General features: G+C 36.7%; 2 protein-coding genes and 2 long non-coding RNA genes across 7 annotated transcripts; 3 read left to right on the top strand and 1 right to left on the bottom strand.

Moving 5' to 3' along the window:
- The first annotated feature begins 23,197 nt into the window (after window positions 1-23,197).
- LOC126811287 (uncharacterized) lies at window positions 23,198-59,072 on the top strand. 2 transcript variants are annotated; one of them, XR_007675521.2, is made up of 4 exons: window positions 23,198-23,461; window positions 57,190-57,323; window positions 57,728-57,823; window positions 58,543-59,072. It is a non-coding gene; the product is annotated as an uncharacterized LOC126811287 (long non-coding RNA). The 2 variants fall into 2 exon arrangements; XR_007675520.2 differs by lacking the exon at window positions 23,198-23,461 and adding an exon at window positions 53,120-54,220.
- LOC126811204 (uncharacterized) lies at window positions 23,471-29,683 on the top strand. Its single transcript, XM_050536774.2, has 2 exons — window positions 23,471-24,272; window positions 24,524-29,683. Exon 2 carries the CDS (start codon window positions 24,525-24,527, stop codon window positions 25,845-25,847), a length of 1,323 nt encoding a protein of 440 aa, XP_050392731.1. The 5' UTR covers window positions 23,471-24,272; window position 24,524; the 3' UTR covers window positions 25,848-29,683.
- LOC126811218 (uncharacterized) lies at window positions 35,686-39,211 on the top strand. The gene is made up of 4 exons (XM_050536793.2): window positions 35,686-36,974; window positions 37,928-38,211; window positions 38,508-38,828; window positions 39,112-39,211. The coding sequence occupies exons 1-3, from the start codon at window positions 36,307-36,309 to the stop codon at window positions 38,615-38,617; spliced, it is 1,062 nt and encodes a 353-aa protein (XP_050392750.1). The 5' UTR covers window positions 35,686-36,306; the 3' UTR covers window positions 38,618-38,828; window positions 39,112-39,211.
- LOC126811285 (uncharacterized) lies at window positions 57,751-69,145 on the bottom strand. 3 transcript variants are annotated; one of them, XR_007675513.2, is made up of 4 exons: window positions 67,944-69,145; window positions 59,606-59,836; window positions 59,268-59,415; window positions 57,751-58,499 (listed from the first exon to the last, which is right to left on the bottom strand). It is a non-coding gene; the product is annotated as an uncharacterized LOC126811285 (long non-coding RNA). The 3 variants fall into 3 exon arrangements; XR_007675515.2 differs by lacking the exon at window positions 67,944-69,145 and adding an exon at window positions 60,995-61,477; XR_007675514.2 differs by lacking the exon at window positions 67,944-69,145 and adding an exon at window positions 61,115-61,477.
- Between the last annotated feature and the right edge of the window lie 2,944 nt (window positions 69,146-72,089).

The raw sequence follows: 72,089 nt of genomic DNA, 5'->3' as shown, positions 1-72,089 counted from the left end.
ATATATTTAAACTAAAATTACTTTAGCTTTTCACTAAATTTACATCGAATACAATCCAACGATCCTCATTCCAGAACTTGTAATTAATAATAGCCGTTTTTATGCAATTACACTATGTCCCGTGATCTAACATATCAAAGAAACACATACGCCCGATATGACACGTAATCATTTTTCGAGACTTTGTAGCAATATTGGATTTCCTTGTTGTGTTTTCTTCGTGATCCTAATATATAAAACTACAGGTTAAATGGTTTCTTCAACTTTATTATTAAGCAGGATTGGCTTCGAAGGTCCCTCGTTCTCAATAAATGATAGCGGCTCGGAATACCTGGGTGAGCTCTGACGAGTCTCATTAACACTCTCTTTTATAACCTCCTAATTTCTGCACGTCCTAGACTGACCTTGCCGTTAATTTCCATCCAAAATCTGGAATAAACCACCCCATTTCCCAAGACCAGGGGGGAGAACATTACCTTATTTGGCCTACCAACCATATGTCATAAATAGATAGAATTTGATGGATATTTTGACAATGGTTATGATTTTACCAAAATATCACGTTAGCTTTTATTAGTACATGGGATTTGACTCTATAGAAAGAGTTAACCAACAATTTTTCAAAGACCCAATAATGTATTACAACTTGTCTTCTATTCTTACGACTATCGTTAGCGTTTATACTGCGTACCATATAGTCACGCTACTTATAAATTTGCATTTAATAAAATAAAAATACTGACCTTAATCTATCACACGAAATGCAATGTCGTCATTTATAAATATCAAACAGGTAGGCCCCAATTTGAATATCCCCGTGTATATAGCGAATAAGCCAAATTTGCCGTATGTAAATATACTTATTCTCGTAAATATACTTATTCTCGTCTTCCGACAAGTTATTATTTGTGTCTTCAAATTTGTACTATTTAAATGTCAACCCAACCATTTCAGACTTCACATCTCACCGTTTCACGCATAGTCCATGCAGAAAAATAACGGCTCCGAGATAAAAGTTACAATTCTGTTTATACATGTAAAGGCGTGCACAAGCTTATTCGCATGTATTGGAAAACTGTTCGGCTGCTTTGTTTGAGAAGATACAGATATTAAACTATAAAATTTGTCACTTTTTTCTTTGGAAATTCTGACAAATTGGTAGCTCTTTGGGAAGCGTTGATCATATAGCTTATCCTGTTTGTGTATTGTACGTTTTATATATAGCTAGCAAATAATTTATGATATCTGAATACTTTCTGAAAGAACATTGTAATTTTATCCAGAAATACATTTCCCTGTTCCCCAATCCAATTTGATATTTGATTAAATTTCACATTTCATTTAGACCTTAGACAATTACGTTTCCAACTGGTACGGAGAAGTAATTCAAATTTATTATTACCATCGGAGAGATGTTTTGCAAATAAAGGGAACAAAGTAATATCAATACTATAAATCGAAATTTTGTTACTGTTATACATATATTACATATATGGACATGTATAGTGTCGGTTAAAAGCCCGTTTAAATAACTGTGTTTTAAATAGTTTTTTTTAAAAGAACATAGATATGTACAACATCTTAAACTATAAATGGTAGATTATTCCATAAAACAGATACGCCTGTATCAAGGGATAGTTTGTTACTGGTTGCAGTAAATTTTACTATACACGTTTCTATGTATTCTATTTACTTGCCATAAAAAGTTTTAACCATAAATTACCCTATTTTTCATTTTGCACGATTTTTTAAGTTAGCGAAAACAGTCAATTAATAAATCTATAAACAAAATTAACAACCGTAATTCAGACAGCAACTTCTAATACACATTTTGGTTGAAATAAATAATCCGTGTAGCTTGTTAATTAGTTTATTACTTTATGGCCCCAATCAAGTATCAAAACACCGCGTTTGTTACACAACACCTATAGGTCAACGTTTTCAAACATTCTGATCAATCAACCATAACAGTTTGACTGTATATACGGGATACTAGTGCTCTAACATTGTAATTTAAAAAACGATTAGAAATATCAACAGTGTTATTGATGAACTATTTAAATGTTCACGTCATATCCCAAGTAATTATATCTTCTAGTTCTATCAGGTTCAGATCTATCATTCAGTAATCGTAAGTTTATGCAACTTTAAAATCTTCGCTGAATCCAAGGGACAGATACAATACCATGCTGATTTTTATTTTTCATTTCGGAGGTAACGGCTCGGCCTTCAATGCATACTATCAATCAAATGTCAATATGTGAACTTGTGCGTGTGTCATATCGGGCGTATGTGTTTCTTTGATATGTTAGATCACGGGACAATTCTGTAATTGCATAAAAACGGCTATTATAAATTACAAGTTCTGGAATGAGGATCGTTGGATTGTATACGATTGTAAATTTAGTGAAAAGCTAAAGTAATTTTAGTTTAAATATATCATTTGTGTGGGAATTACCACTGTTCGGTTGGCTGTGCCGTATTATTTATCAATATGAAGATTTCTGTTTTATGGATATTGCTATTGAAGGTAAGATGCACAATTTACGCATCGGAGCACATTTATATAAATTTAATAAATGTGAAACGGTGAGTGCGCTGACGAGTATTTATAAATAACGACATTACATTCGCCTTTCCGTATACGATAGATTAAGGTCCATATTTTTATTTCATTAAATGCATTTTTATACGCCCACATGGAAATCTGGTCGTATATTGCCGTCGCCCCCGTCCGTCCATTGGTCCGTCCGTCCATCGTCCACAATTTCTTGTGAACACTCTACAGACTACATTTATCAACCGATTGTTTTGAAATTGATATATGTTGTTTGCATTAGTGAGATGAAGAAGCCTATTTAATTTCAATAACTTCCGTTAATTTCTTCTGGAGTTATGGGCCTTGTTTCACTTTGTTGCACCTTGTAAACGCTCTAACGACAAAAGTTATCAACCGATCTGTATGAAATTTATATGCATCATTTAGATTAGTAAAACAAAGAAGCCTATTGAATTTCCGGTAATTACATCTAGAGTTATGGCCCTTGTTTCACTTTGTTGAATCTTTTGAACGTTCTAATGACAAAAGTTATCAACCGATCTGTATGAAATTGATATGCATCATTTAAATTAGTGAAATGAAGAATCCTATTGAATTTCAGCAATTTCCGTTAATTTCTCCTGGAGTTATGGCCCTTTTTTCACTTTGTTGCACCTTGTGAACGCCCTAATGACAACAGTTATCATTCGATCTGTTTGAAATTGATATGCATCATTTAAATTAGTGAAACTATTATACGATTAATAAAACTGTGTGAATATATCACAAAAGTTATCAACCGATCTGTATGAAATTTATATGCATCATTTAAATTATTAAAACAAAGAAGCCTATTGAATTTCAGAACTTTCCGTTAATTACATCTAGAGTTATGGCCCTTGTTTCACTTTGTTGAATCTTGTGAACGCTCGAATGACAACAGTTATCATCCGATCTGTTTGAAATTGATATGCATCATTTAAATTAGTGAAATGAAGAAGCCTATTGAATTTCAGCAATTTCCGTTAATTTCGTCTGGAGTTATGGCCCTTGTTTCACTTTGTTGCACCTTGTGAACGCTCTAATGACAAAAGTTATCAACCGATCTGTATGAAATTTATATGCATCATTTAAATTAGTAAAACAAAGAAGCCTGTTGAATTTCGGCAATTTCCGTTAATTACATCTAAAGTTATGGCCCTTGTTTCACTTTGTTGAATATTGTGAACGCTCTAATGACAACAGTTATCATCCGATCTGTTTGAAATTGATATGCATAATTTAAATTAGTGAAATGAAGTAGCCTATTGTATTTCAGCAATCTCCTTTAATTACGCTGTGAGTTATGGCCCTTGTTTCACGTTGTTATACCTTGTAAATGCTCTAACGACAAAAGTTATTATCCGATCTGTATGAAATTTATATGTATCATTTAAATTAGTAAAACGAACAAGCCTATTGAGTTTCAGTTATCACCTAAATGAATGAAATGAAGACGAACAAGCCTATTGAATGTCAGCAATTTCAATCAATTACGTCTAGAGTTATGGCCCTTGATTTACTTTGTTGAACTTTGTGAACTTTCGAACAACAAAAGTTATCATCCGATCTGTATGAAATTCGTATGCATTATTTGAATTATTAAAACGAAAAAAGCCTGTCGAATTTGAACAATTTCTGTAGATTGCTTCCAGAGTTACGGCCCTTGTTTTAGATTTTAAAACCTTGTGAACCTTCAAACATCTGTATGAAATTGTCTATTAAATTCACCTAATTACCTACAAAAGAATAAATATGTGACAACCCTTGTCGACTGCTCGGACGATTTAGCTGCTGTGGGCGTATGTTTTGTTGCCTGGCAACCTATCTTTATATATATATGGTACGCAATACAAAAGACACATAAGAGAAACGTAGATCGTAGCGAGCACACACGCCTATCTAAACACCCGTCTTTAATTATACAAAGACCTGCGTAAAAAAAACACGGTCGAATGATAAATGGCATGGTAAAACGTTTTACTTCCCAAATTTTGATTTAACACGTACGTGTCAGATAAAGCCTGTTGGCCCTTGATTATACTCCTTTTGGTGCAGTTATCGCAACTAGCGAGAAAACACGCCAATTAAACAATAGACAACATTGACATTCATCTTTTACCGGTCGTTTAATTAACACTCCTCTACAGAAAACGCACCGACGCACAGTTTTTCACCCCTAGCGTTAATTAACTCACCTCTCAGACAGTTTTTTACCTTTGTTAATTAACACACCTTATTTACAATTTTAACGCGGTAATGCCGAGTAATAGTCGGAAAATTAATTTTCTTTCGACCCACATACAAATAACAAACGTGACAAAGAATTCTATAAGGGCTGTGCACAGATTGACCCCTTGGCAGTTCTCAGTGAGACCTGGTGGTAAACAGCATCTAATGCCTTCAAGTCTTGAGCGAATTCAATCCTGCTGTGAACCATCTGTGCCCAACTGTCACCATGCTGACTGCATGCACGTTCAATAGTTAACTGAAAATCTGTAATTCTGACTGGGAAAATACCGTTATCTCTCTTCTTGTCCGAGCAGCTGGCAGGTCGTACACAAAAGATACAATGCTCACTAAATCGAAAAGGCAATTCTCGCGAACGAAGGCTGAGACCTGTTGTTGGTGCGTCCTCGTTATTTCTCCTGAGGTCCCGACTGATAATATTTTTGTTACTTACAGTACTCCTGTCAACATATTTGGTGTACAGTCTGTCCAGCAGAGGTGTGGATGCTGTCTTGTCTTAATTCACTGGCGTTATTGATGCCATCACTTCCCTTCTCACAAAGCACCATAGTTTGTTTACCATTGTCTAAATCTTTTTTGCATATCACAGTTTTCCATGACCTAGAATGATAAAAAGATTTAATATAAGGCACACTTGCTGTTGACTGATATAGATGAAAATTTTAGTTTATAAAAAAAATATAGATAACGAAAAGGTGAAAATTTAAAATGTCTTTTTATTTGCATATTTCGGGGTTTTTTTTATGTCAACATCAGTGTTCCATACATTAATAATTAAGCGTGATCATGTGACATTTTAATACCTACAGAAAACATGGATTGTTTGCCATAGGTTTTCAAAATTTATTCCATATATCATTATAATTAACCTACATATATTTTTTTCATACAAACAATCATTAAAAACATGAGCATGATGTCTAAAATTACGTAATTTGCATACAGGAAGTGCCAGGGTTGAGCGGTAAATATTGCCCATTGGCGACGTTCACATTTGCGCCTTGCTCGACACATATATTCTTTTATACTTAAATTTATATATTGCACATTATATTATATACGTACAGCTTACCTGGATAAGATTAATGTCTCATAATGTCGATTTTCGAAATAATTGGTCTCTACGTTGGTGAACGTCATTCCGCCATGTTGACTTTTGTTTCATCTACGGTGACCCATTCACACAACAATTCGAGTTAATTTTTTTTCAAAATTTCGTTTTTGCGTGTTCCTATAGGTTTGATGTGATATTTTAGGGCTATGTTATGTGTTGATAAAACGGATAGTTGATTTTATTGTAATTTGTTTCATCTCGAACTGTGTTATGATTGGATTATTACCTTTAGGTCAGATGTCCATATGGAATGACTAATGGCCGCCATCTTGGAAAATGGCGATCATTTTGAACTATAAGAAGAGCAAATTCTTCAGCTTTTTCCCGATATTTATTATTAGCCGAAAATGTTATCGTCTATACCCACATTTGAAAATACATTCCATCAACACAATGCCTGCATAAATATATTGACAGGAAACGAGCATGGTGAGGCCATCTTGAATTTATGTAAATTATTAAATTTCCCTTACCCGCATGAATCTACATTTTTGATATGTTATTGGGAATCACTCCAGAAGTTGTTTACCACAAACCCCGTTTCTGTTGCAATTTTTTCTAGGTTTGGTGATTTTTTTCTCTAAATTGACTGGACTACTATTAAGACTACCGTTCACTTTATAGGTTAAACCGTCAGTTTTCTTTGATTGTCATTTATTGTAAATGAAACCAGTTGAGCATGAAATCATTTACTATATTAGTAATTACTGAGGAGTATTTATATAAATGATTATTTGTAATTTGTAACTTTTCTGTTAAATCAACACTACTTGAAATAGGGGGAATGTTTTTAAACTGAACGGAAGAATTTATGCCAGCTCTCGACATCGGTCAAAAGGAAAATAAAGTACTTTTACTTTTATGCGACTTGTTATACATTAGAATAATGATTTACCAGAAATATGTAACTTTAAATTTATGAGTTTAAAATTTACAGTTTATAAGTGCTATCAGGACTACTCCTAAACTACTCCAGTTGATAAATACTGTATGATCAATACTCCATACTATGCATTTTACAGTGGAAGTTGCGTGTCTTAGTGTTGAATAGTAGGACCTACCTGAATTATAAGCTTTATAGTTAGATCACTGAAAATTGGAATGTGTGCAATAGTGATGATGTTACAATGGCATCATGGTGACATATGCCGTGATGGCCCCAACTCTTAAAATGATCAGCATGTCAAAACCTATGTGCCAAATTTCATGGGTTTAACGCAAATCCCACAATTTTGTCACATATCTCACCCACTAATTATAAAGGCAAAAGTTATTATACCATTGACCTAAGTTTTATAAAAACTATTTATTTGCAACGGTTGTTGATAAATACTGTTGAAGTTATTGCCTTTGGTCGCATAGAAAAGAATATGGACACTTTAGAAAATTAGAGGCTCAAGTTATCATCAGATGGACTTGACATTCAAAAACACTGTTTATCTTCATGACACGAAAATCCTATTTTCAACATTTCTCATATCTCAAACACATAAAGTTATCTGATTAATGTTTTGTAAATGCTTCAATTACCTACAAAAGAATACATATGTGACAATACAACCTTTGTGAACTGCTCAGACAACTTACCTATGGAGCGGAATTTCCCCCATAATTCTAACTCCTAACCAGTTAGTGTATGCTAATATGCTTACTTCTATGCATGTACCTTCTTACTAACACATGTTAAATTGGCTATTTACACATGTAAAAATGCTAATTTATATTACTTATTTTTTAAATATTGCAGTTAGAATTTGTATTTTGTTCTATTTCCATTATTACTTTTAAATTATTGTAGGCAAATTGTTTAAGTGGCATTTAGTAACTGGATGAGAATAACACATGACACAATTTAGCTTCGTTAACATTTTGACATTTTACAAATGTTTCGCGGTAAAGGCACCATAATTCTATGTTCATTTTGATAACAGACGGCGCTGTTTACGATTTTTACAATTGTATGGTGGCTCATTGGGAACATGAACAATTGACCCGACAGACATGACAACATTTTTTGTCAAAAATAATAAAAGTATTTTACGTACAAAAGCAAACTATTCTAAACTATTTGCGATAAATAAATAGGCTATTTTATTGTGCATTTTCACAAACAATGCACTGTCGATTGTTTTGTCCTATTTGTTTTCTAAAAGAATTATATTATAGCAAGAACTCATTACGTCATGCATGAAATTGAATACATAAATATAAATCGTTCATGCTTAGTTAAGCTTATCTCTTCCCTGTAAGGTTCAAAATATGCTTTATAGAAAAATAGTGGTCTGTTTAGGTTATTTTGGCAGGGGTCCTTCCCCTTTGCTCGTTTGATAGTTCCAAAATTCTGATTGTCCACAACTCATTATAATTTTGTCACGTGATGAAAGATAAATGGCGGTCGTAGAAAGCATGGCAGAATGATTCCATAGTTCCAGATTAAATTGTCAGTTTGAAGTCGAAATACAAGGGCCTAAAATTATGGTTTGTACATATTTGATAATTGCAGAATTGAATTGTGTCCATTATAATTAGTGTCACTTAATTTTCATTGTGAATTTGATCAAAAGTCAGGCGAAATCCCTCGTCGATAAAATCAGTAGCAGCGTAGTCTCGATCATTGTGTCATTGCGTGCTGCAGACGTTCCATGTCAAATTTTTCTGCTGGTAGCCTCGGTTATCACAAATAGGATTTCAGTTGGGAAAGTTTTCCTTATTTACTTCTTACTTATGACTGTTAATTTTTATATTTTCAGTCAATCGTTCAAGTGTTTGTTTGAATTGCATTGATGTCAGATTGTTATGATATTATGGTTCATCTAAATGAAAGAAAGTAAAAAATTGATGAATGATAGTAAAATAGTTGACATTAACTTCCCACATCATGATTGAGCGCATAGACAAAAAGCCATATCGACCAGCAGATGTATACGTGTGTCTCTACAGATACGCCAGCTACATAGTGCATTGACATAATTGAGCTAGAATATTAATTGGTGGATTCATTGATAGATAGAACAGAAAAGAAACAAGCCAACAGTGAGGCTGAGGTCCCCCGCCGAAATAGGAAAATAATTAGAGGACACATATAAATTTATCACAAATTATCTTTTACAAAGTATTGAACAATCAAACAGTATATCTTTACTTATAGTCTAAGCATACAATGTTTTTGATGGAATAATTATAGCATATTAAGGGGAAAACATGCTCTATGCCTACAGATCTAGAGTTTGGTTGTATCAACGGGTCTATTTTCCATCTTGCTGCAAGTTGTGCAAAGTTCACTGTTTTCTTTCTGTCATTAAATGTCAATTCATTATTGCATACTACATATTTAATTAATTTATAATAGTTTCTTTTTCAATTTGTTTTTTCTGCTTACCATAAGCGGAACGGACAGACAGACAAACAGACAGACGGACGAACCCATTTTAATAGTTCCCTGCTTTCTTCGAAAGGCGGGGGACAATCAAAGTAGGAGAGTTATTGTTTTCCAAAGTCTCGACCAATCAAATTGCGTATCGCTCTGCTTACCCTGAGCAGAAAATGCTCATTATCAAACTTAGTCAAGGTATTACTGTAATGAAACTATACACCAAGTTTCATCAATCTCACTTAATTAGAACTAAAGTTATCGTGTCCCAAAGCATCAACCAATCAAATTGCTTATCTCTGCTTACCCTAAGCGGAAAATGCTCATCTTCGAACTCCATCAAGGCATTGACCTAATCAACACATACACCAAGTTTGAACATTCTAGCTCAATTAGGAAGAGAGTTATCGTGCCCCAAAGTATCAACCAATCAAATTGCTTATCTCTGCTTACCCTAAGCGGAAAATGCTCATCTTCGAACTCCATCAAGGCATTGACCTAATAAACACATACACCAAGTTTGAACATTCTAGCTCAATTAAAAGTTATCGTGTCCCAAAGCATCAACCAATCAAATTGCTTATCTCTGCTTACCCTAAGCGGAAAATGCTCATCTTCGAACTCCATCAAGGCATTGACCTAATCAACACATACACCAAGTTTGAACATTCTAGCCCAATTAGGAAGAGAGTTATCGTGTCCCAAAGCATCAACCAATCAAATTGCTTATCTCTGCTTACCCTAAGCGGAAAATGCTCATCTTCGAACTCCATCAAGGCATTGACCTAATAAACACATACACCAAGTTTGAACATTCTAGCTCAATTAGGAAGAGAGTTATTGTGTCCCAAAAAGTGTGACGGACAGACAGACGGACAGACAGACAGACGGACGAACCCATTTTAATAGTCCCCTGCTTTCTTCGAAAGGCGGGGGACAAAAATGAGTTCAACCAAAGCTGGGAACATGGAAATTCAGAAAGCTGATGATTTAGAAGCTGAGAGCCAGAAAGGAGACGAAAGAGACATAGGCTCTATTCGACCGCCTTCAAAGAAAGAAACCAAAAGAGAGGCAAGAGTGAAAAAGCCTACAGAGGAATCTCTGCAGTTTCATTTAGAAATGAAGGAAAAGGAACTTCAGAAGATTTATAAAAAGTTGGAGCAACAGATAAGCGGAACAAATAGAATGATAGAAGAAAGATATCCAGATATCGATAGAGTGAGAGAGGAATACACAACATGGATGAACATCTACGAAAACTACTGTCTTGAACACAACAAATTCTGTGATCTCCAGATAGAAGATCAACATGTCGAGTATTATTTCCAAATATTTGGTCACCAAGATTCAACGCTTCGAAAATTCAAAATGATGATTCAGAGTTGGATAGCGGAACACACAAGATTGCCTGACCATGATTCTAGATCTCAATCAGCTCATTCAGGTAAAAGCCACCGCACATAGAAATCACACTCGAGCAGATCATCTCATAAGACTGGATCATCAACCCGTTCGTCAGTTTCGGCAGCTAGACTTCATGAGGAGCAAAGAAAACTGGAGCTTGGATAAAGCCACCGTCAAATGTAAAGCCCTGAAAGAGATGGAATGTGGAAAGAAGGGAATAGAAAATGGTGGAAGACCAGATGGAGAAGTTGTTGAGGTTAATAACTCAGTTCTTTTACCAAAAGAAATGAATAAAACCGCGGTTCTCAGTGCACAAGCAACTGAATTCGTACCTGTCACATCTATTCAACCAGTAGAAACACCAACACCAGATTCATCCTTAACATCTATAGCTAAGATCCTCATGAGACCTAAAGTAGAAATCGAGAACTTTTGAGGTAATCCCCTTAGGTATCAACAATTTATGAGACAATTTAAATCTCAAGTATGCAACACCTGCGATTCTGATGATGATCATCTAGCCTTATTATATCAGCATAACTGGTAAGGCACGTGGCATAGTTGCTGGCCTCAGCCGCCAGAAAGGTACAGCCGGATACACAGGAGCTCTTACAGAATTGTATGAATCATGCGGAACTCCAGATGTCATAGCAAGTGCCTACGTCAAGAAAGCATTATATTTCCCACTGGTGAAGATCGACAGCCCGAAACATCTAGAGGAATTTAGTATGTTGCTTACTGAATGTAATAGATGATTTGGACGGGTTGGATAAGTTAGTCCAGGAATCCATTAGATACGATTTTCCAGAGAGAACTATTGATGACAAGAAAGAAAACTCAGAAGAAGACAGACAGTTTTTAAGAATAGTAGAAAATACAATGAAATTGAAAGATGGTCATTACGAGATAGCCTTGCCATTCAAACAAAAGAATGTACAGGTGCCAAATAATAGAAGTCAATCTGTGCAACGTCTGGAAGGTTTAAAAAGGAAGATGGTTAAGGATGCAGTTTATGCAGAAGACTACAAGAAATTTATGGAGGATTTATTTGAGAAAGGGCATGCTGAGGAATTACCAGAAGAAAAAATAAATAGAAAGCAACGTTATAACATCTTTCATCTTCCGCATCATTCTGTTACAAACCTAAGAAGCCAGATAAAGTCCGAGTAGTTTTTGACGCAGCAGCTGTCTACGAAGGTGTATCATTAAATAATCTCCTATTACCTGGTCCTAATCTAACCAAATTGCTATAACAAATCGACAGAACTTTGACGCTGAGGCTATCAATACTCTACTTCATAACTTCTACGTTGACGATTGCCTGAAGTCGGTAGAAACTGTAGAAAAAGCGATTCATTTGATATCAGAATTGAAATCTCTCTGCAAGAAGGGCGGGTTTAACATCACCAAATGGGCTAGTAACAGTAGAGATGTCCTAGAATCTGTTCCACTGGAAGAAAGGTCAAAGGAAATGAAAGTTATAGATTTGGATCAAGATATTTTACCAGTTGGAAGAGCTTTAGGAGTTTCCTGGTTTGCTGAATCAGACGAATTTGGATTCAAGATTGACATTAAGGAAAGAAAACCAAGTAGAAGAGCCATATTATCCATCACAAGTTCAGTCTATGACCCATTAGGACTTGCTTCCCCTTATATATTGCCAGCTAAACTTGTCCTGCAACAGTTATGGCAGTTAGCATTGTCATGGGATGAGCAAATACCGGATACACTCTTAGCCAAATGGAAGAAATGGTTGACTGATCTACCCAAGCTAGAAGATCAGTTAAAGATACGCAGATGTTATAAACCTCCTCATTTCGAGAACGTAGTTAGTAGTCAAATCCATTCCTTTGCGGATTCCAGTAAAGTAGCCTATGTTTGCTCCATTTATTTGCGTCTAGTAGACCAGAGTGGCCATGTCAGTTGTTTATTGGTCATGGGAAAAGCAAGGGTAGCACCACTTAAGAAGATTACGATACCCAGAATGGAGCTGACTGCCGCTGTAACTGCAGTTCGTCTTACAAAATTGGTGCTGGATGAATTGGAAATTACTGTAGATCAAGTATTTGACTGGACAGATAGCCAGACTGTACTCAACTACCTTTCCAGTGTCAAAGCACGCTTCCATACATTCGTAGCTATAAATATAAATCAATGGAGGTATTGTCCTACTGATAAGAATCCTGCAGGTATAGCATCCAGAGGAATTTCACCGAAAGATTCTGTTAAAACTCAATTATGGAGCCATGGTCCAGATTTCCTGGTGAGAAATGAAGATGACTGGCCAATCACCGTAAAAAACGAAAGGCATTCAGATGATGACCCGGAAATCAAACCTCCTATTAATGCAGCAATAGAACAACCAGAGATTAGCTTAATTGAAGAGATTGTAGAAAGAATGTCAAGGTTCAAGAAGATTAAGGCTGTTCTAGGATACATTCTCTTGTTCATAGAGAACACAAAGTATTGGATCAAGAGAAGAAAGGAATTATCTGCACAATCTACAAATGATAATAAGGAAACAGATAGATGGAACAGAATAACAGCCATACTAGAGACGGAGAAAAGGAATTCAACGAGTAAAGGGAATTTAGAAGTGGAAAACCTAATAGAATCAGAAAGAATAGTAATTAGTAATTTTCAACAGAAACACTTCCCTCAGGAATTCCAGTCTTTAAAGGATAATGTTCAACTCAAAAGGTCTAGTTCGCTCTACAAGCTTGATCCGTACTTGGAAGATGGCGTGATTCGAGTTGGAGGTCGTTTAAGTCGTGCATCTATTGGCTACTATGAGAAACATCCAGTTGTTATACCAAAGAACTGTCAGCTGTCTCAACGTATAATAGAAGATAGTCATAAAGCTGTTGGCCACCTTGGCAGAAAGTCAACAATTGTACACATGACAGATTTATTGGATAATTGGTGTATCTACTCTCGTCAGGACCATATTATCAAAATGTGTTGTCTGCAGAAGATATTGTATGAAAGCCACAAACCAGAAAATGGCAGATCTCCCATCTGATACTTTGCAAGTTGGAGAACCACCATTTACTAGAACTGGAACAGACTTCTTTGGTCCATTTGAGGTCAAACGAGGAAGATCGTTGGTTAAGCGGTACAGTGTCATCTTCAGCTGCTTATCGACACGTGCCATTCACCTCGAAGTGGCCCATTCACTTGATACCAACTCATGTATAAATGCTATAAGAAGATTTCTACTTAGACGAGGAAATGTCAAGCAGATATTATCAGACAACGTTTCCAACTTAGTAGGAGCAGAGAAAGAATTGAGAATTGAGATTGAGAAATGGAATATCGGCCAGATAGAAAAAACTCTGAGACAAGATCACATAAATTGAGTTTCAACCACCCTACAGGATCGCATTTTGGAGGAGTTTGGGAACGAATGATAAGAACAGTGAGAAAGGTGTTATATTCCATCATGAAGGAACAATTATTTAAACAGGATGACGAAAGTCTACAGACACTCTTTTGCGAGGTAGAAAGTATTGTGAATAGTAGACCCCTCACTGAACTGTCAAATGATCCGCGACATTTGAATCTAGAAGTATTAACACCAAATCATCTACTTCTTCTTAGAAAGGGTCCAGAATTACCTCCAGGAATTTTCAGCAAGACGGATAATTACATACAGAAAAGATGGCGTCAAATCCAGTACATAGCAGATATATTTTGGAAGAGGTGGATCAAGGAATACCTTCCACTCCTACAGGAACGTCGAAAATGGATCCGCCCTCAGAAAAATATAGCCGTCAATGATATTGTACTTTTGGTTGACAATAGTCCCAGAAATTCCTGGAATCTTGGTAGGGTGGAAAGTGTTCTGAGAGACAAGAAAGGACTAGTAAGAATTGTGAATGTTAAAACTAAAAATTCTACCTTACAAAGACCTGTGGATAAACTTTGTTTAATCCTAGAAGCTGATAATAGACAGTAAAGTTTGTGAAGTGATATACAGAGTGGCCTGATTAAAATAGTGTTTATGGACTGTTTAAAATTTATGTCACAAACTCAGAGACTTTTTACGTTACAAAAATTAGAGACTGTTTGCAGTGCTTTAAACAATGACATTGTGTTTTCAATGATAGGAAACCATAAGAACTGAAAGAAAGATAGATAGAAACTTTTATTAAAATCTTTATTGACTCTCAGTATTATAATGTGCTTATGTAATATACGACAGTAGTTATACATGTGGTAAAATAGTAAGAATAACTAGTAAAATCCTATTGTGAGCACTTGAACCGTTTCATGTAAAGTTGTATTTTTTATTTTGACCTTTATTTGTATTTGAATAATATTGTTGTTTGTGCATTTACAATATTAGGGAGCCGGTGTGTAAGGTTCAAAATATAGGGTCATAACTAAACGAATTTAAAATTGGTATAGTTCTACATTGTTTAAACTCTCTCATCAAAGTCCCATATTATGCTCCCGTTGAGGGGTTCTTGGGTTATTGTCACCACCCCTCCCTCTTATATTTTAATGTTTCCAAATGAAATGAAATGGAGTTAAACGTCCTTCTGTTCTGCTCCAAACTGGGCTAATGAAGACGGGCATACGCCATACAGTGTGCTATGGGGGAAATTTTGCTTGGACAGCGGCACTACGGTCTACTCTTATATCGAATTTCAACTATCAAGGAATCCTTTACGTGTACTCCAATGTGTACACGGGACCTCGGTTTTTTGTTCCATCCGAATGACTAGACAAATGTCCTTGTCAGGCCCTCCGTCCTGCATCACTGACCAGGGGGAACCGCGCTGGAAAATCTGGATGAACTTTCTCGGCCAATGCAGGGATCAAACACCCGATCTCCAGGCTAGTGAGCCAGCGTCATACCTACTTAGCCACCGTGACCCCCCATTAATGTTTCCATAGGGTAGTATAGACAAATATGGGTTCGATTTTGGCACTTATCTCACCATAACATTTTGAATTATAGCTCCTGATCGTACGAAAATCGCACACATAGCTTGTGGGTCACAATTTTAATTCGATTTATTTTTAAACTAAAATTGTGTGTTATATCCGAAAGAACTCGAATAGGTTCAGTTTTAGCACATATTGGACCGTAATTTCCTGGATTTTAGCTCCTGGTTGAACGAAAGTTGCGTACATAGCTTGTGCACCCCGAAGTGATCATAATTTTGATTCTTTTCCGAAAACATTGTGAACGCGATACAGGCTATAGTTTTCAACATATTTTTTTTTTTTTTTTTTTTTTATGGCCGCTTTGGTTTATAAACCAAAAGAGAGAGAGAAATGGGGTTTAACGTCCACTCGACACAAACTAGGTCATTTTGGGATTAACATATGGTTCAATTTTAGGGGTCTTTAGCAGTGGGAGGAAACCGGAGGACCCGGAGAAAACCCACGAGGCTGGACAGGCGACCCTACTCCTTGTCAGGTACAACCGGAGATTCAAAACAACACCAGTTGACTCAATGACAGGTCTTATGATACAGCACGTGCTAACCATTCGTCCATCCAACCCCCTGTTTATAAACCAAAACAAACACAGTAAAAACTTAGAATAATTTACTTTTGCACATAAAATACTTTACTTTTTCTTTTAGAGAAAAAAAATAGCCTAATTTTTCTTTAAAAATTGTGGAGAATGACTTACTTTTGTACCTATGTTTGAAAGCAAAAATGTCGTGTTTTTGGGTTATATAAAAAGGGACAACTTCACATGTCCTCAATGGACCACCATATAATAAACAGCGCCACCTGTTACCATAATGAGAGTTAGAATTATGACTTATCATAACGGGTTAAAAGGGAGTCATAATTTTAACGCACATTATGCTAACAGATGGCGCTGTTTATGATATGGTGGCTCATTGGCCACATGTAAAATCTCGCCCTTTTGATTACCCATTAGACAGACGACATTTTTCTGTCAAACATACTAAAATATTTTACATACAAAGGCAAATTATTCTAGATATTTTTCAGATGAATAAATAGGCTACGTTTTCGTGCATTTGCCCTAATACGGCCTTATCGATTGATTTAGCCTCTTTTTTTTTTGCAATATTCATTCTCGATATTTTTGAGAGAAGTAATAGGTTATTTTTTTTCTCTAAAGATAAATAGAATATATAACGTACTTGGTAAATTATTCTGATAATATTTAAGTAATATAGAAATACACCAGTAGAACAAAGTTATTTTGTGTGTTTGTTTTGGTTTATAAACAATATCTTATTATCCTGTGCCGAACGAAGTTAGGGAGGGATACTGAAATGGGGTTCGTCCGTCCGATTTCGTTTCCGGAGCATATCTCATAAACCGATCAAGATATCTTTCTGAAACTTTGCACACACATCAACCTATTACAGTAATTGTGCCTTTTGCTATTTAGGAATTTCAAAGATTTATATTTTTTGTGTTTCCATGGAAACAAATTTGACTTAGTTTTTGGTGTATAATTTTGTTTCTGGAGCATATCTCATAAACCGTTCAAGATATCTTTCTGAAACTTTGCACACACATCAACCTATTACAGTAGTTGTGCCTTTTGCCATTTAGGAATTTCTGGGATTGATATTTTGTGTGTTTCCATGGAAACAAAAATGACTTAGTTTTTGGAGTACAATTTGGTTTCCGGAACATATCTCATAAACCGTTCAAGATATCTTTCTGAAACTTTGCACACACATCAACCTATTACAGTAGTTGTTCCTTTTGCTATTTAGGAATTTCTGAGATTTATATATTTTGTGTTTCCATGGAAACAAATTTGACTTAGTTTTTGGTGTACAATTTTGTTTCCGGAGCATATCTCATAAACCGTTCAAGATATCTTTCTGAAACTTTGCACACACATCAACCCGTTACAGTAGTTGTGCCTTTTGCTATTTAGGAATTTCTGGGATTTATATTTTGTGTGTTTCCATGGAAACAAATTTTACTTAGTTTTTGGTGTACAATTTTGTTTCTGGAGCATATCTCATAAATCGTTCAAGATATCTTCATGGCACTTATTTTGAATTTCTCAGATTTGATAATTTTATGTGTTTCCATGGAAACACATTTGACTGTTCAAGATACCTTTAAAATAATTTTACTCATTATTTTATTTTCTGAAATCCAGCCTTCCGTCCTGATTTTGTTTCTGGAGCATATTTTATTATCTGTTCAAGAAATCTTTTTGAAACTTTGTATAAACATTAACCTATTATAGTATTTTATTTTCTGATGTATGAGTTTATTGTTTAACATACAGCAGCTAATTGAGGTAGGCAAAGGTTGTTGTGCAAACCTTACAGGGAGTAGCGCCCCTGCCTTGCCGAGCTACTGTGATTAGAGTATGAAATTCTGTGAATTGATATTCCGTGTGTCGGAATATGAGATTTGTCTAAAGCTCCAGTTCCCTCCACTTGCAAAATATCTCTATTTTCTATGTAGTCATGTCTAAGTTTTAAAACCAGAGCTTAATGTCATAAATTATCTCAAATCTTCTAGTAAATATCAATCAGTCATTTGTTTTCAGAAATAGAGAACAATATCTACTAAAGAGGGCCACAATATTAGGAACAGTGACACTGTTTGTGAAATCTGATACATTTTTATATTGATTACCAATAGCATAAACAAGTTATTTTTCCTTATTTCTTCCAAACAAGTGCAAGGGCGCGGGATGTTGATGACAAGTCATCTTGTTTTATTTTAGATTGAATTGAGAAACAGGAAATGATAATTCAGATATAAAACTAAAGCAAAGCGCCCCCCACACACACACACACTCACCAACCCAAATTCGTTTGGCCTTTATCCAATTAGTTATGACACCAAACTTTGGAATGAGATTAATAAGATCAATGCAAGCGGCTAATCCGATGATTTGGAAATTTAACATACATTATGCAAGAGCTGAATCTGCCCATTGCAGGTATTTCTTTAGGTCTAAAATGTTATCTAAATTATTTATTAGACATTAATTAACTTATCCAGACCATAATCAACTGTCGATGTCATCGCTAGCCTGCAATGTTTACTGGATTAGGATCTGATCTACTGCTCAACGCTCAATTATGATTAAATCAAAAAATGGATAATCGAGATTATGTTTTTATTTTTTTTCGTACCGACTTTAGTAATGATGATCGAAGCTAGGCCCAAATTCAATCGCTAAATTCTCGGTTCAGAGTGGAACTGAAGTTTTCAACAAATTCTCTTTACATTAGTCTGCTCTTTGGGCCTATCTATTCTCCCATAATTTATCTTTAAATTAAATGAAATCGAGTTTAACGTCTCCTCGTTCAGCATCAACTGTGCTAATCAAGACGGGAATACGCCATGAAATGTGCAGTATGAGGCGATTTTGCCGACAGCGGCGCTACGGCCTACTCTTATTTCGAATCCCAACATCCAGGGTTCTTTTACGTGCACTATATAAGAACGACTAGACAGTGTTCCTTGTCAGGAACGTCGTCATGCACCACTGAAAAGGGGAAATAACGCCGGAAAAGCCAAGGGACTTTCTCTTCCAACACCGGGAGCGAACCCGAGACCTAGTCCGGGACATACTCACCGAGCCAACGCGGCTCACGATGATTTGGATGCTTGATCCGATAGCAGCTAAAATAATATCAAAAATACTTTACTTGTGTGCGAAAAATATTTCATTAATTTGAGGGGAAAAGATACGCTAAACTTATCATTACCTATATATTTATTTATTCACTCCTGTGCATGACATAAGTTCTTTCTATATATTTTATTGTTCTTTTAGAAACAAAATATGCCAAATCAATTGATATTGCAATCTATTAAAAAATGCATGACAGGGAAGCCTATTTATATATTTTAAAAATATCTACAATATTTTGTTTTTGTACATAAAATATTTTATGATTTTTATCTATCTGGTTATGAAAAAGGTGAGATTTTGCATGTCCCTAATCAGCCTCCATACAATAAATAGCGCCATCTGTTACCAAAATGAGCTTAGAATTATAACGGCTTTACAGCGTAACATTTGTGAAATGTTAACGAAACTATACAGACTACAATAAATTAAATGTAATAATGGAAATAGAACAAAATACAAATTCTAACTGCAATATTTAAAAAATAAGTTATATAAATTAGCATTTTTACATGTGTAAATAGCCAATTTAACATGTGTTAGTAAGAACATACATGTATAGAAGTAAGCATATTAGCATACGCATTACTAGGTTAGGAGTTAGAATTATGGGGGAAATTCCGCTCCATATTTACCTGCTGTGGGAATATGTTTAGTTGACTGGTAACCTATCTCTATGATATTTTAGCAAAAATCAGATATATTGAAAGATGTAGGTGTTGGATTATTTACCTATCCTATATTACAGGCAGCAGATATACTATTATATAAGTAAGTTATTTATAGATATTCTGTACATGTAGTCCTCCTTTATTTAAGTGGAACTGTATAGCCTACCTGAGTTTTTCGCATTATTCTGTTTTCAAATACAACAATAAATGGTCCAAAAGAACACCTATAATCTTGATTATTTTTAAATTGAATGATGTATTTGACTGATTGTTCCATGTTATTTCAGATCTACATTAGTACCAGTAGGTAAAGACCAATTACAACATATAGAATTAGCTAGACATCTAGCTAGAACATTTAATAGAACTGCAGGAGTATTATTTCCTAATCCTATAGAAATGATAGGTAAGCTATTCTAGGACATTAATAGGTATTGTTTTTATACATCTACATTGTTTTTGGATACTCTACAGGTCATAATTTTGATCTGATTTTACGAAACTTGAAATATAGGTTTCTATCCCAAAGATCTTGGTTTCTTTTAATTTGACATGTCTTTGGCGTAACTTCATGGATTGTGGCCCGATTGTACGAAAAATCACGTTTTTAGCTTGTGGACACTCTGGATGTCAAAATTTGTATCCGATCATGAAGAAACTTGATATCTATGTTTAGAACCCAAAGATCTCGGTTTCTTTCGAAATTTACACATATGGATTATGGCCCCTGATTACACAACAAAATTGTGATTTTAGCTTGTGGGCCCACTAGAGGCCCCAATTTATATTCAATTTTACAAATTGTTTAAATATATTATTGTTATACCTTGATGATGGTTGAGTTTAATTTCGTGAAAATTGGACGGAAAAATCACGTTTTTAGCTTGTGGACACTCTGGATGTCAAAATTTGTATCCGATCATGAAGAAACTTGATATCTATGTTTAGAACCCAAAGATCTCGGTTTCTTTCGAAATTTACACATATGGATTATGGCCCCTGATTACACAACAAAATTGTGATTTTAGCTTGTGGGCCCACTAGAGGCCCCAATTTATATTCAATTTTACAAATTGTTTAAATATATTATTGTTATACCTTGATGATGGTTGAGTTTAATTTCGTGAAAATTGGACGGAAACTGCCCACTCCTTGAATACAAATAGTGTAAAGGTATGTAATAGCAAGGTTGTGGTCTTGTGGACCCTCTAGTTGTTACAGTTTTTATCCGATTTTAATGACGAAACTTAAAATGTATGTTTATAACCCAAAGATCTTTGTTTCGAAATATGGATTATGGCCCCTGATTGTATGAAATTGTGATTGTAGCTTGTGGACCCACTAGAGTTCCCAATGTTTTTCTGATTTTACAAATATATTATTGTTACACCTTGATCATGGTTAAGTTCTAATTTTGGAAAATTGGACCGAAACTGCATGACAAAATGGCCTCTCCTTGAATGCAAATAGTGTAAAAGTATGTAATAGCATGGTTGTGGACCCTCTAGAGAAGGGATCTTAAAGGGACAATAACACTCTTGCTGTAACTGAATAATATGTCCAAGTCTTCATTCTGGTCAACAAATTGTACTATAATACAATATTCCAATTCATTAGAGGTATATACATGATCTTATCAGCGGTATTTGAAAAAAAATAGAAAAATTCAGTTGGGCGGATGGTATTCTACCAATTTCACTATCCGAGAGACTGGTAAACATTCTACAAAGCAGAAAAGGGGGAATCCCATTGTAGCGCATGCATAAAGCGTCAAATATGCTTCTCGCTGTAATGTTTATAGCTGACAGTTTTAGAAGGATATAGGACTTGAACTGCTACGATTCATGCCAAACAATGATTCCATTTTACTGGTAAGTTTATATTCATTACGATTATTTACTTATGCTCTCAAGGTTTCAAAATCGGGAACAAATTGATTAAAACATTGTATGAAACATTTTCGGGCATCTATTATTATTTGTAAATGCAGTCTGATTGCATGGTTGGAATTCAGATTGGTCTTGAGTGGGATTTCGGTTACAAAACCATTGGACAACTTTGGAGTTGTGTAACTCACGGGCTAGAATAGCAGAAAAAAGGCATTTGCGGTGATTACATTTTCAAAATTTTCTCCAGGAGAGTGAGGCTTCATACTCCGCGACGATTGAAAGATTGTTTGGTTGTTTGGAATTCGAGTCGGCCGCCTAAATTCATGTTCCTAAAGCAACGATCATGAGTTTTGCAACGTCTAGATGTTGTTTGCGGTAGTCAATTTTTTCAAAATTTCTTTGGAAGAGGGAGGAGGGGTCGGATCCTTAAAACGATTTTTTTTTCGGGCATTGCGGGTTCTGCCCCCCTAACAGTCATTGAGCCCGTACGCCTATGTCTAGGTCGGAAAGGCGGCAGGCCCAATGGCCCGGCTGACCGTCAGACCAACCTACCTCCCCAAATTAAGGTCGTAGCATTAATGGCTAAGCGGGCCAGACTGCGCACCCTCGCCATCCTTCCTTTTCTACCCCAAAACTTTCTCCTCTTCTTTCGATGAGATTTTTAACTTGGGCATTTCCTGCAAAGACACTATGTCTCAAATTAAACTGGACCAAGCCTAATCCCTATGGCTTCCTCTAGTAATTTTTTTAGGAAACATTTTGTCTGCGATATCACCTTAGGTGGAAGTGGACGTAGAACTCTAGAGACGAACGCAGGAAATAAATCATTCATCAGATTTATTTCTGCAATACAGAACTTGATAATTATTATGGCTAACAGTGACAACTGGGTTCTTTGTAATAAATTCATTGGTGACAATGAAGAAGCAGTTACTTGTGATTCCTGTGGTAAATGGACACATAGGACATGTAGAACAGGTCAGACAATTTTCTTGTGAGCATTTAGGATATTAATTAGGCTTATTGGCTAGAATTTTCTATGAGTTATGAAAAACCCTTTTTTATTCACTTTGCATTTTGGTTTTACAGGTATTTCGAAAGTGGTCTATTTGAGGTCAGTCAAAACTCGGAGTGATCTACCATCCTTGTGTCGGGCATGCCAGGTGGAATCATCCGATACATTACCAGATTCTTACTCCCCCCCCCCCCACTGCCTCTACTTAAATAACTATGCCAGAAGCAACTTATGCTGCCTAACCTTCAACATAAACAGCATCATCTACATTAAGAACAATTAGATCTAAACGGAAGCTGCAATTACATGTAATGTCTTCGAAACCACCCCAGAAGCAACTTATGATACCCAACCTTCAACATGAACAGCATCATCTACATTAAGGACAATTAGATCTAAACGGAAACTGCAATTACATGTAATGTCTTCCGAAACCACACCTCCATCCACCCCACTGAGACCAAAAAGAGGGAAAAGACAAAAAGAGAAAACTGGGTCAACAAGGGAGAGGGTCGAAAGGTTCAGAAAAGAAAAACCAGAGGGATTCAAGGTAAGAAAGAACTTTTTTAATAGTTGTAAAATATATACACGGCAAGCAAGAATATTTATGAAAACATAGTTTTAAGATATAAAGAAATATTTTGTAAGCTCACAATGGATTATTATTCACACACTTTCTTGTTTAAAATTAGGGTATATGTGTGTAATTTCGACCTATGGTCTAATTTCGACCGCTTACAAAAAGCGTGTCTGTAGCGATATGTCGACCGACATTTGCTTTTCCGCCTGGATAATGCGCTTTGTTATTGTTCCGGTCACGTTATTTGTCACATGATATATGCATCCAATCAGAAATCGTTGTCTTTGTTTACCGCGAAGTTTGATGTCTGGCCTATCGTGAAGGAGCATCGCGTACTGTCAACAGTGTCTGTCAAGTTTTTTCAACGCCCACCATCAAGTACAACGACCAATCATACATCAGCAGGTAAATATTAGGCTCTTTTTATTGATTTGTAAGGTTTAGATTATTAAGTGGGATGTAACCTGAATAATTTTTAATCAAAAACAAACATTTAATTCAGTTTTATGACAAAAATGGTCAAGTGGTCGAATTATGACCAACTTACTTTTGGGGGTGGGGGAAATTCGACCGGCCTTCTGATCACGTATTTTATTCATTAAATGTTACTTTTTTTTACCGATAATAGATAATTAATAATAACAATAATAATAAATTTATAATTATAGGGCCTAGTGTATTTTGATTGAATAGCCTATATTTGAATATACAGTGTTTGTCAAGTTTTTTCAACGCCCACTATAAAGTACAACGACCAATCATAATTAATATATATCAGCAGGTAAATATTAGGGTCTTTTTATTGATTATACAGTGTCTGGGGAAATAATCGTTATACATGTAGGCTAAAATGTAAAATATTCATTTCTTATTAGTCCACTTTTGAGGAAAATAATCCTTAAATGAATTAGAAAATTATGGACATTTATTAATAATCTATGTGTTAGCTATTAATAAAATTTATATGTAATAGGCAAAGGTTAATAATATTACCTAATAAAGTAATAAATAAACATTTATTTTACATTCCAGGATGCCCCGCAAATCTAAAAATATTTATATGAGATATGACTCAAAAACTTTAGAAGACGCCGTAAAATCTGTCAGGAATGGCCTATCATACCGAAAGGCTAGCAAAAAATTTAATATACCCAAAACCACAATAATTGACCATTTGTCAGGAAGGATTTGCCCGAATGCTGTGCCGGGTAAACCCACTGCCCTCCCCCGGAAAATTGAAGAGGAAATAGTCAAAAAAGTTTTAGATGCTTCTGAGAAGGGTTTCGGGGTGACAAAAAGACAACTCCTGCTGAAAGTTGCACGTTATGTTAAATTAACAAATACACAAACACCATTTAACAAAGGTATTCCGGGTAATGACTGGTGGAGGGGGTTTAAAAGCCGCTTCCCAGAGGTAACCTTACGGAAGCCAGAGAAGTTACCCACATCTAGGTCTCGGATGCTAAATAAAGTAGTTGTCCATAAATATTTCCAAGACCTTGGTAAAATAATTTCTGACATCGACCTGAAGGAACATCCAGGCAGAATATGGAATTGTGACGAGACGGGCATGTCGTACGAGCATGACCCGGTCAAGGTAATTGCCAGGAAGGGGACAAAAAATTTACCTGGAAGAACCACAAACAACAGAGAAAACATAACTGTTTTAGGCTGCATAAACGCAGCAGGTGCATGCATGCCACCAATGTTTATAGTGAAAGGCAAAACAAACAGATGTTTGAACGGGTTTGCTACCCTAGACGCACCTAATGGCACCATTTGGACTTACCAGGAGAGGGCCTGGATGAATGATTTCCTAGGCCAGGAGTGGTTCAATAATGTGTTTCTTAAACACTGCGGTCCAGATCGGCCTCAATTATTAATTTTAGATTCGCATGGCTCCCACGAAGTAACAGAGTTACTCGTCAAGGCCAGGGCAAATGATATATACATATTGGCCCTACCCCCACATACCACTCACCACCTTCAGCCATTGGACAAGGGTATATTCGGACCTCTGCAAAACAGTTACAACAGATTATGTACGGAATTCATGGCTGACCATCCAAATCACATAATTGACAAAACAACTTGGCCGAGAATCATTAATGCTGCCTGGAACAAGACCATGACACCAACAAACATATTGAGCTCATTTCGGTCCACGGGCATTTCACCCTTCAATCCCAGCATTTTGTCCGACAAGCTGTATATGCCATCCGAAGTATATAACAAGCCATACACACCAACCAATGCAACAGAATTGACAATAGATAATTTGGAAAATATAAACACAGCTGATCCCCCCCATTGTAAACCTGTCTTTCGACAGTGCCATGTCAACCATGATGAATGATTTTATACAAAATGACGAAACAGTTCCAATAACAACAAACGAACAACCAAAGGAATTAAACGCACAATCTCTGTTAAATCATATCATATCTGAGGACGAAACCGAGATACCAACAAAGTGGGCAGAAACGCTGTCCAACATATTCAACATACCATCTTGTGGACAATCTGTACCCAAAAAGAATAAATCGAAACAAATTACCTGTCATAGGCTTCTTACGTCCGACCAAGTGTTACAAAATAAAACAGACGCATTAAAAGAAAAGTTGAGAAAAGAAAAAGAAAAGGATGAAAGGAAAGAAAAAAAAATTCTAAAAGAACAGGAAAAAGAGAAAAGAAACCGAGAAAAACAACTAAAATCTAAATGCAAACCCATGTCCAAGTCATTTAATGAAAATGAATGTTTTATTTGTCTTATTGAGTATGACGACGACAGTCCAGATGACGAACCCGACTGGATTGGCTGCGATAAATGTTTTCGCTGGATGCACCAAGATTGTGTCCCAACAACACACGAAAATGATTTCGATCTTGATGTACCATTTTATTGCCATGAATGTTCTCCATAATTATAAATTAGTATCTTGTCAATGACATGAACTGAAATGGATTAAATTTGTCCCTAAACGAATTAACTGATGTTGACTTTGATACTTCTGGTTATAACCATTTTATCCCCATTTATGTACCATTTTATTGTCATGAATGTTCTCCATAATTATAAATTAGTATCTTGTCAATGAAATGAACTGTGTTTATGAATTTCAAAATGAATTTTAACTTATTGATTCCAAGATATTAATCAAATGAAATTTATTGTATATATATTCGTAATTTATTCATTCCCAGATATAGCCTTTTGATTAAATGAACGTAATTCCCAGATGTTGATTATATGAAATGGATTAAATTTGTCCCTAAACGAATTAACTGATGTTGACTTTGATACTTCTGGTTATAACCATTTTATCCCCATTTATGTACCATTTTATTGTCATGAATGTTCTCCATAATTATAAATTAGTATCTTGTCAATGAAATGAACTGTGTTTATGAATTTCAAAATGAATTTTAACTTATTGATTCCAAGATATTAATCTAATGAAATGTGTTTTTTTAATTGTTAAATTATATATTCGTAATTTATTCATTCCCAGATATAGCCTTTTGATTAAATGAACATAATTCCCAGATGTTGATTATATGAAATGGATTAAATTTGTCCCTAAACGAATTAACTGATGTTGACTTTGATACTTCTGGTTATAACTTGAGTCATTGTTGGATTGGCTCGATCCCTGCATTGGCCGATAAAGTTCATCGAAATTTTCCGGCGTGGTTCCCCCTTGTCAGTGATGCAGAACGAGAGTCCTGAAAAGGACAGTTGTCTAGTCGTTCGGATGGGGTAAAAAAACGAGCTCCCGTGTACACATTGGCGTGCACGTAAAAGATCCCTTGACAGTTGGAATTCTATTAGAGTAGGCCATAGTGCCGCTGTCCGGGCAAAACTTCCCTCATAGCACACTGTATTGCGTATGCCCGTCTTCATTAGTCCAGTTCGGAGCAGAACAGTAGGACGTTAAACCCCATTTCATTTCATTTTTGTGGGATTTGACACGATTATAAAAGCGTGCACATATTTCTCCGCATGGCATAATTATCAGCGTCAATACAATAAATGAATGAATATGTTATTATATAGAGTTAACAAAAACCGAAATTAAATTTTACAGCAACGTCAACTAGTTTTATACAAGGTTGATTTTCCGACCATACCATAGTTTTCAAGTCTTGTTATTTTGGATCAAATATTTAGTACGCAATAATATTAACATTTTAATAACCAGTACACGTGGCCTAAGGTTCTATTTATATAACAATTATTGTTTAATTAGGGACAGGATGAAAATTCTTAGAACGGACCTGCAAGTATTATTTTTAAAATATTTATACCAAAACAAACAGCTTGCCATTTATTATGCGTAGTGTTTGAATTTTTATTAATTTGGTCATGTGGTCGAATTTCCCCCCATGTCGGTAAATTACAAATTGGTGGCGGTCGAATTTCCCCCAAATGTGGTCGAATATGCACCAAGGGGGGGTTACTCCATTTAAATGCCGTTTTCTTGTAAAAGAGGCGAATTTAGTCTGATGTTTCAATTCTTAATTAAGCCTGGATAATCGAGTAATGACAAGAAAGTTAATACTTGTTAACGGTAAGCGTTGTTGGCGAAATAAATGACGTCAAATCTAAAGTGGTCGAAATTACACACATATACCCTATATAACATATATATAACATTATATAAAATTATATAATTATATAACACAGAGTGCACTCTGTCACATCCGACCTCTGAACACTCCGGCACTCTGTTACATCCGACACCATTTTCATGTCCGGATTTATTTCCTTATTACTTCAGCCAAAAAATCTCTGGGTAATTCGACCTCTGTACATTCCGGATTACGAAATCAATCAGCCGCCCCGTCATACGATTTCCATTGAATCGACACCGTATAATCCAGCCTTCAATCGGTGGGTGTGAAGCAAACACTTACCAATCAATTATCCGTGAGATTAAAACTGGATGGGTGTGAAGTCACAAAAGATTAACAAGCAATCACCAATCAATTATCTGTGAGATTAAAACTCGCTACCGTGGGTCTTTGTTGATTACTTTGTTAATTTTAATCTCTTGTATGACAGTTGTGACAAATACTCAAGAATATCTACGAATTTCCCCCCGAATTCAAAGTCGTAAATATATTCCTAGCACTTGTTGGAAACATTCGTTGCGCATGCCGATTGAACCTGAATAACCTATAAGTTTGGTCACCCTACGGATCTCTTCGAAACGTGTGACGACGACCTGGGCTGCTCGATTCACAGTCCGGAACGTCCCGAATTGACAGAATTGCAATCAAGTGACGCGGAATTCAGTCCTGTCAAGGATCTCTTCGAAACGTGTGACGACGACCTGGGAATGCTCGATTCACAGTCCGGAACGTCCCGAATTGACAGAATTGCAATCAAGTGACGCGGAATTCAGTCCTGTCACGGATCTCTTCGAAACGTGTGACGACGACCTGGGATGCTCGATTCACAGTCCGGAACGTCCCGAATTGACAGAATTGCAATCAAGTGACGCGGAATTCAGTCCTGTCACAGTTCTGTCAGTCCCGACGACGGAGGTGGTGTGAGTAGAATTGTGGCGTAATTAAACACGTACCGTACCCATTTTTACTTGATTGTCAGTATTTTTGGGATTGAGAGAGTTCAATTCCAGAATGTTCTTTCGAGTACGCCCATTATCAATGAACACGTGATAACAAAGACAAGAGTGCGATCAACTGAAGACAGCGAAGAAGATAAATTAACGACAGACTTGACCTATTCAAAATGCCTACGCATGTTAAATGAAATAAAAATTAATGTAATAAAATTTTGAATGTACAGAAAGGTTTATCATTTTTAAAGGGAATAACATTCTGGTTATTCGAAGTTCTATGTTCGAAGCTACATTATAATAATACTTCCGGTTTTCGAAGTTACAATATTTCCGGTTTTGAGAAAACTGGGTATTCCGACACTCTGTGTAATTCGACATATTGTAACGATCCCGTACTATGTCGGATGCGACAGAGTGCACTGTAGATGAATGGTTAAAAATGCATAAAGAAAGTATATACTATTGTTTAATTGTCTACATGTTTCGCCTGAGCTTGTCAAGACATACAATGACGTGACGTCGTGGAAGAATAAACATACAATAATATAATAATAATGAAGTAGATAATATATAATATATAGCATAATATTGTAATTATTCTGAAATGTTTAATTTGGGTTTAAATTTGTCAATAAAATATTGTTCCTTCAATCTCATTTTCATGGGATCTGAATACAGCATCTTAAAGAAAGGGTATATTTTGAACTTGCCCTTACGGCAGATATCAAGGTGCTCACTTAAAGGGATCTTCCTTAAATTTGGTTCCCTGATATGTTGTCTATGAACCGTTACTCTGTTTTGTAACTTGTTTGTGCAGCCGATGTACAGTTCGGCACAGCCACTACATTTTATGACATATAATACATGAGTTACTTTACAGTCCATACTTTCATTGACAAAAAATTCTTTACCACTGTCAAATATAAATGATTTACCTTCAATTAAATATCTACACGTGCCACAATTATCCCTTCCACGTTTTACAACTTCTTTAATTGGACTGAATGATTCAAATTTAGCCCTAATTAACAGTGATTTAAGGTTTTTAGGTTGTCTTTTTGACGGGATAAATGTTTGTGTATCAATAAGTTTTTTAAATTTTTTATCTTGTTGAAGTAGTTGAAAATGTGTTTTAATTACGCTGGAAAAATTAGGATTGTGAGGATTAAAGGTGGTGACAAATGCAATTATATTGTGATTTGTATCTTTTATCTTTACCTACCTTAATTCCGTTATCGGTATTTTACTAGCCCTTTATATTCTGTCATTAATTAATGTAGAGGGATATTTGCGGGCTAGCAGAAATTCTCGCAATTCCTGTAGTCTTCGAAATTTAGTTACTGTGTTAGACATGATGGTACAGATACGCCTGGCCAAATTATATGGTACAGCCGTTTTTATGTGTTTGGGGTGACACGAATTGAATTCGAGATACTGTTTAGTATCAGTATCTTTATAATATATATCAGATTCAATAATGGTATTCTATCTGTACTAGTTTCCATTGTAAATTGGATATTCGGATGAATATTGCTGGTATAATTTGACAATGGCCAATATAGGAATAATGAAATGAAATAAACATTCATAGACAAATTAATTAATCTGGCTATAATAAAACATAAACTTTCATTAATTTACATAGTCTTCCTGGTATAATTTGACAATATAACCATACAGAAGTGAAGAGATTAATTAAATGTCAATAGAACAATTATGTAATTTGGCTATAAACTTGTTTTATATCTACCTTATTCTCTAATAAACCGATTATAGAGAAATAAATAGTGGCGAAGTAAAAAGTGTAAAAACATATATTAAGATTTTATTTAAAAATTATTAGAATATTAACACAGTGAGAAGGGGGAAAATTAAGCATTTAAATCTGGTTTGAACCGGTCAATAATTGTATGCTTCCATATTCCTTCTCTTGATAGTATTGTCAATATTGACTTTTTAAAAAGGAAAGATACTAAATTTAATATTTAAATTCTTAGCACAAGTATTTAAATGTTTAGAGACTTTCAAAACAGGATTAGTTTGTAAACTCTGTTGCCTATGAACTCAGATGCGTGCGCATAATTCAGTCCCGCACTCCCCTATATAATTCTTCATACAATTATTGCAAACCACACATAAATTAAATTTTTAGTACTACAATTCATATTATGATTAATTCTAAACGTATAATTAGTATTAGAAAAAATGAATTTGGTATTAATAATCATATGTTGGCAACATTTACAAACTGGGAACTTAGAAGTAGAAAAAGTTCCATTACTAGAAGCTTGAAACTTAGCTCTAGTGAGTAATTTTTTTAGGCTAGGGGGCTGACGTTTAATATTAATTAATTTTATGCCATGAAATTGATTATTAAGATAATCATTAGAAAGGAGAACATTCTTAGTATCATAAATATGTTGAAAAAAATTATTATGTTGAGGATTATATGTCGAAATAAAGGTAATACAAGTCACAACATTTAACCCACACCACAATAGACCGATGAACCTCATCAACATGAATAAACAGATGTTGGATAAATGCCCCAAAATGAAGAAGATTGTTTCTAACACCAACTTCATAAGCAGCTTTACACAGCCAATAAATTTAAGGAAACTGTTGACATCGTCCCGTTTTGATATGGATAAAAAGTGACCAACAGCTGAATTAGGCCTGCAGCCAAAATTTCTAGCTTGCTTAGAAACACAATTCCGCTACATGGTCCTCCCAAATAAACAAACTATACATTTTTGGAAAGCTTTGAACACCAGGAACACAAGTCCAGAGAGTTCCAAGCAAAAAGTCTACACTAACTCGATTTAGGGCCAGATGAAAATTGTGACAATTGTCAAATAAATGCTTTATTTATACTAATAATTGTGAAGTTGACATAAAATTAAATATTGGCGAAAACACCCGATGCCTTCATCCATGCTATTGGTTAAATTTTGATTTAAACCAAAATGCAGAAAACATAATGAATAAGGGAACATACAGAATTTTGGAAATCCATTAACGGTAATAGAGTTATCTCCCTTTCTGTCAAATGTTTGCAGTTGGTAACAGTATTTCAGGTGCGTGTTGACTGCTGATGCTGTATGACACACAAGACCATGTGTGAGAACACAAGCCCAATATTTATGGGGCTGCAAGGGTTGGTGAGCGGGTGTTTACCCAGATATTATGTGCGGAGCGCCTAGTCTGATGAGCAAGGAGATATATTTGACATTGGTTGAGCAATATGTCTATGAAGTAATGGAGACCAGAATATGTCTGTAGTTTCGTAAATCACATTGAAACCACATGATTTTTTCCACTAAAACATAAACCCACACCAACATACCCTTTCAATTAGAACCTACATTATTTTTACTACAGGTAGCTGTAAACCTCTAGTTCAGATATTTAAGGCCGAATTACAAACATTTAAACTGAAACCGTATCTATAATTGTATAATTTGCTAACAAATATAGATTTAAGACAAATTATTTATTGAAGTAAATCAATTACTGAAAATCAAAATTACGCAGTTACCCTGCACTTTAAATGTCATCAAAGTTAGTCGTTATCATCATCACTGTCACAGGTCACTATATGTATAAACATGTAAGAAAGTTCGGTTTCTTTAACAGTCTTTTGTTTCATTTTCACATTTACTACACTTACACGATTAGATATGTACATGTACAAGATAACCCCGGTGCGGTATCCCCCTGTCAGTGGTACGGGATGGGAGTGGGCTGGAAGGACAATGCCCAGTCGTTCGGATGGGAGAGAGAGAGAGAGAAAGGGGGTTTAACCTCCACTAGACACAAACTAGGTCATTTCGGGACTAACATATGGTTTAATTTTATTTCAATAATTCGCTTGCGCGTAGGGGTCTTTTAGCAGTGGGAGGAAACCGGTGGACCCGGAGAAAACCCACGAGGTTGGACAGGCGACCCTACTCCTTGTCACGTACAACCGGGGATTCGAAAACCACGCCAGTTGACTCAGTGACAGGCCGTATGATACAGCACGCACGTGCCAACCATGGGCTAATCTCAGTTGGGGGTGGGGGTTGAACCTATTTGCCTGAAAAATTTATCACCCAAATTTTCTGAATGAATCAATCATTCACTAAAATGAATTACCTCAAAGCTGTGTCCATGAGATATGATCATGTTCTCCATTTTCTGAAGCTTCTTCCCGAAAAACTGAAATACCGAAAAATGGGGGGGGGTGGGCGGGCATATAAGCTCTCCCAAAACAGTATTTCTACAAATATATATGTAAACTTTTAGTTCAGATTAGATTTGGGGCTAAATTCCTATAGACCGGAGGCTCAGCGCGGGGGGGGGTGTCCATCAAATGGGCACAAAACCAGACCCAACTTTTCTAGAATAAAATTTTGCGTAGAAACGATGCCGAGTGGTAATCAGTCCGTCGTTGGGGCATTTTCGAGATATTCGGGGTCAAAAGGTCAAATGAGTTCATTTGCACTGAAAGTGAATGCGCAGTCATTCTTGTATTATGAAAAGAAGGTGAAAATGATCGAAAGTAATCACACTTTCAATAAAAATGTAAACTTGCTAAATTCACCTTTAGTCTTAGTGACCCCGGAGGTCAAAAGGTGAAATTTACCGTTTTTGCACTAGGAAGATTTTAAAGCAATAAAATGGCAACGTAAAATATAAAAATTAAAGCGAAACCTGTTCTAATTAATAATAGGAACATTTCAAATTTATCTTTAGGTGGTCTTAGCGCCGAACTTTTACTTTGGAACGTCGAAAATGATCTTGCATAACAGAACCAACACATTTTGAAACCTGTTTCAAAAATACGTAAAAACTGTCAAATCGAAATCTCTCCGATTTATTTTCACAACGATTGTTGTACATAATGATACTAGTTATCTGAAAAACAATTGAATAGTTCAGTGTTAGACTCCAGCCTGCGTGGATTTCCGAGAATCCCAGTCTAGGAAAACCGACGTAAATCTGTGACGGGAAAACACGCATCTTGCGACAAGATTAAAAGTTTGCAAACTTTTTATGAGTTTTTATGAATTTCGCCAGAACATGGACGCAGCTAAAACCGACGAATGCATTGTACATAGACTGTAGTTCACAGGATATATTGTCGTATTGGTAAATGTTAGCGGGGAAAATTTTGGCAGGCTTTGTGACGCGGTCCACAGGCTGGAGTCCAGCCATGGAACTATTTAATTGTTTTTTTCAGACAACTAGTATCATTATGTATAGCATTCCTTGTAAAACTAATTCGGAGAGATTTTGATTTAACAGTTTTTATGTATTTTTGAAACAGGCTCCGAAGCGTTTTGGTTCTGTTATGCAAGATCATTTTCGACGTTCCAAAGTAAAAGTTTGGTTCTAAGACCACCTAAAGATAAATTTTAAATGTTCCTATTATTAATTAGAACAGGTTTCGCTTTAGTTTTTATATTTTACGCCGACATTTATTACTTTAAATCTTCCTAGTGCTAAAACGGAAAATGTGACCTTTTGACCTCTGGGATCACAGAGAACAAAGGTGAATTTAGCAAGTTTACATTTTTATTGAAAGTGTGATTACTTTCGATCATTTTCAGCTTATTTTCATGATACAAGAATGACCGCGAATTCACTTTCAGTGCAAATGAACCCAATTGATCTTTGACCCCGAATATCTCGAAAACGCCCCAACTGCGGACTGATTACCACTCTGCATCGTATTCTACGCAAAATTTTACTCTAGAAAAGTTGGGTCTGGTTTTGTGCCCATTTAATGGACAACCCCCCCCCCCCCCCGCGCTGAGCCTCCAGACTACTAACAAATATTTGAATTCAAACAAAGCATTTATATGTAATTTTCTCAGTAAAGTTAGGGTTAGGGTTAGGGTCAAAACCAAATAATACTGTATTAAAGAGAGAAAAAAATCAACCGTCATAATGAAGATGTACATATGCCCGCCATACATTACGGTGTTCTCTTTATTTCGAATTTAAAGTTCTTTTACGTTCACGTCAACGTGTGCACGGGACCTCAGTTTTATATTCCATCCGAAAAACTGGACGCTGCCCATCACAGCCCCCCCCCCCCCCACACTGACAAGGGGAAACAACGCTGGAAAGTTTCGGGAACTGTCTAGGGTCAACACATGAATCAAACCCCAGACCTCCTAATTAGTGAGCCACGGACAAGGGGAAACATACTAGTTGTACGCATACAATGCCCCCCCCCCCTCCCAAACAATAATGTATGACGTAAGCCCATCTTCATTATACGGGTTGATGGAGAACAGTAAGTCATTTTGATTTCTTTTCTCTTCATTACAATGTTGTCACTCCTATTACAGTGTTATTTAGTTTTGGCCATATCTATTTTAGTGAGAAAACTAAATATCTGTAGATGCTATGTTTCAGGTTAAATATTTGTTAGACCTTTAGCTTCAAATTCTATCTGAAAAAAAAAGATTGAACTTATATAGGCCCTTGTCTGTAGTTAGATCCCTTTACTGTTATTAATAATTATTGATAATAACTCCTTTTACCATAAATTGATGTCCGAAATTCTGTATGTTTCCTATATATATATATATGAAAAGTTGAAGATAACTATTCTTAGGTATTAGATACACAGTAGTACAAAGAGGGAACATAACTTAAATGTGACCCACCATTTCTAATTCAGTCGCATGTCGCATAATGTCATTTTTCAGTACAGGTCAAAATAGGTAAGAAACTGCCATCTGACCGATTTTGAGTTTTCACCAAAAATCAATAGTTAAAGGCATACACTTTTGTACAAACCTGTTTATACAACATAATAATAATCCCATAGTTCATTAATATGCGATTTACGAAGACTGTCTAAAAAAAAAATGCCTTAAAACAAAGAAAAAATTCCTGAAAATTGTCAAATGCTGACTTCTTTATGCCAACACATTACGGAAAATCCCCTGTTACTTGGTATCATAACAAACTTTAAGAATCCCTTTCTACGTCATCATAAAATAATTTCGATTGGTGTTATTAAAGACCAATCAAAAACGTTTTTAAATGTAGAATAGACGTCTGCTTGTTGCTATGTGAGGCCGATTGTCATTGTAGCAGGCTCGCGGATTCGCTAATTTTGATCACATGGTGCGCACAGCACGAGACATGAAGTGAAATTTTAATGGCTGTGCCCTGGGAATATTTGTAAACACGTAATTCTAAAAGTATTTTCTAGTGTAGGCTATCATGTGTAGCAGGGCAGATAACATCGCCAAAGCTTTAAATGAGTTGGCAGGAGCGAATCTGACACGCTCTGCACCTGCTGGGACATGGAATCAACTAATTGAGGAGTATTTTGTTGACAATTCTGAATCCAATTCAGAGAGCAGTGACAGTGACGATGATTATGATGAGATTTTGAACGGTGTACCCAGTGCTATAATAAGTGAAAATATGGACGTAGAACAGCTCAATGATGATGCGAATGGCAAGCAAAGTGATAGTGAAGAGGAGGGGTTGGGGAAGCTAGAAAAAGAAAATGAAGTAGAAATAGAAACCATGATAATGAAGCAGGTTGACTTTATTGACCCTGATAGTGAAAAAGAAATGGACAAAATTTGTTTGTTTAAATGTGAATGTGTGTCTCGGCGCAAAGAAAATTCAAAGAAGGGATTGATGTCATATAGCGAGAGGCTTTCTCCTGAGTTTATATATCGATGTCGACAAGATATGGTTTCCCTCACGTCAGACGAAAAAGACCTCGTAATCATTGGTAAGATCAGCAGTCTTGGAAACTTCAGTGACTACACGGAACGATCAAAACACAAAACTCAGAAGAAAAGGTCGCATCAGAAGACTGCTTATCTTGTTGAGGGAAAAACTATTTGTCGAAGTACATTTAGATTTGTAAATATGTAAGTGAACTATTAGTATTATGTATGGTATCTAGCAATTAATTAACATAAAATTGATAAAGAGTCTCCAACTTCAAAACTACTTTTATTGATATAAATTTCTGATTACGGTCATCAATTAAATAATTTCTGCCTAAATAGGTTTATTGCCTTGTGTGATTGATGTTCATCGTTTTCATACTTAATTGAAAATTGAATTGTAGTCTGTTGCATCAGACACATGCATCAGCTTCAGAAGTCTTGTCAGCGACGCCATAGTTAAGAAAGGATTCAATACCTAAACAAGTAATGAAGGGAGGAATAAATTATAAACAATTAACAAATTCATTAGGTATAACAGGTTTATTAAAGCATGTATTGATTTTAAAATAAGGAAACAAAATGAAATGAAATGGGGTTTAACGTCCTACTGTTCTGCTCCTAAACTGGGCTAATGAAGACGGGCATATGCCATACAGTGTGCTATGAGGGAAATTTTGCCCGGGCAGCGGCGCTACGGCCTACTCTTATATCGAATTCCAACTGCCAAGGGATCTTTTAAGTGCACGCCAATATGTACACGGGACCTTGGTTTTTCGTCCCATCTGAACGACTAGACAGCTGTCCTTGTCAGGCCCTCCATCCTGCATCACTGACAAGGGGAAACCACGCCGGAAAATCTGGATGAACTTTCTCGGCCAATGCAGGGATCGAACACCTGACCTCCAGGCTAGCGAGCCAGCGTCTTACCCACTTAGCCAAAATAAGGAAACAATAAGAATCAGTAATATATTTTGTAATGAGTGAAATTAATGTTTTCATGGACATTAACTATATTTTATACACAGTACACATAAATTAATTTGTAATGAAAATTGAAGATTGTTAGGAAAGGCTGCATCATGACATGTACAGTAAATGACAACATGTAGTTTTCAATACGATACTTTATTTTTTAAATTTTTTACTTTCAGGATCAGTCAGTCTGTGTTAGATAGCTGCTTCATCCAGTACAAAGAGAATGGGATATCACCTCGTCTAAAGAAACGTGGGGGCCGTAGAACTAAAAACCGTAATATTCTAAGCCATGATGACATACGTAGAGTTGTTTCTTTTATCTGCAACTATGCAGAAGAGCATGCCATTATTCTACCTGGTCGGCATCCTGGTCAGAAGAAACTAGATATCAAACTTCTACCTTCATATGTAACCAAATCATCAGTTCATGGTTTCTATAAAGAGGAAGTAACTAAACTTGGTACGATATTCTACATAATGTAAAAGTTCAGATTAATTTTCTTTTCAGCATTTTGTATTGGCTATCTTCCTTTAAAAGGTTCTAAATTTTATGGGAACTACATGTATGTTTCTTTGCCTTATTTGATTTAGCCTACCTGTAAAATAGAAAAGTAATTGACATTGTAAACATAAACCATAGTTTAATAATAATAACATAAAATAAATCCAAGTTCGAACGATCAAAATCATGGACATAAATCGCTATTGCTTTATTTATTTGTCTTGTCTCTAAATTTATTTTGTTTTATACTTCAGGCCATCGGGCTGCGAAGATTAGCAGTTTCCACAGCCTTTGGAAGTCGCTAACCCCCCACATCACTCGTACAAAACCAATGTCTGATCTGTGTTGGCAGTGCTGTTTATAGAAGCTCAAATTTACCAGAAATAGTCAAGTCAGCAAAATTAAAAAAACAAGAGGAACACTTACTGGTGGTTACCAAAGAGAGGTCCTATCTGAATGAAATGGTTGCCCGTTCCAGAGAGGCCTGTGAAGTACTTAATCTGACTAAACTTCAGCCAACATTACCAATGTCAAGGCCAATTAACATGCACTACAGCTTTGATTTTGCTCAACAGGTAAGTTAAATTAGTTAGAACCCATCCCCCACACCTACATAATGAAAGTTGCTTTGAGTTCAACTGTGCAATTATGCATTGGCCAAGCTTAGAATTAAGTTATAACATTAATCTGAGTCTGTTATCGGCAGATATAGCGTATAATATTGGCACCTTCTTCTTTCACTACTTTCAGGCCAGTCCATAAATCAGTTTCTCATAGTTGCAGGTTTTCTTTCAGGCCAATCATCATGTGATCAATGAGGTAATGAAGTTATTCTTAAAATTGTATCCCTTTTTTCAGGTCCACTTTCCCGTCGACCCACTAAAGCCAGGACCAATTTACTTCCTGACCCCATGGAAGTGTGGATTATTTGGCATGTGCTGTGAAGGAATACCACAACAGGTTAACTACCTCATTGATGAGGGGATGAATGTGTCGAAGGGTTCAGTTTCTGTAATAAATTATCTAGATCATTTTCTCCTTAACTATGGTCTTGGTGAGACAGATCTGCAGCTGCACTGCGACAACTGCAGTGGCCAGAACAAAAATAGATTTATGTTATATTATTTATTGTGGAGGACAATTCATGGGCTTCATGCCACAATAAGTCTAAATTTTCTCATCCCAGGACACACAAAGTTTGCACCAGACTGGTGTTTTGGCTTAATAAAGCAGAGGTATCGGCGTACCAAAGTCAACACCCTGGATGAGATCGCAGAAGTTGTGTATGAGTCAAGTCCTGTCAAAAGAGTGAACAGAGCTCAACCTATTGGAAGGGAGGATGGCACAGTGCTTGTGAACTCCTACGACTGGAACAAATTCTTGGCTGACTATTTCAAGCCTCTGGTTGGAATCAAGTGTTAAGTATGATATTTGTGGTCTGAACCCTTGCTCATATGTACATGTAGGTTACTTCCCTTGACTGGAAGTCTTTGGTAAGCCTGCTCAGTAGGAGGTCACCTGGAGGTGAGGTCTGCCATCTTGTATGTCTGATCCATGAACATGTGCTTTGGTTTGTCTATGTAAACTGAATAAATATCTTGAAACATTGGTAGCAGAGCTGGACATTTTGAAGATGGCCAGTAGTTATAAGAATCCTCCTACTATGGCTGGGAAGACATACAGCCAATGGAAAAATGAAGTTGATATGTGGCAGATTGTATGTGATGTAGATAAGAAAAAAAGGGGGCTTATTGTGGCACTTTCCTTGGATGGTAAACCCAGAGAGATAGCCTTAAATATTGCTGCTGCTGATTTAAATGTAGATAATGGTGTTGGTGTTCTTGTGACTGAACTAGATAAATTATTTGAAAAGGACAAAATTGATATGGCCTACAGTGCATATTGTGACTTTGATAAATTTAATAGGAAAGACATGTTGATGTCTGATTACATTGTTGAATTTGAGCAAAAATATAATTGTATTAAGAAATATGATATGACTCTTCCAGAGGCTGTGTTAGCTTTCAAACTGTTAGATAATGCAAATCTGTCAGTTAAAGAACGCCAGTTAGCACTGACAGCCTGTAATGATATTAAATATGACAACATGAAATCAGCTTTAAGTCGAATATTTAGTAAAACTGGATGTAGTGAATCAAAAATCGGTGATGTTGATACGAACGTTAGCCAGGAACAAGCATTTGATACTAGGACTGTAACCAACAGACGCAGTGGACGCAACACATTTAATCGTCTAAATGTAGATCAGCGTGGTGATCGTTTAGGACAAGCTAATAATTTTCGCGACCAGAAGTTAAATCCAATGTTCAATGGTGTAATAAGTAGATGTAGACTCTGTGACTCAAGATATCATTGGTATAAGAATTGTCCAAGTAGACATTCTGGTAGTGTTAACATGTGTACTAATGATGAAGCCAACGTACATTTAACCCTTTTAACTTCCGAGTATACTGCAAGTGAAATATTGACAATGGAGGCATTCAATGCTGCAGTCATTGATACTGCCTGTACAAAAACTGTTTGTGGCAGGCCTTGGTTAGACAATTACTTGGCAAATTTAGATGACACTCTTAAAAATGATATTGTTTATAAGCCAAGTCATACTGCTTTTAAATTTGGAGATGGGGTGTCTGTATATTCATACCAGTTAGTTAAAATTCCAGCTCAAATTAATAATACTCGTATATCCATTGATATTGAAGTTGTTGATAAAAACCTTCCTTTGTTACTCAGTAAAGCATCTTTAAAAAAAGCAAATACTGTTATTGACCTTAATAATGACCAGGTTTTTATGTTAGGTAAACCAGTTAATGTCAATTTAACTTCAAGTGGGCATTATTGCATAGATATTACTGTACCTAGACAACAGTTGCAACAATGTAGTACTAATTCTTATAATCAAGTGTTGAATTGTAATGCTGTAAACAATGTTGATATTAGTGAAGATGTTGTTTTGATTGTAACTGAAAGTTTGTCATATATAGAACAGGAAAGGGTTATTAGTAAATTGCACAAACAATTTGGCCATGCCTCATATGACAAACTGTTATGTTTATTAAAAAGTGCTGGTTTTGTATCAAGTAATATGAAGCACACTTTATCTAAAGTTTGTAAGGAATGTCCAATCTGTCAGAACCACAAACGCCCACCTCATAAATCTATTGTTGCCTTTTCATTAGCGTCTAATTTTAATGAAGTTGTATCACTAGATCTTCACCAACTTGACAATAACCTTTGGTATCTTCATATAATAGATGTCTTTAGTAGATTAAGTGCTGCAGCCATTATAAAACGAAAAGATCCCAAAGTAATCATTGACAAATTCATGCATCATTGGGTCAGTATTTATGGAGCCCCATCCAAAGGTGTATTCAGTGATAACGGTGGGGAATTTAATAATGCAGAATTTCGAGAAATGGCAGAGAGACTTAATATTACCGTGAAAACTACAGCAGCCTATAGCCCGTGGTCAAACGGAGTGTTAGAACGCCATAATGCTGTGTTGACGGAAACATTATTAAAAATTAAAGAAGACACATCTTTGTCATGGGAGACTGCCTTATGTTGGGCTGTATCGGCAAAAAACTGTTTAAACAATGTTCACGGATACAGCTCTTATCAAATTGTGTTTGGTCAACACCCCAAGTTGCCATCAGTCTTGACTGACCAGCCGCCAGCTTTAACACAACAACAACCTATGTCAAAGGTGATGCATGAACATTTAACTGCTCTTCATAAAGCACGGCAAGCTTTTATAAAGACAGAATCATCTGAGAAAATTAAACGCGCCTTACAGAAACAAACCAGACCCACGGGGGGAGAATTTTTAACTGGTGATAAAGTTTATTACATGCGTGATAATGAGTGGAAGGGCCCAGGATGGGTCATTGGTCAAGATGGAGTTGTAGTGTTTGTCCGTCACGGTGGATTATACGTACGAGTTCATTCCTGTCGATTGCGCAAGGATGACAGGACCACAGACATTGAACCTTCAACTAATGCAGCTGGTGATAGACGACCTGTTGAAGATAGAAAAAGTGAAGCTCGAAAACATGTTACAGAATGGCTAGCTATGAAAAAATTCAGTGAAGGCAAGAGTAAGAATGCAGATAGTGCTCATCTTGATGAGACTGAAGAAGACAGAAATGATGAAAACAGAGTTAATAATGAAGGAGACAGAAATGACGAAAACAGAGTTAATAATGAAGAAGACAGAAATGATGAAAACAGAGTTAATCATGAAGAAGACAGAAATGATGAAAACAGAGTTAATAATGAAGAAGACAGAAATGACGAAAACAGAGTTAATAATGAAGAAGACAGAAATGGCAAAAACAGAGTGAATCATGACAAAACTAATGAAGTTAGACCAAAAGAAAGCAGATCAAATTATGATGAAAATGGGAGACATGATGGGCCTTGTGATAGAGAGAATCAGAAACAGACAGGCGTCACTGCTAAAGTAAATGTCAAACAAGGACAAACTATTCGTTTTTCATCCTATGAAGATGATGATATAAAAGAGGCTGTGATATTAGGGAGGGCTTGCAAGGCATCCGGTAGTAAAAGAAATTGGTTTAATATTAAATTCACCAAACCAGTTGAAATAAAAGATGAAAATGTATCAATAGATTTAGGAACTGTAAAAGATTTAAAGATCGTACCTGAAGAAGAGACTGAATGTGTTATGATAAGTGAAGTAAATTTTGATGTTGCTAAACACAAAGAATTAGAATGTTGGAAGAAAGAAAATGTGTACAATGAAGTTGAAGATACAGGACAAAAATGTATTTCGACACGTTGGGTGTGCACTCTGTAGAACATAGATGGTCAGTTTGTTCAAAAAGCACGATTAGTAGCACGTGGTTTTGAAGAGGATAACTTGAACGATCTTCAGAAAGACTCCCCTACTTGCTCACGCGAATCACTTAAAGTAATTTTGTCTGTAATCGCACAGAAAAGGTGGGCTGTAAAGAGCATAGACATTAAGACTGCCTTCCTACAAGGGAATACAGTGTCAAGAAAAATATACCTAAAACCTCCAAAAGAAGCTAAAAGTTCTGGAAAAGTATGGCTTCTTAATAAATGTGTATACGGCTTATCCGATGCTTCCTTAAAATGGTATGAGCGAGTTAAGTCAACATTGTTGGAGTGTGGTGGAAAGATGTCACAAGTAGACCCTGCTGTGTTTTACTATTATAAGAACGAAACACTTATTGGTTTATTAGCTGTACACGTAGATGATTTCTTATGGGCTGGCACATCACTTTTTGAAACCTGTGTAATCAATCATGTCAGAAAGGAATTTCATATTGGTAAAAAAGAATCTTCATCGTTTAAATATGTCGGCCTTCACTTGTCTCAAGAGAATGAAATCATCACTTTATCTCAACATGATTATGCTCTCCATATCACCCAGATTGAGACTGATAAATGTTCAACCCGAGATACACCTTTAATGGAGTCTCAGAAGACGGCTTTACGTGGTAAGGTTGGTCAACTTCTCTGGTTAGCAAACCAAAGTAGGCCTGATATCAGCTTTGATGTTGGAAAGATAGCTACATGTGTCAAAAATGGCACTATTCAAGACATCTATGATTGTAATAAGATTATTAGAAAAGTACAGTCACAAAAAGTTGATCTAAAGTTTCAACATCTTGAAGGAAGTCTTCGACTTGTTATATACAGTGATGCTTCATTCGGGAATTTATCGGACGGTAGTAGTCAGGGTGGTCATATTGTCTTACTGTGTGGTGAGAATCAAATATTTAATCCGTTATCTTGGCAGTCAAGAAAAATAAGGAGAATAGTTAGAAGTACATTAGCTGCAGAGACTTTATCTCTAGCTGATGCTGTGGATAATGGTATATTTGTAAGCACCTTACTCGGAGAATTGCTGTATAATAAACCTCATCAACAGATACCTATTCACTGTGTTACTGACAATAAAGATCTCTTTGAAGCATTATATTCAAATAAGCAAGTCTCTGAAAAACGTTTACGGTTGGAAATAAGTTCCTTGAAAGAGATGTTGATAAATAAAACTATAGCTGAAATAAAGTGGACACCTACTAAAAATCAAATTGCTGATAATTTAACTAAGAAAGGTGCTTCCCCTGAATATCTGCTTAGATGCTTAAAATGTAGTTCGACAGATTTGGCATTCTAGTTGAGAAATTAACTAAAATTAATTTTTGTTGTTGGTTAATCAATCGTATGTTTTATAAAAGTAATCTTTCATATATCAAGTAGATATGTATTAATTATGTTCTTACAGAAGGAAGAATGAGATTGTTAAGTATGATATTTGTGGTCTGAACCCTTGCTCATATGTACATGTAGGTTACTTCCCTTGACTGGAAGTCTTTGGTAAGCCTGCTCAGTAGGAGGTCACCTGGAGGTGAGGTCTGCCATCTTGTATGTCTGATCCATGAACATGTGCTTTGGTTTGTCTATGTAAACTGAATAAATATCTTGAAACATCAAGTCTTACCAACATTTCAGGTAAGAACAGTAACCCAAGTCATACCAATAAAAAAATTAATCTGTAAACCCATATTATTTGCGTTCGAAATATTTTTCGATAATAAAGGGCACACCATTATTGTTTTTGTGTCGAATTTCTTTCAGCATCGCAGGATACCCTTTATCTCACTAGCAGTGACCTACTTGCTTCATATCATGTAATACTAATCGTGTTTTTTTCCTGCAAATGCCTGCACTCAATGATTTTATACGCCCACATTTTCATTTGGACGTATTATGCCGTCACCCCTGTTTGATCGTCCGTACACAATTTGTTTATGGACACACTACAGGTCATAATATTCATCCGATTTTGACGAAACTTGAAATATAGGTCTATCTCCCACAGATCTCGGTTCCTTTCGATATTGGCATGTATCGGAGCATAACTTCATGGATTATGACCCCTGATTGTACGAAAAATCCCTGCATTGGCCGAGAAAGTTCATCCAGATTTTCCGGCGTGGTTCTCCCTTGTCAGTGATGCAGGACGGAGGGGCTGACAAGGAAAGCTGTCTAGTCGTTCGGATGGTACGAAAAACCGAGGTCCCGTGTACACATTGGCGTGCACGTAAAAGATCCCTTGGCAGTTGGAATTCATTATATAAGAGTAGGCCGTAGTGTCGCTGTCCGGGCAAAATTTCCCTCATAAACCCCTACACCAAGTTTGAACATTCTAGCTTAATTAGGAGGGTTATTGTGTTCCAAAGTCTCGGCCAATCAAATTGCTTATCACTCTGCTTACCCTAAGCAGAAAATGCTCATCATCGAACTTAGTCAAGGTATTGATGTAATGAAACTATACACCAAGTTTCATCACTCTCACTTAATTGGAACTAAAGTTATCGTGTCCCAAAGCATCAACCAATCAAATTGCTTATCTTTGCGTACCCTAAGCAGAAAATGCTTACCTTCACACTCCATCAAGGCATTGACCTAATAAACACCTACACCAAGTTTGAACATTCTAGCTCAATTAGAAGGAGGGTTATTGTGTTCCAAAGTCTCGGCCAATCAAATTGCTTATCGCTCTGCTTACCCTGACCAAAAAATGCTCATCATCGAACTTAGTCAAGGTATTGATGTAATGAAACTATACACCAAGTTTCATCACTCTCACTTAATTGGAACTAAAGTTATCGTGTCCCAAAGCATCAACCAATCAAATTGCTTATCCTAAGCAGAAAATGCTTATCTTCACACTCCATCAAGGCATTGACCTAATAAACACCTACACCAAGTTTGAACATTCTAGCTCAATTTGGAGGGTTATTGTGTTCCAAAGTCTCGGCCAATCAAATTGCTTATCGCTCTGCTTACACTGAGCAGAAAATGCTCATTATCGAACTTAGTCAAGGTATTGATGTAATGAAACTATACACCAAGTTTCATCTCTCTCACTTAATTAGAACTAAAGTTATCGTGTCCCAAAGCATCAACCAATCAAATTGCTTATCTCTGCTTACCCTAAGCCGAAAATGCTCATCTTCGAACTCCATCAAGGCATTGACCTAATAAACACCTACACCAAGTTTGAACATTCTAGGTCAATTAGAAGGAGAGTTATTGTGTCCCAAAAAGTGTGACAGACAGACGGACGGACAGACAGACAGACAGACAGACAGACAGACGAACCCATTTTAATAGTCCCCTGCTTTTCTTCGAAAGGCGGGGGACAATAAGCACATTGAATGTACACTTGTATGTGCAGTGAATTAAGTGTCTCTATTTTTTTGTTGGCCTGGGGCAGCAGACATCATTTGCATCATCATCACAGAAGTCCTGCATACTTTCATACAGATAATTCTGCCGCACTACATCAAGTCCTGGAGGATTCAGAATGGTTGGACACTGGCGTGGTGGAAGGTTGTTGACATCCCGTAAAAGCTGGTATGTTTTACTAACTTTGGAGTCGCAAAACTGCCAGGCACTAACAACGCCAGGGTTTTCAGAACTGAAGCTGTAAGAAAAGAGAGATTATGTCATATGATTGTTAAAAGTAAAGAAAATGGTTTCCTTTGGTTCTGAGGCAACAGGTTAAAGAAGAGGCAAATGGAGAAGTTAAGAACTGGTTATGAAAACAAGCAGTTGCCATGCAAGTTACGCCTACATTTTGCAAGAGATAGACAGAGAACGAACTAAAAAAATAATGTATTTTTTTGTACAATCAGGGGCCATAATCCTGGAAGATATGGTCCAACATGCGCGAATATCGAAAGGAAACGAGATCTTTAGGTTATGAACATATATTTCAAGTTTCATCAAAATTGGATAAAAATTGTGACCTCTAGAGGGGGTCCACAACCGTCCTATTAAATACTTTTATACAATTTGCGTACAAAGAGCAGCCATTTTGCTGGGCAATTTCATTTCAATTTTCTCAAAATTCGAATTCAACCTCCATTATGATGTAAAGGTGATATATTTAAATCGGATAAAAAATTGTGACCTCTAGAGAATCCGCAAGCTACAAATACGATTTTTCGTACAATCAGGGGTCATAATGCATGAAGTTATGCTCCGATACATGCCAATATCGAAAGGAACCGAGATCTGTGGGAGATAGACCTATATTTCAAGTTTCGTCAAAATCGGATGAATATTATGACCTGTAGTGTGTCCATAAACAAATTGTGTACGGACGGACAAACAGGGGTGACGGCATAATACGTCCAAATGAAAATGTGGGCGTATAAAATCATTGAGTGCAGGCATTTGCAGGAAAAAAACATGATTAGTATTACATGATATGCAGCAAGTAGGTCACTGCTAGTGAGATAAAGGGTATCCTGCGATGCTGAAAGAAATTCGACACAAAAACAATAATGGTGTGCCCTTTATTATCGAAAATTATATCGAACGCAAATAATATGGGTTTACAGATTAATTTTTTTATTGGTATGACTTGGGTTACTGTTCTTACCTGAAATGTTGGTAAGACTTGATTCCAACCAGAGGCTTGAAATAGTCAGCCAAGAATTTGTTCCAGTCGTAGGAGTTCACAAGCACTGTGCCATCCTCCCTTCCAATAGGTTGAGCTCTGTTCACTCTTTTGACAGGACTTGACTCATACACAACTTCTGCGATCTCATCCAGGGTGTTGACTTTGGTATGCCGATACCTCTGCTTTATTAAGCCAAAACACCAGTCTGGTGCAAACTTTGTGTGTCCTGGGATGAGAAAATTTAGACTTATTGTGGCATGAAGCCCATGAATTGTCCTCCACAATAAATAATATAACATAAATCTATTTTTGTTCTGGCCACTGCAGTTGTCGCAGTGCAGCTGCAGATCTGTCTCACCAAGACCATAGTTAAGGAGAAAATGATCTAGATAATTTATTACAGAAACTGAACCCTTCGACACATTCATCCCCTCATCAATGAGGTAGTTAACCTGTTGTGGTATTCCTTCACAGCACATGCCAAATAATCCACACTTCCATGGGGTCAGGAAGTAAATTGGTCCTGGCTTTAGTGGGTCGGCGGGAAAGTGGACCTGAAAAAAGGGATACAATTTTAAGAATAACTTCATTACCTCATTGATCACATGATGATTGGCCTGAAAGAAAACCTGCAACTATGAGAAACTGATTTATGGACTGGCCTGAAAGTAGTGAAAGAAGAAGGTGCCAATATTATACGCTATATCTGCCGATAACAGACTCAGATTAATGTTATAACTTAATTCTAAGCTTGGCCAATGCATAATTGCACAGTTGAACTCAAAGCAACTTTCATTATGAAGGTGTGGGGGATGGGTTCTAACTAATTTAACTTACCTGTTGAGCAAAATCAAAGCTGTAGTGCATGTTAATTGGCCTTGACATTGGTAATGTTGGCTGAAGTTTAGTCAGATTAAGTACTTCACAGGCCTCTCTGGAACGGGCAACCATTTCATTCAGATAGGACCTCTCTTTGGTAACCACCAGTAAGTGTTCCTCTTGTTTTTTTAATTTTGCTGACTTGACTATTTCTGGTAAATTTGAGCTTCTATAAACAGCACTGCCAACACAGATCAGACATTGGTTTTGTACGAGTGATGTGGGGGGTTAGCGACTTCCAAAGGCTGCGGAAACTGCTAATCTTCGCAGCCCGATGGCCTGAAGTATAAAACAAAATAAATTTAGAGACAAGACAAATAAATAAAGCAATAGCGATTTATGTCCATGATTTTGATCGTTCGAACTTGGATTTATTTTATGTTATTATTATTAAACTATGGTTTATGTTTACAATGTCAATTACTTTTCTATTTTACAGGTAGGCTAAATCAAATAAGGCAAAGAAACATACATGTAGTTCCCATAAAATTTAGAACCTTTTAAAGGAAGATAGCCAATACAAAATGCTGAAAAGAAAATTAATCTGAACTTTTACATTATGTAGAATATCGTACCAAGTTTAGTTACTTCCTCTTTATAGAAACCATGAACTGATGATTTGGTTACATATGAAGGTAGAAGTTTGATATCTAGTTTCTTCTGACCAGGATGCCGACCAGGTAGAATAATGGCATGCTCTTCTGCATAGTTGCAGATAAAAGAAACAACTCTACGTATGTCATCATGGCTTAGAATATTACGGTTTTTAGTTCTACGGCCCCCACGTTTCTTTAGACGAGGTGATATCCCATTCTCTTTGTACTGGATGAAGCAGCTATCTAACACAGACTGACTGATCCTGAAAGTAAAAAATTTAAAAAATAAAGTACCGTATTGAAAACTACATGTTGTCATTTACTGTACATGTCATGATGCAGCTTTGCCTAACAATCTTCAATTTTCATTACACTGTGTATAAAATGTAGTTAATGCCCATGAAAACATTAATTTCACTCATTACACAATATATTACTGATTCTTATTGTTTCCTTATTTTGGCTAAATGGGTAAGACTCTGGCTCGCTAGCCTGGAGGTCAGGTGTTCGATCCCTGCATTGGCCGAGAAAGTTCATCCAGATTTTCCGGCGTGGTTTCCCCTTGTCAGTGATGCAGGATGGAGGGCCTAACAAGGACAGCTGTCTAGTCGTTCAGATGGGACGAAAAACCAAGGTCCTGTGTACATATTGGCGTGCACATAAAAGATCCCTTGGCAGTTGGAATTCGATATAAGAGTAGGCCGTAGCGCCGCTGCCCGGGCAAAATTTCCCTCATAGCACACTGTATGGCATATGCCCGTCTTCATTAGCCCAGTTTAGTAGCGTAAAAATATGGTATATCAAGGTTGTGGACCCTATAGAGGTCACAATTTTTATCGGATTTTGTTGAAACTTGAAATGTAAGTTTATAACCCAAAGATCTCGGTTCCTTTCAATATTCGCGCACATCGGTCCATAACTTCCTGAATTATGGCCCCTGATTGTACGAAAAATCACGTTTTTAGCTTGTGTATCCTATAGAGGTCATAATTTTTATCCGATTTAAAAAAGCGTATGATTATATCACCGTTATGCACTAAGGATGGCCGAGTTCGAATTTAGTGAAAATCAGCCCAAAACTGACAGACCAAATGGCCGCCCTTCGTTCTCAAATAGCGTAAAAATATGGTATATCAAGGTTGTGGACCCTATGGAGGTCACAATTTAAATCTGATTTTGTTGAAACTTGAAATGTAAGTTTATAACTCAAAGATCTTGGTTCCTTTTGATATTCGCGCAAATCGGACGGTAACTTCCTGAATTATGGCCCCTGATTGTACGAAAAATCGCGTTTTTAGCTTGTGGACCCTATAGAGGTCATAATTTTTATCCGATTTAAAAAAACGTATGATTATATCACCGTTACACCCTAAGGACGGCTGAGTTTGAATTTTGTGAAAAACGGACCAAAACTGACAGACAAAATGGCCGCCCTTCGTTCTCAAATGGTGTAAAAATATGGTATATCAAGGTTGTGGATCCTATGGAGGTCACAATTTTTATCCGATTTTGTTGAAATTTGAAATGTAAGTTTATAACACAATGGTACATACTCTTCTAGCTAAATGTTCCGTTTGGTATGAGAAGGATGACTAGAGTGAAAGTTTAGATATTGGTGGGTATCTGTTTGTTTGTAATAAAGATCTGTTTCAGTCATCCCCTTTGGTAACAGATTAATGGTTACGTCCAAAAAGTTTAACGATTTTGGGCTAACTCATTCAAAAATTTATGTAATTTGGAGATAACTGTCATATCTGCTTTAAGTATTGTAACGCAGTCATGCAGGAAGCGAAATCATAGTGTTTTATCATGTCACTGAATTCTCTATCAAACTCAATAGCAACCCTCTCATACCAAATCTCTTCTAAATATCCTAAAGTTAAAGTTGCATAGGCGGGGCCAACTTTAGTACCCATGGCCACACCTTTAATCTGTGAATAATAATAATTGTCGAAATAAAAAATGTTGTTAGACACAACTAAGTCCAAAGCTTCCAGGATAAATGATTTGGTGAAGCGTTTTGATAGTAACTCAGGATATGTGTCAATCCAATATCCAATCGCTTTCAATCCTAGATTTCTATCTATGTTGTTGTAGAGGTTGACAACTTCCTGGTTCAACCTCATCCGGTAGATGATGAAAAAAATCTATGTCGTCGTGAAGGAAGCTTTTGACTTCGGTGCAAAATGGTTATAATATGATGTCAATGAACTAGTTGGCCCCCCCTACAATTGGCCTAAAGGTTAAATCACGCGGATTGCGAATGTTAACAACTTCGGTTTTTGTAATTTTAACAGCTTCTTGAATAGTCTTGCTTTTATGGATCTTTGGCAATCCATAAAAATAGGTAGCGGAAGGTTGAAAATTACACAAGTAATCTTCTTCTTGTTTGTGAAGTATGTTTGTATGTGCACCAATAAAGTTTTGAATTTTTCGTAGAATCATATCGTTAGCTTTTAGTGAAGATTCCGCGTAATATTCCTTGTTGGAAAGCATTTTTGATATGCTCTCTTTATAAAATGAGGTATCCATAGCCACTATAGCACCACCCTTGTCAGCCTTTTTTATGATTATATCAGAGCTATTGTTCAAGGCATTCAAAGCTTCTTTGTGATCCTTATTCAGGTTTGATTTGAATGGTTTATTTTGGACTTGGTGCGTTGATATAGTGGTTATGAATTTATCAAGAAAAACATCCTGTCCAGCACGTGGTGTGAAGGTAGATTTGTTCCGTACTAAATATTCTGGTTCTGATTGTCTTGATTCATCTAAATTGGAGTCGTCTTTATGAAAATGATGTTGTAGTCTTAATTTTCTACAAAAGTTTGACAGCTCAGACTTTAAAGTACATGTGTCACTTCATGATGTAGGGGTGAACTTTAAGCCTTTATGGAGCAATAATAATGATTTATTAGAAGCCAAAGAGGCATATTTTATTGACAAATATTGGCCAGCTTTAAATGCAAAATTGTAGTAATTTCATTGCATATAGGCCTAGTTATTGTCGTCTGAGTTGATATTATAATCCAAATAGTGTGCATATGCTAAACACAGAGTGCTGGATAAATATATCCAGAGCAAATATAATTAATTAAAAATATGAAATCTGTAAGTTCTTTACTTAAAGTTTCATGTGGTACTCCACACTCATCAGAAGAAAAATACAAATGAAGTCTGATTACACGATCCATGGTAACAACGGTTGACGGGCATGACGTCAACAGTATACAACAAAACATAACAAATTATTTAGGAAAGATATTACTGAATTATAACTACTAAAACATCTGTGGAAACTTAAAGATAATATAAATTACAGCATCACATGGCAAATTTTAAAGAATTCCAAACCGTACAGCCCTTCCACAAATAGATGCAACTTATGCATATGGGAGAAATACTTCATTATTTGCAAACCAGAACTTTCCTCCTTAAATAGAAGAAATGAGCTTGTTTCTACATGCAGGCATCTTCATAAATATTTACTGTAGAACTTTAAACTATAGCACATCATTTTGTTGTATTTTTATATTCTAAGTAACCAAAGTATGTTTTTATAATTGCCTTGTTCCGCCAGTTAACCTTAATGTAAATTGTGTCAATAGGTCATACCCTATAAACTACAAGTACTAAATTTACTAGTCGACAATATTTAAAGCTTGGCTCATCTAAGACACAGATGTTTTAGTAGTTATAATTCAGTAATATATTTCCTAAATAATTTGTTATGTTTTGTTGTATACTGTTGACGTCACGCCCGTCAACCGTTGTTACCATGCCTCGTGTAATCAGACTTCGTTTGTATTTTTCTTCGGATGAGTGTGGAGTACCACATGAAACTTTAAGTAAAGAACTTACAGATTTCATATTTTTAATTATTTATATTTGTTTTGGATTTATTCATCGAGCACTCTGTGGAAAGCATTCTTCTATTTGAACCCTGAAGCCAAAGCTAACCAAAAAGAAACATTTGGATTTAATTCTATAAAAACACTACCTACCATACCTGAACTGGTTAACTTCGAAACGCAACTTTCAAATCTCATAAAAGATCTCAAATTTCGTGATGTGAATTGCCACTTCCAAAAAAGACTCTTATCGGACATCAAAAATAAAATCGACCGAACAAAGGATCTACTTGTGCCCGCCGATAAAACAACAAATTTCTACAAACTTGAAGAAGGTCATACAGAAAATTACTTACTAAAAACATCACAAAAAAATACAAAAAGATAAACCAGGACACTGTAGCAGAAATTTAGATGGAAAATAAGAACATCGCAGTAGACCTCAAACTTTTAGATAGAATCAAAATTTCGGCTAAAAAAGATGCATTTATTACATTAAAAGATCACAAACCAAATTTCCAAAATAATCCCATGTGTAGACTAATCAACCAAACTAAGTCAGAAATAGGAAAAATAAGTAAACAAATCCTCGAAAATTTGAACACACAACTACGAGATAAATTAAAACTCAATCAATGGAAAAACACAGCAGCCGTATTACAATGGTTCAGTAGCTTCGAAAACAAAAGCCAATGTAAATTCATTGCATTTGATGTCGTCGACTTCTATCCGTCTATTTCAACAGATCTATTAAACACCGCACTAGATTTTGCATCAATACACTGCACAATTAGCCAAGACGAACGGAAGATCATTCTACACTCAAAAAAATCTTGCTTATATAATGGTGATGTTAGGCGCAATCTTCACCCCTCGCGCAGATTGCAATCTGCGCTTTCGTCCTGCGCAGATTACACCCTGCGCGCAGAGGTGTGCTTGGGGTACGTGTAATTCAGACAGTAAATATGCGGAGAGACTGACAGGAGGGATAACCTTTATTCCTTTCTCAAGTTTGGAAGAACACACGATACCAGACGATGGATAGGTTGATGCGGACACCCTTTCGTCACTTTCAAGCAGTTTAACGAAGAGATAGGCTACTGGATGAGCGGTGAAAGGCCCACAATGTCCACATCTGTTTGTGTGCACTAAAGGTTATTATTTATTTATATTTTTATAGACTTGTTTGCCTACTGTTTGTTTTTTCTTTTTTTTCAAACAAAATACAAGACAGCATCATCGCTTTTCTTATGTACCGGTAGACCTTATCTTTTATAGGCTAATAAATGTGTGATTAAAATGTCAGTATTTCCTATGAATATAAATTCATTCCGTTATTATAATTGCACCAGGGCAGAAGTGACATCCAGTGGAAACAATCTTTTTATACGCCCACATTTTCATGTGGACGTATTATGCCGTCGCCCCTGTCCGTCCGTCCACAATTGTTTGTGGACTCTCTACAGGTCACAATTCTTATCCGATTTCGATGAAACTTGAAATATAGGTTTATCTCCAAAAGATCTCGGCTGCTTTAGATATTGGCATGTATCGGATCGAAACTTCATGGATAATGCCCCTGTTTGTGCGAAAAATCACGTTTTTAGCTTGTGGACCCTATAGAGGTCACAATTTTTATCCGATTTTGTTGAAACTTGAAATGTAAGTTTATAACCCAAAGATCTCAGTTCCTTTCGATATTTGCGCAGATCGGACAGTAACTTCCTGAATTATGGCCCCTGATTGTACGAAAAATCACGTTTTTAGCTTGTGGACCCTATAGAAGTCATAATTTTTGTCCGATTTAAAAAAACGTTCTATTATATCACCGTTACACCCTAAGGATGACTGAATTCGAATTTCGTGAAAATCGGCCCAAAATTGACAGACAAAATGGCCGTCGTTCGTTCCCAAATAGCGTAAGAATATGGTATATCAAGGTTGTGGACCCTATAGAGGTCACAATTTTTATCCGATTTTGTTGAAACTTGAAATGTAAGTTTATAACCCAAAGATCTCGGTTCCTTTCGATATTTGCGCATATCGGACAGTAACTTCCTGAATTATGGCCCCTGATTGTACGAAAAATCACGTTTTTAGCTTGTGGACCCTATAGAAGTCATAATTTTTATCCGATTTAAAAAAACGTTCTATTATATCACCGTTACACCCTAAGGATGACTGAGTTTGAATTTCGTGAAAATCGGCCCAAAATTGACAGACAAAATGGCCGCCGTTCGTTCCCAAATAGCGTAAGAATATGGTATATCAAGGTTGTGGACCTTATAGGGGTCACAATTTTTATCCGATTTTGTTGAAACTTGAAATGTAAGTTTATAACCCAAAGATCTCGGTTCCTTTCGATATTCGTGCATATCGGACTGTAACTTCCTGAATTATGGCCCCTGATTGTACGAAAAATCACGTTTTTAGCTTGTGGACCCTATAGAAGTCATAATTTTTATCTGATTTAAAAAACCGTTCTATTATATCACCGTTACACCCTAAGGATGACTGGGTTAGAATTTTAAGAAAATCGGCCCAAAATTGACAGACAAAATGGCCGCCATTCGTTCCCAAATAGCGTAAGAATATGGTATATCAAGGTTGTGGACCCTATAGGGGTCACAATTTTTATCCGATTTTGTTGAAACTTGAAATGTCAGTTTATAACCCAAAGATCTCGGTTCCTTTCGATATTCGTGCATATCGGACTGTAACTTCCTAAATTATGACCCCTGATTGTACGAAAAATCACGTTTTTAGCTTGTGGACCCTATAGAAGTCATAATTTTTACCCGATTTTAAAAAACATATTATTATATCACCGTTACACCCTAGGGACGACTGAATTCGAATTTCGTTAAAATCAGCCCAAAATTGACAGACAAAATAGACGCCGTTCGTTCTCAAATAGCGTAAGAAAATGGTATATCAAGGTTGTGGACCCTATAGAGGTCACAATTTTTATCCGATTTTGTTGAAACTTGAAATATAAGTCTATAACCCAAAGATCTCGGTTCCTTTCGATATTCGCACATATCGGACCGTAATTTCCTGAATTATGGCCCCTGATTGTACGAAGAATCGCGTTTTTAGCTTGTGGACCCTATAGAGGTCATAATTTTTATCCGATTTAAAAAAACCTATTATTATATCATCGTTACACCCTAAGGATGACTGAGTTTGAATTTCATGAAAATCGGCCCAAAATTGACAGACAAAATGGCCGCCGTTATTTCTCAAATAGCGTAAAAATATGGTACATGTATATCAAGGTTGTGGACCCTATAGAGGTCACAATTTTTATCCGATTTTGTTGAAACTTGAAATATAAGTTTATAACCCAAAGATCTCGGTTCCTTTCTATATTTGCCCATATCGGACCGTAACTTCCTGAATTATGGCCCCTGATTGTACGAAAAATCATGTTTTTAGCTTGTGGACCCATTAGAGGTCATAATTTTTATCCGATTTAAAAAACCGTTTTATTATATTACCGTTTCACCCTAAGGACAGTTGAGTATGAATTTTGTGAAAATCGCCCCAAAATTGACAGACAAAATGGCCTCCGTTCGTTCTCAAATAGCGTAAAAATATGGTATATCAAGGTTGTGGACCCTATAGAGGTCACAATTTTTATCCGATTTTGTTGAAACTTGAAATGTAAGTTTATAACACAAAGATCTCAGTTCCTTTCGATATATGCGCATATCGAATTGTAATTTCCTGAATTATGGCCCTTGATTGTAGGAAAAATCACTTTCTTGTTAGCTTGTTCTCTATCCATCTCTCGAAAATGTGGGTGTATCCTGCCTGGCAGCCGCTGGTTCATAATATAATTAATATAGTTAATCTTATTTGACTGTAACTCATATAGAATGATATAGGCCTATACTGTAGTCTGTACAGGACAAGTCTGCAGGCTAAATAGTTCAGACATGGGCCTTAATTTCAAGTTTGAATACGAAATTAAGATTAAGAAGTTAACAAAAAAAAAGGAAGGCGGAAAACAGACAAAGCAAATCAAGTTGCCAATTAAAAACTTGATAGTATCATCTAGGGGAATGAAATGGACATGAAAACTTACTTAATATTCTTATTTTTTTTTTTCATTTTTCAGCACTTTGTAAATGGTCAGCTAGATCCCATTGCTGCACTGCATTATGATCATATTGCTCAACCAAGACCACCACCCAAACCCAGTTCAAGTAATTCTTTTGAGAAACCTGCAGTAGTTGAATCAAAGGTTTTAAGGTAACAATGGGTTTATCAGCTTTAGAATGATTATTTCCTGTCACATGTGCTCACAGTATTAGTCATACAGAGGCCTGGAATCACTGTCTTGTAGATGTGTCGTCTGTCCTATACTGAAGGTTTGGGTTGTCAAATGGTTAACACATGCATTTTAGATCATAAGGGCTGGCAGTGAGTCAACTGAGGTGGTTTTGAACTATTCAAACCAATACTTCTATATGGCAAGACTCATCTGTCCAAGCAGAACAGTAGGACGTTAAACCCCATTTCATTTCATTTCGTCTGTCCAACCTCCTGGGTTTACTGCCGCATTTACAAAATTAGTCTCTGCCAGTCTCTGGTATAAAAATTTTGAATACAATCATTTATGTACAAATTTTACATAATTATGAAATTCTTTACAGAGTTTCTATAAAGTCAAATCAGATTGAGTATGAAAACTGTGAAGAAAATACTTTATTAATAAAATGGTACAGATAATATAGTTGATGCTGCCACAGGTTAGTTAAACTTATTTATAGACATGTAGAATATTTTATAAGATATGGCTTTAAATGTTCAACATAAAAACAATATAATTTTGAAACAAGTTGCTGCATGGTTTGTTTTTCGGGATATATTCTGTCTATGCAGAAATCCTGTCTTGTAAAAGTGACAGTCGCAAAATTGAGCCCCAGTTATGAGAAGTTGTCTCTGATTCTGAAACCGGTGAATATGGTTTCTAGACAATTTATATTCATCATCATTTTGCATTAAAAAGAAATCTTTCAGTTTATTACATGCTTCTGTAAGTGTCATATCTCGAGCTGAAAAAGGACATTTAATTTCAATGAGCCCAGTCTCGCCTTTATCACAAACAATTGCGTCTGATGTAGCACCTAAAATGAATTTTGTCAAATATGTTTTTCAAAAATGAATCGTTTATTTCATTCTTTGAGGCAGTAACACAACACTTTCTTTCGTTCATCCAGGTGTTATTATTATTTCTTGTGGATATCTCTATTTTATGGCTTCATCTTGCTTTACATCTATTTATTAATTTTATTTCCACTCAACTTTCATCTTAACTATCTGATTTAACTCTAAATGTACATCAACTGGTTTTGGAAAAAATATTTCACCACATTTATCAGAGTTCTCTGTTCTCAGTTGAGTTGTGACTTGCATAAAGGGTGCCTGAAATACATATTATAATCTATTTACTGAATATATTTTTCAGGATTTCAACCGATGGACATCTTGGCCCTTGCTGCAGAAAATATGAAAAGGAAGAATATGCAAAGTTAATTGTGGAAAATGAAAATCTTAAACGCAGTCAAGTTCAACTAGTAGATAAAGGAACTAGTATGAACCTATCAATGCAATGTTTTAGCTATTCAGCTTTAAAAAAAGGATTCATTATACTGGCTCTCCTTATGGATCACTGTTTTTTTAAAGTATATATAAGTTTTTTGAACCAGCAGGAGAGTTACCGTTTGAATTTTCTAAAAATACTAGCAGCTTAGTCAGTTTTTCTCTAGATGATCAGCTTCTATCAGTGCTAATAAAATTAAGACAGGACTTTGTTTTTAAACGCATATCAAATACATGTATGTTTGGAATTTCTTCTCAAGATTGTAGCTGTTTATTTACTAATTGGATCAATTATATGTTTTATAGACTTAGCTCTCTTGTTATATGGCCACACAGAAATATTATCATTGAAAACATGCCAGAACAATATAAAAGTACTGATTATGGCTGACTTGTCTGTTGCGTTTTTAACAAATTTTATGTGATTCCTTATTGAGAAATAAAAGTGGTATATAAAATATTGCATTATGTCTTTGTTACTGAAAATACAAGGGGATAACTAATGATATTGTTTTTATTACGGTTTTGCATCTGAGGTTTTGCTGAAAAGCCTATACAAGCCCAAATCGATATAGATACATTATTACGTACATAATGTGCAAGTGGGGATCCAATAAGTTGAGGACCAGTGGACGTTGTTATGGAGTCTGCTGTGCTGCTCACCAAGTATGAGATTACACTGTCCTTCAAGGTCTGAGGATGTACATGTAGTATATTGGCATCTGATACTTGAATTTTTCTGAAAAAGAAAGTATTAAGCTACAAAACAAGCATACTGGTATTTAAAGAAATTCCATACATGTATGACACTCCTTGTATTTTACCACACTTTTTGGATCATATTTTTAACTGGACGATCACAATAATTACATCATTCCCTAAGAACATTTTCTTATGGGGTGGTTTGCCCATGTCATCTGAACACTTACCTGTTGTCGTAAAAATTTGCCATCACAGGCTTTCTTTTTCTGTTTACATTCCCAGGTCTTGAAATTATAATCTGTGAAACAGGGCCTGGTTAAATTTTCGCCACCCTTGGCTTATCTCACTGTTATGGTAAACTCGATGATGGTTGAGAAGGGGCATTTTTCTGTCCTGCCATTCTCCATTCTTCAATCATTATTATTATTGCCAACACATGAGCACACTTTCCTCCCATTCTATAAAATACAATGATTTTGCAAGGTTATAAAGGCTCATATAAATAGGCCTACTACTAGAACTGGGCAAAGGGGGGTTGGGATGGCCTAGTGGTCTAGAGTGTCACGCTTCGACCTCTAGTTGGCCGGTCACCTCTGGCTTGCGGCTGTGGTTTCGATCCCAGGTGTGAGCGTATGTGGCTTGGAGATAGGGGCGCCTTCTCAACCTCGTGGGTTTACTCCGGGTACTCCGGTTTCCTCCCACAGCAAAGACCCCTGCGCGTGCGCTAAGATCATTAAAATGAACTTGTCTGCGATATCACCTTCGGTGGAAGCGGACGTTAAAAGCTAAGAACAACAACAACTGGGCAAATATGAAGATAAAAAAATAGGGCCTAATAGTCTATTCGCAGTCACTAATGTCAGACATATTTTAGACAGGCGATTTAAAAGTTAATCTTTTGATCTTTCAGTCTGATTGGTTTTATTCAGGTGATTTAACATGCTATTATGAGTATGAGATTAAAATACAATTTTTGGCTATTCCAAAATAAGTAATATTACTATTATTCCTTATTAGTTTATTATTTATTAATAAGTAATATTACTATTATTATTAGTGCAAGAACAAATTGATAATGGTACTAATACTATATCCTAGACTAGTTAGATGACACAAGATCTGGGTCTTATTATTGTATCAAAATGAATAAAAATCTGTTGCAAGACAAGATAGGCCAACCATATTAATGATTAATGGTAGAAATTGTCTACGAAAAATCGCAAATTTCAAAAGCCCACTTGTACTACTAGGTAGAATAAAACTGAGTTTCGGAAATCGATGCCATATCACTAATCAGTTTCCCTGGAGTGAATGAATGAAAATATTAGAATATCTACCACCGGTATTCAATAATTCAGTCGATTCCAGGCCCTTACCGGTGTGGCAGTTTCAGATGGTTCCTGGTGTGTGATTACCGTTTGGCGCATGCGCAGTTGTAGGAGTCAACTCACACCGTTACAGTCGCGGTGTGCATTGACTCCTCGTGATAGGATTTCCCCTAAGATATTCTTACGGTCAAATCAATATATAGACTATTATGTACTGATATTTACAGTATTACCACCACGAGAGGATGCAAATTGACGATCTTTATTATTATTATTTAGTATATATACCTGTCCACAATGCAAACATTCTCTCTTGTATTTGGGCTGTCTACATGCATGTTTCAATGTATGGGATGGTATAATAAATCTATATTTATGTTAAAGAAATCGGAATAAGAAATTCCATACTTTTATATTTGTGATAAATGAAGCCACGAAATATCAAAGGCCTTAATCTTCCTTTGGAGGTGAATTAATTGATAATTTCAAGCCAATCATCAGTTTGTATGGTTTCCACTGATCGTACGTGTGTAGAACGACTAGGCCTAATCACTAAAAAAAAAACAAAACAACGGCAACAAATCACGAACGATAGAAGTATCAATTTCAAGCCAATCAACTTAGTTCCGTTGATCGTGTAACTACTCATCACTAAAACAACAGCTAATCACGATAACAAGTATGTTTATTAATGACAAAACTCTAATCAAGTACATGATATACTTTTTCCTGTACTGCAAGGAACCAACTCGCACCGCAGGAAGTTGATATAGTTTCGTTGTGAAGGTAAACATCAGTTTCAGACATGCGCAAGTACCCAGGAGAAAACACACACCAGGAGTCAACTCAAACTATCACACCGGCGCTAATGCACTTTCGTACACCTAGTACTTGCCGTGGACCTAGGCACTTGAAATTTTCAGAGGATGTTAAGGGGGGCTAGCAATGACCACACACCAAATTTCAGCCGAATCGATCAATAACTTTTTATTTTACCGACCTTTTAATTTCTAACGAGAGAGAACTTCATCCGTTTGACTCCATTTGCTTTGTTTACTATTTAGATTCGAATAACAAGACACTAAGACGGAAACCGACACACTGCACTAGCTACCTAACACTGCAGTTCATAAAAATTAATATAATTTTCGTATACTTTAATTTTTGCGCGAAGCCACCATTTTCTATAAAATACTATTTGGTGGTGATCAGTGGATTGGTCTTTAGGTGTGAATATTGCCGTCGCCTTGATTTTGACCTTGAGTCCAAACTTCCCATCCATATCGGGGCCTTTGCGTTTATGCTTTCCGTGGCCTTATTTCTTACTGTATTATCAAAGTTAATGTTCGAGATGAAGGCAGAGACGACGTCCTCCAGAAAAGATAATTGGGTCAAAGTCATAGGTCAAGGTCATCTTACAGAAAAGTAAACTTAAACTTTTCAAAGTCATTTTTGGAACATTTGACCTTGACTTACGACCTTGACCCCGTAACCATTTTCGAAGGCTATTACCTTGGCTTGAATCATGGACGTTTACCTTGGTCCTGTCGCACACTGCTCGGTCAAAAAACGATCAAACGCAGTGGGGCCCGTGTCTGAAAGGAAGTCAATGGGCGTGGTCAATGTGAAAGGTCGTGGTGACCTCCACTAGTCACCGTTAACCATCCGTGACCTTGACCCTGACCTTGAGTCCAAACTTCTCATCCATCTCGGGTCCTTTGCGTTTATGCTTGCCGTGGCCTTATTTCATAAAGCCTGTCATTGAGTCAACTGACGTAGTTTCGATTACACGGTTGTCTGTGACAACGCAAAGGCCCTTATATCGATGGGAAGTTTGGAGTCAAGGTCAAAGTCAAGGTCACGGTTGGTTAGCATTGACTAGTTTCTGACCGAGCAGTGTGCAGTAGGGCCAGGGTAAACGTCGATAGTTCAAGCCAAGATGATGGGCTTTGAAAATGGTTACGGGGTCAAGGTCGTAAGTCAAGGTCAAATGTCCCAAAACTGCCTTTGAAAAGTTTGAGTTCAGTTTTCTGTAACATGACCTTGACCTACGACTTTGACCCAATTATCTTTTCTGAGGGACGTTGTCTCTGCTTTCATCTCAAGCATCAACTTTGATAATACAGCAAGAAATAGGGCCATGGCAAGCATAAACGCAAAGGGCCCGAGATGGATGGGAAGTTTTGAGTCAAGGTCAAAGTCAAGGTCACGGTTGGTTAGCGTTGACTAGTGAGCAGTATGCGACAGGGCCAGGGTAAACGTCGATGGTTCGAGCCAAGATTATGGGCTTTGGAAATGGTTACGGGTTCAAGGTCGTAAGTCAAGGTCAAATGTCCCAAAACTGACTTTGAAAAGTTTGAGTTCATTTTTTTTTTTAACATGACCTTGACCAACGACTTTGACCCATTTATGTTTTCTGAAGGACGTTGTCTCTGCTTTCACCTCAAGCATTAACTTTGATAATACAGTAAGAAATAGGGTCACGGCAAGCATAAACGAAAAGGGCCCGAGATGGATGAGAAGTTTTGACTCAAGGTCGAAGTCAAGGTCACGGATGGTTAAAAGTGACTAATGGAGGTCACCACGACCTTTCACACTGACCACGCCCATTGACTTCCTTTCGGACACGGGTCCTCTGCGTTTGGCTGTTTTCTGACCGAGCTGTGTGCGACAGGACCAAGGTAAACGTCCATGATTCAAGCCAAGGTGATAGCCTTCGAAAATGGTTACGGAGTCAAGGTCAAATGTCCCAAAAATGACTTTGAAAAGTTTGAGTTTAGTTTTATTTAAGATGACCTTGACCTACGACTTTGACCCAATTATCTTTTCTGAAGGACGTCGTCTCTGCTTTCACCTCGAAAATTAACTTTGATAATACAGTAAGAAATAAGGCCACGGCAAGCATAAACGCAAAGGCCCCGATATGGATGGGAAGTTTGGACTCCAGTTCAAAATCAAGGTCACGGCAATATTCACACCTAAAGGCCCAATCCACTGATCAACACCAAATAGTATTTTATAGAAAATGGTGGCTTCGCGCAAAAATTAAAGTATACGAAAATTATATGAATTTGTATGAACTGCAGGGTTAGGCAGCTAGTGCAATGTGTCGGTTTCCGTCTTAGTGTCTTGTTATTCGAGTCGGTTTCCGTCTTAGTGTCTAAATCATAGATATCCTATAAAGACTTTATAGGATATCTATGGTCTAAATAGTCTAAATAGTAAACAAAGCAAATGGCGTCAAACGGATGAAGTTCTCTCTCGTTAGAGGGGATCACGTGGCTAAGTGGGTAAGACGCTAGCTCGCTAGCCTGGAGGTCGGGTGTTCGATCCCTGCTTTGGCCGAGAAAGTTCATCGAGATTTTCCGGCGTGGTTCCCCCTTGTCAGTGGTGCAGGACGGGCTGACAAGGAAAGCTGTCTAGTCGTTCGGGTGGGACGAAAAACCGAGGTCCCGTGTACACATTGGCGTGCACGTAAAAGATCCCTTGGCAGTTGGAATTCGATATAAGAGTAGGTCGTAGTGCCGCTGTCCGGGCAAAAATTTCCCTCATAGCACACTGTATGGCGTATGCCCGTCTTCATTAGCCCAGGTTAGGAGCAACAGTAGGGCCCATTTCATTTCATTAGAAATTAAAAGGTCGGTAAAATAAAAAGTTATTGATCGATTCGGCTGAAATTTTATGTGTGGTCATTGCTAGTCCCCCTTAACATTTCAATTGCCTGAAAATTTCAAGTGCCTAGGACGGCGCTATTGCACTTTCGTACCTCTACCAGTTCCCGTGGTCGTAGGAACTTGAAATTATTAGAGGATGTTAAGGGGGACTAGCAATGACCACACACCAAATTTCAGCCGAATCGATAAATAACTTTTTATTTTACCGACCTTTTAATTTCTAACGAGAGAAAACTTTATCTGTTTGACGCCATTTGCTTTGTTTACTATTTAGACTCGAATAACAAGACACTAAGACGGAAACCGACACACTGCACTAGCTGCCTATCTCTGCAGTTCATAAAAATTAATATAATTTTCGTATACTTTAATTTTTGCGCGAAGCCACCATGTTCCATAAAATACTATTTGGTGTTGATCAGTGGATTGGCCTTTAGGTGTGAATATTGCCGTGACCTTGATTTTGACCTTGAGTCTTAACTTCCCATCCATATCAGGGCCTTTGCGTTTATGATTGCCGTGGCCTTATTTCTTACTGTATTTTCAAAGTTAATGTTCGAGGTGAAAGCAGAGACGACGTCCTTCGGAAAAGATAATTGGGTCAAGGTCATGTTACAGAAAACTAAACTGAAACTTTTCAAAGTCATTTTTTGGACATTTGACCTTGACTTACGACCTTGACCCCGTAACCATTTTCGAAGGCTATCACCTTGGCTTGAATCATGGACGTTTACCGTGGTTCTGTCACACACTGCTCGGTCAGAAAAGGGTCAAACGGAGAGGGGCCCGTGTCCGAAAGGAAGTCGATGGGCGTGGTCAATGTGAAAGGTCGTAGTGACCTCCACTAGTCACCGTTAACCATCCGTGACCTTGAACCTGACCTAGAGTTGGAACTTCCCATCCATCTCGGGCCCTTTGCGTTTATGCGTGCCGTGACCTTATTTCTTACTGTATTATCAAAGTTAATGTTCGAGGTGAAAGCAGAGACGGCGTCATTCAGAAAAGATGATTGGGTCAAAGTCGTAGGTCAAGGTCATGTTACAGAAAACTAAACTCAAACTTTTCAAAGTCATTTTTGGGACAGGGCCAGGGTAAACGTCGATGGTTCAAGCCAAAATGGTTACGGGTCAAGCTCGTCAGTCAAGGTCAAATGTCCCAAAACTGACCTTGAAAAGTTTGAGTTCAGTTTTCTATAACATGACCTTGACCTACGACCTATGACCCAATTATCTTTTCTGAGGGACGTTGTCTTTGATTTCACCTCAAGCATTAACTTTGATAATACAGTAAGAAATAGGGTCACGGCAAGCATAAACGAAAAGGGCCCGAGATTGATGGGAAGTTTGGACTCAAGGTCGAAGTCAAGGTCACGGATGGTTAAAGGTGACTAGTGGAGGTCACCACGAACTTTCACATTGACCACGCCCTTTGACGTCCTTTCGGACACGGGCCCCTCTGCGTTTGACCGTTTTCTGACCGAGCAGTGTGCGACAGGGCCAGGGTAAACGTCGATGGTTCAAGCCAAGATTATGGGCTTTGAAAATGGTTATGGGATCAAGGTCGTAAGTCAAGGTCAAATGTCCCAAAACTGACTTTGAAAAGTTTGAGTTCAGTTTTCTGTAACATGACCTTGACCTACGACTTTGACCCATTTACCTTTTCTGAAGGACGTTGTCTCTGCTTTCACCTCAAGCATTAACTTTGATAATACAGTAAGAAATAGGGTCACGGCAAGCATAAACGAAAAGGGCCCGAGATGGATGGGAAGTTTGGACTCAAGGTCGAAGTCGAGGTCACGGATGGTTAAAGGTGACTAGTGGAGGTCACCACGAACTTTCACATTGACCACGCCCATTGACTTCCTTTCGGGCACGGGCCCCTCTCCGTTTGACCGTTTTCTGACCGAGCAGTGTGCGACAGGACCAAGGTAAACGCCCATGATTCAAGCCAAGTTGATAGCCTTTGAAAATGGTTACGGGGTCAAGGTCGTAAGTCAAGGTCAAATGTCCCAAAACTGACTTTGAAAAGTTTGAGTTTAGTTTTCTGTAACATGACCTTGACCTACGACTTTGACCTTTTTAACTTTTCTGAAGGACATTGTCTCTGCTGTCACCTCAAGCATTAACTTTGATAATACAGTTAGAAATAGGGTCACGGCAAGCATAAACGAAAAGGGCCCGAGATGAATAGGAAGTTTGGACTCAAGGTCAAAGTCAAGGTCACGGATGGTTAAAGGTGACTAGTGGAGGTCACCACGACCTTACACATTGACCACGCCCATTGACTTCCTTTCGGACACGGGCCCTTTGCGTTTGACCCTTTTCTGACCGAACAGTGTGCGACAGGACCAAAGTAAACGTCGATGGTTCAAGCCAAGGTGATAGCCTTCGAAAATGGTTACGGGGTCAAGGTCGTAAGTCAAGGTCAAATGTCCCAAAACTGACTTTGAAAAGTCCGAGTTTAGTTTTCTGTAAGATGACCTTGACCTACGACTTTGACCCAATTATCTTTTCTGGAGGACGTCGTCTCTGCTTTCACCTCGAACATTAACTTTGATAATACAGTTAGAAATAAGGCCACGGCAAGTATAAACGCAAAGGGCCCGAGATGGATGGGACGTTTGGACTCAAGGTCAGAGTCAAGGTTACGGATGGTTAACGGTGACTAGTGGAGGTCACCACGACCTTTCACATTGACCACGCCCATTGACTTCCTTTCGGACACGGACCCTCTGCGTTTGACCGTTTTCTGACCGAGCAGTGTGCGATAGGACCAAGGTAAACGTTCATGATTCAAGCCAATGTGATAGCCTTCGAAATGGTTACGGGGTCAAGGTCGTAAGTCAAGGTCAAATGTCCCAAAAATGACTTTGAAAAGTTTGAGTTTAGTTTTCTGTAACATGACCTTTACCTACGACTTTAACCCAATTATCTTTTCTGAAGGACGTCATCTCTGCTTTCACCTCGAACATTAACTTTGATAATACAGTAAGAAATAAGGCCACGGCAAGCATAAACGCAAAGGCCCTGATATGGATGGGAAGTTTGGCCTCAAGGTCAAAATCAAGGTCACGGCAATATTTACACCTAAAGGCCAATCCACTGATCAACACCAAATAGTATTTTATAGAAAATGGTGGCTTCGCGCAAAAATTAAAGTATACGAAAATTATATTAATTTTTATGAACTGCAGTGTTAGGCAGCTAGTGCAGTGTGTCGGTTTCCGTCTAAGTGTCTTGTTATTCGAGTCGGTTTCCGTCTTAGTGTCTTGTTATTCAAGTCTAATTAGTAAACAAAGCAAATGGCGTCAAACGGATGAAGTTCTCTCTCGTTAGAAATTAAAAGGTCGGTAAAATAAAAAATTATTTATCGATTCGGCTGAAATTTGGTGTGTGGTCATTGATAGCCCCCCTTAACATCCTCAGAGGTACGAAAGTGCAATAGCGCCCCTAGGACCACGGCAAGTACTAGGTGTACGAAAGTGCATTAGCGCCCTTCTTTCAGTTTCATGTCAGAAACGATCGGTGAAAAGATAAAATAGATTCATAACTTGTTAATCTTACCTTTTTCCTGGTACTTCTAGGTTCACAAAGTATGTCATGTAGACCTATCGACGGGAACTGCGTTATTACCCAAAGCCCTTCTCTTTCACTCACCGAACAAACCATTGATTTAGAGTTCTCTCTACGGTATCACGTCATTTGGGACTCACGTCATTTGGGACTCAACATAAACGACATTTGGGACTCAGTTGACGACGTTTGGGACTTGATTGGCGTCAATTGGGACTCAACACAAACGACATTTGGTACTCAATAGAAACGACAGTTGGGGCTATTTATTTATGAGATATACATGTTTAGTAACAGCTGTCTTAGTTGTCTTTCGTTTTATTTAGTTGATCGGCGATTGTTGAGACCGCGATTAACACTGCTAGTTCCCCTTTATTTTGTATTATCTGCGAGTATAAAACTTCTCTTTTGTTTTGTTTTATCTGCGAGTATAAAACTTGACAATAATATATTGTTGAAAATTTGTGTATATTTAGTAATACTTCGTTGTTTTTCTTTTATCAAACAGTAAACGAGCTTGATTGACCGACTACTGCTCATGTTTTTTCGTGAAACGGTATAACTGCAATCAACACACGGACGCCATTCTCGATGATTGACAACTCACGTTTTTCCTCATCCACCAAAGAACCGTTAGGTTTCTTTGAACATACTGCTATAACATCGGGATTATCAGTTAATCAGCTTTAATTATCCCGCTTTGATCGTTGCCATTTCTTATATTTTCCTCAAAAAAAACTTTGCCTTGTACGCACTAATTTATCGATTGGTATTGCCATCTACGACAAGCATGTCAACGTGCAGCTCACGGATTATCGTTAACAATTTCTAGGGGCTTGTAAAAAAGATTGCATGTCGTGTAAATATTTATTTTGTTTTTTTGTGTAGGTCATTTTCAAATAAATTCATCAGCATATTATTAGTTTTAAATAAATATATAACTTTTATGAGAATCGATGATTATCAAAGAACCGTAAGTGCAACTAATGTTTTATCGTTTGGTTGAGCCTTTTACTAACCACGTGTTTCATGTTAATAAATATTTTCTTTCGTGTTTTGAATTGGCCTATTTCTAATAAATTATCCCGATACGAGTCCCAAACGTCGTATACCCGAGTCCCAAACGACGTATACCAAAGTCACAAACGTCGTATACCCGAGTCCCAAATGTCGTGGTCATATTTATTTGAGTCCCAAATGACGCGAGTCCCAAATGACATGTAATCCTCGCTACTCTATACGTAGCATACAGTAGGCTACTTCTTCTTTTCAGGTAGTCAACTATGCGGTCATACTTCTTGCTCGTACTTGTTGCAGTAAACTGACGGTCACAAAATTCATTAAAATGACTAAAACTAACGCAGTGATCCATGGTGAATACCAAGTAAGAATAGGCTACTTCTTCTTTTCAGGTAGTCAACTATGCGGTCATACTTCTTGCTCGTACTTGTACGAGTAAACTGACGGTCACAAAATTCATTCAAATGACTAATACTAACGCAGTGATCCATGGTGAATACCAAGTAAGATTAGGCGGATTATCTACTACTACTACCTGGTAGATTATTATCGCAGTAATCCATTAAATAGCCCGGACAAAGTTCACTTCGCGCGCGCAGATTACTCGGCGGATATTAGACGGAGTTTCGCGCATGCGCGGGGGTAATTTGTCCGAGGAGGGTAATTTGCGCTCAACAGTGACAAACCATGGGGTAAGACTCACTCACCAGATTTATTCGATGTCACAATGGGTAGCTTTGATGGTGCCGAGGTATGTGAACTTGTCGGCTTATTTCTACTCCAGGAAATCACGGAGAAACACGGCAATATTTTTGGATTGTACAGAGATGATGGCCTAGCTAGGTATCACAAGAGCGCCCCCAAGACAGGTAGAACGAATGAAGAAAGACATTTGCTCTATATTTCACAAACATGGCTTAAATTTAACAATCGAAGCAAACAAAAGCATAGTTAATTTTTATTCTATTTGTGGGTTTATATTTGCAACGATAACATCAGGAAAGGCTTTAACAATATTTATTCAACGGCATGGCGGAACTGTACATCTCAATATCAACTGCGCATGTCTATACAAATAGCTATCACAAAGTATGGAAACACATTAATGACATAATGAATTGACAAACACCACATATTTCCCCTCTTCGAATAAAGATAGTCATCAACTTATAAATAAACCTTTCAATTATATCTTGTATGTTTATATACTATGTAAGTAATTATAATACTATTAAGTTTAACATTATTTCATCTCGCATGATTCATCTTGTATGTACATCATTATCATTACGTTTATCTACTATAGTCCTTCATATAACTAGGTACATGGCGAATTCTTCTAGGATATCTTGGTACGTTTTCTACAACATTATAATCATTGTTTCTATCCTGTACATTCACATTTTCAAAATTATCATTAAACCACAAATATATATTATTCTGAAAATCTGGTTCTACAATTTCACCATCATATCTAAACTTTACAATATCATTTGTATGCCATTTCTTACCATTACTTACAGTAACTATATCACCATTAATATCAATAATCTCTGTAGGTTCTGAATAATGTGCACTTAATTCATGTCTATTACCAGATAAATTCTTAATTCTAATTCTGATCCTATCTCCTACTTTATAATCAACCTTTTTAACACTATGCTTATTATCATAATACTGTTTCATTTTAGACTGTTAATTAGATACAAATTCAATCAGTCCATTATTCTGTTTCTCAACATTATTCATACATCGTTTTAACATTGAGAGTTTTGTACGCATCTCTCTCCCCGTCATTAAATAAAAAGGAGAACAATTAGTAGTTGAGTGTTTACAAGATCTAATAGTACCTAATACAATTCTAAGAGCATTTGTCCATGATAATTTATCTTTAACATTTGTCTGAATTAAAGATTTAATAGTACCATTTAGTCTCTCAATAGCTCCATTTGCTTCTGGGTGGTAATTCGGTGTACGAATATGTTTAATGTTCATACTGTGCAAAAAATTAGTAAACTCATGGCTTATGAATTGTGGTCCATTATCTGTAGTCAAAGTTTGGGGAATACCCCATACAGAAAATAATCGTTCTAAAAACTGAATAATTATTGTGGAAGTTATTGAATCAGTCATTAAAGATTCTGGCCACTTAGAATAATAGTCAATGAGATTTACGAGATATCGTGAACCTTGTGGTGCACTTTCAAAAGGTCCCTGAATGTCTATGGCTAAATCAGTCCACGGCCCTTGTGGTGCACTTTCAAAAGGTCCCTGAATGTCTATGGCTAAATCAGTCCACGGCCCTTTAGATGGATAACGTGGTTTTAAAGGAGCAACATAACGTTTAGACGATTTATCGCTATCCGCGCACATATAACATGAATTCACACAATTTTCAACATGTTTATCGATACCTGTCCAGTATGCGACTCAACGAAGATTTTGTTTAGTCTTAACAATACCAGGATGACCAGAATGAGCTAATTCTAGAACTTGACGTTGTTAACTATCACTCAGGAATTACATTACGACCGATACATGAATCACCAAACACAAACAATTCGTCTTTGATAAAAAAATAAGGAAGAACATTTTGTGAAATTTTCTTCTTATCAGGCCACGATGTATTTAAAAAAATGTAATAATTAAGATAAAACTTCATCTTTCTTTGTTTCTAAAGCAACTAATTCTGGTGAAACATTGATAGATTCACTGGTCAGCGAATAACACAAATTTACTTCATCTACTGAAACATCACTTAGTTCGTTATCAACAGTTGGAATAGAGCGTAATCTAGACAGTGCATCTGCTATGACGTTGGAAGATCCCTTTTTGTAAACCATAGAAAAATTATACTCTAACAAAATAGCGGCCCATCTGGCAATGCGAGCAGGTTTATGACCGGAGGAGTTCTCGGATGACTGTAGTAATGTTATTTACGAACTCTGGTCGATTACTAATTTAAATAATTTGCCTTTAAGGTATCTATCCCATTTTTTAACTGCCCATGTGCACGCTAATGCCCCCCTTTCGCCGATACTGTATTTCCGTTCGTAGTCGTTAAGCGTTTTTGATGCGAAAGCTACCGGTCGGATGTATCCATCATCTTGCATCTGA

This window comes from Patella vulgata, chromosome 2 (assembly GCF_932274485.2).
Source record: "Patella vulgata chromosome 2, xgPatVulg1.2, whole genome shotgun sequence".
NCBI lineage: Eukaryota > Metazoa > Mollusca > Gastropoda > Patellidae > Patella > Patella vulgata.
This window is presented reverse-complemented; position numbering and strand designations above follow the sequence as displayed.

What these genes read in the sequence shown, in the direction of transcription:
- LOC126811204 (XM_050536774.2), top strand. Translation starts at nt 24,525, where the DNA reads ATGCCCCGCAAATCTAAAAATATTTATATGAGATATGACTCAAAAACT.
- LOC126811218 (XM_050536793.2), top strand. Translation starts at nt 36,307, where the DNA reads ATGTGTAGCAGGGCAGATAACATCGCCAAAGCTTTAAATGAGTTGGCA. An exon ending in ACATTTAGATTTGTAAATAT is followed by an intron (nt 36,975 to 37,927) that starts GTAAGTGAACTA and finishes TTTTACTTTCAG; the next exon opens with GATCAGTCAGTCTGTGTTAG. An exon ending in AGAGGAAGTAACTAAACTTG is followed by an intron (nt 38,212 to 38,507) that starts GTACGATATTCT and finishes TTTATACTTCAG; the next exon opens with GCCATCGGGCTGCGAAGATT.